At 34.0% G+C, this 72,089-nt stretch overlaps 2 protein-coding genes, 1 long non-coding RNA gene and 1 other non-coding gene across 5 annotated transcripts; 2 read left to right on the forward strand and 2 right to left on the reverse strand.

Annotated features, from left to right (window-relative positions):
• Positions 1–11,076: 11,076 nt before the first annotated feature.
• On the reverse strand, positions 11,077–11,183 carry LOC128280106 (small nucleolar RNA R71). The gene has a single exon (XR_008270288.1). It is a non-coding gene; the product is annotated as a small nucleolar RNA R71 (small nucleolar RNA).
• Positions 11,184–35,790: 24,607 nt separating this feature from the next.
• On the forward strand, positions 35,791–38,121 carry LOC108469728 (protein LPA3). Its single transcript, XM_017770737.2, has 9 exons — positions 35,791–36,012; positions 36,243–36,437; positions 36,586–36,633; positions 36,733–36,772; positions 36,853–36,953; positions 37,070–37,259; positions 37,340–37,438; positions 37,531–37,648; positions 37,743–38,121. Exons 1-9 carry the CDS (start codon positions 35,962–35,964, stop codon positions 37,861–37,863), a joined length of 963 nt encoding a protein of 320 aa, XP_017626226.1. The 5' UTR covers positions 35,791–35,961; the 3' UTR covers positions 37,864–38,121.
• Positions 38,004–48,859, reverse strand: LOC108469727 (protein ENHANCED DISEASE RESISTANCE 2-like). 2 transcript variants are annotated; one of them, XM_017770735.2, is made up of 22 exons: positions 47,879–48,859; positions 47,383–47,457; positions 46,836–46,889; positions 46,266–46,331; positions 45,961–46,064; positions 44,867–44,937; positions 44,666–44,782; positions 44,462–44,502; positions 44,263–44,363; positions 44,047–44,142; positions 43,165–43,229; positions 42,996–43,067; positions 42,765–42,920; positions 42,171–42,403; positions 42,049–42,088; positions 41,756–41,910; positions 41,551–41,694; positions 40,757–40,801; positions 40,538–40,678; positions 39,184–39,279; positions 38,922–39,023; positions 38,004–38,620 (listed from the first exon to the last, which is right to left on the reverse strand). In XM_017770735.2, exons 1-22 carry the CDS (start codon positions 48,014–48,016, stop codon positions 38,513–38,515), a joined length of 2,220 nt encoding a protein of 739 aa, XP_017626224.1. In that variant the 5' UTR covers positions 48,017–48,859; the 3' UTR covers positions 38,004–38,512. The 2 variants fall into 2 exon arrangements, with proteins under 2 accessions (XP_017626224.1, XP_017626225.1); XM_017770736.2 differs by having other exon boundaries at positions 41,551–41,652; positions 47,879–48,857.
• A 1,617-nt stretch (positions 48,860–50,476) lies between these two features.
• Positions 50,477–52,495, forward strand: LOC128279438 (uncharacterized). Its single transcript, XR_008269612.1, has 3 exons — positions 50,477–51,351; positions 51,557–51,909; positions 52,010–52,495. It is a non-coding gene; the product is annotated as an uncharacterized LOC128279438 (long non-coding RNA).
• The last annotated feature ends 19,594 nt before the right edge of the window (positions 52,496–72,089 follow it).

The raw sequence follows: 72,089 nt of genomic DNA on the forward strand, positions 1-72,089 counted from the left end.
CGGCTAAGTCACACGCTCGTGTGTGAGGCCGTGTGAAGCATACTAGCTTGTTTTCAAATTCAACACCAGAGGACACACGGCCGTGTAACATGACCGTGTGTCACATATGGCTAAGACACAAGCCTGTGTCTTTGCCCGTGTGGACAAAAATAGGCTATTAACCAAGCCATTTTGCCACCCATTTTGCATATACCTATACAAGCTCATATAGTTCCATTTCAGGATACAAATAAGAAGCCAAATATCATCAACCAATATTCAAATCATACCATTTCATTACCAACCATACAAGTCACAAGTATGTCATAATTTGTAATCTAATTACATACCTAATTCACATATACAATTCAATTTACTAAACCATTCCAAACATGCATAACCATTCAACAATTCACAAGCATATAACTTCTCAAATTATCAACCCTTTTAGAAATTAAATTACCTAATATCATTAAGCATTATAAATTCCACTTCAACCACACAATATAGGTTAATTACCAAACTCAAAATAGAACCATTTGCACATTTATGACATCATCAAATTCATCATCTCAAGCCAACTCAAATGGCCAAAATACATTTTCACCAAACATACCAAAATAACTCAATCCTATACATGCCATATACCATATATACAACTAAAAAGTATCAAAATAGATGTCCGATAGTGCAATGAAATCCCTGACGATCTCTAGATCTGAGCTAGCTTCGAAAAACTATTAAACATAGAAAAGTAAACAAAGTAAGCTATAGAGCTTAGTAAGTTCATATTTAATTATGAAATAATCTTATCATTCATTAGTATTTCAAAATAGATAACATAAATTTCATTTTAAACATCAATCAATGAGTTAACGTAAAGTTTAACCATATAATAACTCATAAGTTCTCAACTTCTTTTATCTCATTACTTGAACAGTTTTCTGTACATACCTGTACCGATACCTATCTTTTTCTCACCAATTCTTTTACCAAATCACTCCGGGCTTATAAATGCTCACAGTACGAGTACATCGATTTTTCGATGCTATAGTCCAACTATGGTCTTACACATACATTGCCACGACCCTGCCATGGTCTTAAATTCACATGCCATAACCCAGTTATGGTCTTATTATCCGATTTGCCATAGCTCAGCTATGGTCTTATTTAGCAATTCTTCTTACTTATATCTTACATTTAATTCAAAATCTTCCAAATTTAACCAATAAGACAAATACAATCACAATACCATCCATCAATTAAATAAATACACATTTAAGTTCAATTATACGAACTTGCCTTGTGTACGGAATGACAAAACAAACCGACTATTCAATCACTATGCTTTTTCCCCGATCTAATTCTGAATTCCTCTTTTCTTAAGCTATAAGTAATCAAAATCAACTTATTTATTCCTCTATTTATTCAATTCAATCCAAAATATGCATTTGAGATATTTTACACATTAGCCCCTAACTTTTCATTTTTTTACAATTTAGTCCTTATTACACAAATTCATGAAATTCAAGACTACCCCATGCTAGCCATATAATAACCCAATTTTCAGTGATGTCAGAAAAACTGGTTTGAGACCAATAAAATCTAACAAGTGAGCTTATAAATTATTTATTTAGTATTTATGAACCAATCGTGAATTTAGGAAGGCTTATGAATTAGAGATTTGTGCTTTAGAAATATTTATCAAATTAATTAGTTTCGAAAATGAGGTATCGAGACCTCGATTTCATAACCTGAGCCATAAATATTTTTATAAATATTTACGGAGTGCCATTGAGTTAGTATTAAAGTTTTGTTAGGAAATTTTAATGTTTCGACAGTTAATTAATTAAAAAGGATCAAATTAAAAAATACATTTTCGAGACTTAGTTCTCGTAAATCGGATCCGTAAATATTTATTAAGAATATTTACGAAGCTAGTTGTGTAGTTAATTAGGTTTCGATTAAGTGAATTTGCTTGAATTAAAAGTAATTAGGTATAAGGACTAAATTACTTATAGGATGAAAGTTGAATTATAGATTAAACAAAAATTAAAAGGGCTAAATAAGCAATTATGCCATTGCTCATAAACAAGGCGACATAAGAAAGATTTTTTTGAATTTAATATATATTATATTAAAATTTCTTTTACTTAACATATAAGTATTATATTATATTATATTATATTATATTATATTATATTATATTATATTATATATAATAAAAAATAAAGAAAAAATAAATAAAAATAGAAAAAGAAAACCAAAGTAGAAATAAAACAGAGAAGGAAAGAAAGAAAAGAAAAAGAGAAAGAAAGAAGAAAAAGCTAGGATTTTCAAGGGTTCCAAGCTCAATTAGTAAGTCAATTTAGTTCATTTTCTTGTAATTTTTATGTTTTTGGAATCCCGGTATTAAATACTACCCGACCCATGTCAAAATTTTAGAAATTATTGAGTTTTTAAATGTTGTTAATGTTGAATAATTAGAGTATTAGGGATTAAATTGATAGATTTTAAAGTTAGAAATGAAAAAGAATTGAATTGTAAAATAAATTGTAAATTTTGTGTAATAGGGACTAAATTGTAAAAAATTCAAAATTTAGGAATTTATGTGAAAATAAGGAGTTCAATTTAGTCTAAAGTGGAATTTGCATGAAAATTAAAAATTAAATATGAAGAATAAAAGTTAGCCTCGGTTTAGAGACTAAATTGAAATTTAGGCAAATATTGAGTAAAAATTGAAATTTTCAATATGAAATTAAATTGTGTTGAATTGATGAATTTTAATTGTTTTAATTCTATAGCTAATATCGTATCAGAATCCTTGAAAAAAAAAAGGAAATATAAAGTCGACATGGAATAGCTCGGAATTTCTAGTTTGTATTACTATAATTCGAATTTAGTTATTATTTATTTTTGAATTTTAATTAATGTGTGTTGTAAGTGGAATTAAGGTGAGTATTGATATTAAATTGAATGAAAATGTATTGAATTGTGAAAATGTGTGAATATATAGATTGAATATTGATTGAAAGGTGGAAAAATGATTGAATTGAAAATATGAGAATTTGTGATTGGTATGAATTTGATTGAAATTGAATTAAGAAAGTGAATTGGAACTCTTTTAACTAGTCGGGCTAAGTCGGATATAGTTGGCATGCCATAGGATTGGAAGTGTTCAGGGTTACTTCGACCACGAGTCAATGAGACACTAGGTGTCATATTATTACTTCAGATAAATTCAATGAGGTACTAGGTACCAACTTACTTTGGAATGGCCGATGAGACACTGGGTGTCACTCTATTACTTCGAATTATCCGATAAGGCACTAGGTGCCATACTAGGGTGTTTTGGTTGGATCCGTGTATCCGTCCGAGTTTAAGTCATGTTAATAGGGGTAAATAAATGAATTGGATTGAGACATGAAAATGAACCATGTGTTCATGGAATGGTTATTGAATGAGACAGTGCTATGATTGTGTCATATAATGAAAGCTATCTCAGATAGAAAATTGATTGAATAGAATGAGTACAAATGCTTTATGTCCGAAATTATTATTTGTAAAACTTTGTCTGCTGTATGATTAAATGTGTATGCTTTATAATATTATTTTCTCTAAAGTATTTGGATTATAGAAATAACACTGAGTTTTATACTCAGCGTACTATTTGTTTTCGTGCGCAGGTTAGGTTAAAGTCGAATTGAATTTGCATCCAAGGCCAATCCCGAACTCATTGTGGTGAAGTGCATATCTTTTTGGTAATGGCATGTACCTAGGATATTTGTGTTTGTCATTTTGAAAAGTGTTGCAAAATATGTTATTAAATGTTATTGGATACATATATATATAAGCTTATGTACTATATTAAGATTATAAATAGTATGTTTTGGTATGAAAATTAGATTTGATTTGAATGAAGTAATTGAATTGATTAGGATATTATTATATGAAGAATAATATGTTTGTTAGATAATTATGCAATGTTCATATTTTATTTGAAATGTCCGGAAATGCTACGTAACCCTATTTCGGCGACGAATATGGGTTAGGGAATGTTACAATTACTGGTATCAAAGCTATTCAGGTTTAGCCGATTCTCAGACTAAATCGAGCTCAAAATTGATTCTAGAGGTACATGCCATAATTGAGTCGTATCGAGTCGAGATTGGATGCTGATATATTTGTTTGTTTCTATTTTATAATTGAAAATATAGAATGATTATAATGATTATGTTGATGATAAATGTTATATTATACATTTGAATATAGGAGAATCAAATTTTAAGGCTTTATGAACTCCACCCCCTGACCTATATGTCTTATATAATAGAATTCACAAGATTTATATTGATTAAATTCACAAGTGGGAAATCGAAGAGTTCAGTGGCTAAGTAATTAATAGTGTGGTTAGAACTGAGAATGGGTTAGCAAGTAAAGACATTTCTAGAAGAGATATCAGATTATTCTGAAGATTATTCGGGATACGCAATATTGCTATTAAGGAAGAAGTTATTCACGAGTAATCGATTTATTCAGGTATGGTATTTAAAGAATGGGTTAATCAAAATTTCTTCTGAATTGATTTCTTTAACGATCGGGATAATATGAGATTATTGATGACTTTAGTAGTCAGTGGGATAGTGTTGAAATTGCAAAAATATCTAAATGCAGCTGTTATAGTCGGGTATCTTACAGCGATCTCTTCTGGGTATTCTATATGTTCTTTATCCTCTGTGGTATATGCAACTGTTCATTTTCAGATGTGATTCTTATCATGTAAAAAGTTTGGTTAATCATAACGTTAGATGGAAGTATTGTTAGTCTAGTTGATTCATGATCACCATTGCTCTATCTTTCTTTGGTTTTCTAATCTATTATGTTAGATAGAAGACTTGATAATCAGACTTATATTATGTTAGATAGAAGCTATTTTCTACTTCTATGGGTTGATGTTCTGAATTACATATATGCAATTTACATTGTCTTTATCACAATTGTTTCTAGTGCATATGAGTGATATTCTTGTTCTGGAATTTTCTTTAGGATAATATCTAACTCATCATCATTCAATGTGGTTTTTATTCTTAAAAATTCGTTATTGCTTCACATCTTGGATTTCATTATCACGGCTTTCTTATCATTCTTATTGGTTAATTTATCAAACATGGTTCATCTGTAAAAGGTACTCATTGGCCAAAGGTAATTATATTTATTACTGTTATAAATCCTGGTTTGATCATGGGAGCTCGGTGATATGGATATTAGATTATAGAAGTTGTATTAATGCACTAGTTATTATTGGGACTACTTTCAGTTTTCATCTTCTATATGGGAAACATTATTGAAGTTAAGGTATTGTTCTATATATATATATATATATATATATATATATATATATTGTTGAAGCATCAGATTTATTATAGCACCATGGTTTAAGATTTATCGATGATTGTGACTTCAAAATAATTCAAAACTTTAGTGTTGACAATGGAAATAGATTTATTATTTGATTCTTTTCAAGTTATTGTGAAAAGGTTTTATATGACAGTTGTATTAAGGACATGGCTATTATATAAATATTTGAGGTTTGAATGGACTAAAAAATGATAGCAAGGTTTTGATTAGTTGGAAGCTCTGTTGACCGAAGAATCAATTTTGGTTCAGCCTGAATCAGGTAAGAAATTCATTATTATAGTGATACATCATTAAATGGGATAGATTGTATTTTGATAGAAGAAGACAAAGTAATGGCCTATACTTTCAGATAGTTAAAACTATAGGAAAGAATTACTCGATAAATGACCTTGAATTGGCAATTATTGTGTTTGTACTGAGAATTTGGCAACAATATCTGCATGGTGAAAATACTATATATATATATATGTACTGATCATAAAACTTTAAAGTATCTAATGGTATAGAATGACTTGAATTTGATACAGCACAGATGGCTTGAACTATTAAAAGACTCTGATTTGGTAATTGAGTAACATTCAGGAAAAGTAAATATAGTTGATGATATTTTGAATAGAAAATCTCTGTTTATTTTATGAGCAATAAATATCCGATTGCTATTATCTGATGAAAGATTAATTTTACTTGAGAAAAGCTAAACCGATGTTTCTACAACAGATCAGTGAAGCCTAGAAAAGTGATAAAGAGTTTATAAGTTAAACGGGTACAGAGTAAAACAAATTCTAATTCAGGATATCAGATGGAATCTGATGACTGTCTATTATTTCAAAATAGAGTCTGTGTACTGAAGAATTCAGAGCCTATACAAAAAATTTTATACGGAACTCACAATGGTAATATGTCTGTCATCCAAAAAGTATACTAATTTGAAAAAGGTATAATGGTAAACCAGAATGAGATGTGATGTTTCTAAAATTATATTTAAATGTTGATGTAAGCAAGTTAAAGTCGAATATCAGGTACTGATACTTTCAAAATTGTTACAGCTAGTGATGATATTGGAACGGAAATAGGATAAAGTTATTATAAATTTTATATTGGGAATACCTTTATCTTCGAAAAAGAAAGATGTTATTTGGGTAATCACTAATTGTTTGACAAGTTCTATAAATTTTATCCCAACATGAGTGGATAGCTCACTTGATAGATTGAATGAGATATATATTTCCGAAATTGTCAGGTTTTATGGAGTGTCAATCTCCAATATGTTTGATAGGGTTCCATAGTTCACTTCCTGATTTTGAAATAAGTTATAAGAAGCTCCAGATAAGCAGTTACAAATTTTTGATCCCACATTTTGTTTTCAGACTGATGGTCAATCTGAATGTGTTATTCAGTTTTTTAAAGGAATGCTTTGGTGCTATATTTTAGAATTCAAAGGCAAATGGAAAAGAAGTAATTGTTGTTAGTTAAATTGTAAATCATACTAGTTTTCAGTCAAGTATTGAAACGACACTATACAAGACTCTGTGTAGTTGCAAATGTAAAACTCTATATTATTGGACTGAGCTTAGTAAGAAAAGATACGTGGAGTTGATATGATCCGTGAAATAGAAGAAAATATGGATGAGATCCGAAATAGGTTTAGAGCAGCTTCTGATTGTCAGAGATTTTATATGAGTTTTAAATGAAAAGAAATAGAGTTTCAAGCTCGCGACAAAGTGTTTCTGAAAATTTTTCCATGGAAGATAGTTTTTCGGTTTGACTGTAAAGGCAAATTAAGTTATTAATCTATTGAATTACATGAAATTTGTTGAAAGAGTTGGAAGTGTTACTTATCAGATGGTGTTCCCGCTAGAGTTTGATTGAATTTATAAAGTTTTCTTGTGATTATGATATGATGGTATTAATCAGATACATTATCAGTTATTCCTCCGATGGATATTGAAATTCAGCTTGACATGAGTTATAGTGAAGAATTGATTAGAATTCTCGCATGTGAAGTGAAAGAACTGAGAAATAAAAGGTAGCTTTAATAAAAGTTTTCTCACAATGATATGATCTAGAGAAAGCTACCTATTTACTGCTATAGTTTTCGAGGATGAAAATATTTAAGGGGGGACAGTTGTAATAGCCCAATTTTCAGTGATGTCAGAAAAAGTAGTTCAAGACCACTAAAATCTAACAAGTGAGCTTATAAATTATTATTTAGTATTTATGTGCCAATCGTGAATTTAGGAAGGCTTATGAATTAATGACTTGTGCTTTAGAAATATTTATCAAATTAATTAGTTTTGAAACTGAGGTATCGAGACCTCGATTTCATAAACCAAGCCTTAAATATTTTTTAAATATTTACGGAGTGTCATTGAGTTAGTATTAAAGTCTCGTTAGGAAATTTTAACGTTTTGATAGCTAATTAGTTAAAAAGGATCAAATTAAAAAATACATTTCCGAGACTCAATTCTCGTAAATCGAATTCGTAAATATTTATGAAAAATATTTACGAAGCTAGTTGTGTAGTTAATTAGGTTTCGGTTAAGTGAATTTGCTTGAATTAAAAGTAATTAGGTATAAGGACTAAATTGCATATAGGGTGAACATTGAATTATAGATTAAAGAAAAATTAAAGGGGCTAAATAAGCAATTATGCCATTGCTCATAAACGAGGCGACATAAGAAAGATTTTTTTAAAATTTAATATATATTATATTAAAATATCTTTTACTTAACATATCAATATCAATATATATTATATTATATTATATTATATCTAATAAAACAAATAAAGAAAAAATAAATAGAAATAGAAAAAGAAAGCGAAAGCAGAAACGAAACAGAGAAGGAAAGAAAGAAAAGAAAAAGAGAAAGAAAGGAGAAAAAGTTAGGATTTTCAAGGGTTCCAAGCTCAAATAGTAAGTTAATTTAGTCCATTTTCTTGTAAGTTTTATATTTTTGGAATCCCGGTATTAAATACTACCCGACCCATATCAAAATTTTAGAAATTATTGAGTTTTTAAATGTTGTTAATGTTAAATAATTAGAGTATTAGGGATTAAATTGATAGATTTTCAAGTTAGAAATGAAAAAGGATCGAATTGTAGAATAAATTGTAAATTTTGTGTAATAGGGACTAAATTGTCAAAAATTCAAAATTTAGGAATTTATGTGAAAATAGGGATTTCAATTTAGTCTAAAGTGGAATTTGCATGAAAATAAAGAATTATATGTGAAGAATAAAAGTTAGTCTCGGTTTAGAGACTAAATTGAAATTTAGGCAAATATTGAGTAAAAATTTAAATTTTCAATATGAAATTAAATTGTGTTGAATTGATTAATTTTAATTGTTTTAATTCCATAGCTAACGTCATATCAGAATCCTCGAAAAAAAAAGGGAAAGATAAAGTCGACGTGGAATAGCTCGGAATTTCTGATTTGTATTACTATAATTCGAATTAGGTATTATTTATTTTTGAATTTTAATTAATATGTGTGGTAAGTGGAATTAAGGTGAGTATTAATATTGAATTGAATGAAAATGTATTGAATTGTGAAAATGTGTGAATATATGGATTGAATATTGATTGAAAGGTGGAAAAATGATTGAATTGAAAATATGAGAATTTGTGATTGGTATGAATTTGATTGAAATTGAATTGAGAAAGTGAATTGGAAACCCTATTAACTATTCGGGCTAAGTCAGATATAGTTGGCAAGCAATAGGATTGGAAGTGTTCAAGGTTTGTTCGACCACGAGTCAATGAGACACTGGGTGTCATATTATTACTTCAGATAAATTTGATGAGGTACTGGGTACCAACTTACTTTGGAATGGCCGATGAGACACTGGCTGTCACTCTATAACTTCAAATTATCTGATGAGGCACTGGGTGCCATACTGGTGTGTTTTAGTTGGATCCATGTATCCGTCTGAGTCCGATTCATGTTAATAGGGGTAAATAAATGAATTGAATTGAGACATGAAAATGAAATATATGAACCAAGTGTTCATGGAATGGTTATTGAATGAGACAGTGCTATGATTGAAATCGAAGAATGAATTGAAATATGATTTGAGACACATGATTGTGTCATATAGTGAAAGCTATCTCGGATAGCAAATTGATTGAATAGAATAACTACAAATGCTTTATGTACGAAATTATTATTTGTAAAACTTTGTCTACCGTATGATTAAATGTGTATGTTTTATAATATTATTTTCTCTAAGGTATTCGGATTATAGAAATACCACTGAGTTTTATACTCAGCGTATGATTTGTTTCCATGCGCATGTTAGGTTAAAGCCGAATTGTTGAATTTGCATCCAAGGCCAATCCCGAACTCATTGTGGTGAAGTACATATCTTTCTGCTAATGGCATGTACCTAGGACATTTGTGTTTGTCATTTTGAAAAGTGTTGCAAAATCTATTATAAAATGTTATTGGATACATATATATATAAGCTTATGTACTATATTAATATTATAAATAGTATGTTTTGGTATGAAAATTAGATTTGATTTGAATGAAGTAATTGAATTGATTGGGATATTATATGAAAAATAATATGTTTGTTAGATAATTATGTAATGTTCATATTTGATCCAAAATGTCCGGTAATGCTTCGTAACTCTGTTCCGGTGATAGATATGGGTTAGGGGGTGTTACAAGCCAAATTACCATTATACCCTTAGCAGTCCATATTTTTCATTTATTTCACATTTCTACCACACAATTTACACATTTCTCTATTTAATCCCTATTTTGTATTTTTCTCAAAAATCCCTTTACAAAACTTGTATATCTATCAACAAGCATTCATAAACTATCATGAAACTTCAAAACACATGCCTATTTAAAATCTTTAACAGTTTTGCAAAATAGTCCCTAGGCTAGCTAGTACTAGCTGCAACGATCTAAAAAACGTAAAAATCATTAAAAACGGAACAAAAATCATACCTTAATTGAGTAAAAATTCCTTAGCCAAATTATAGCTCTAAAATGGTGTTTCTTCTCTTCCAAAAATCGGTGGAGAAGATGATACAACCAATTAATTTGGTTTTGTTTTATTTATTTTAAATGAAATTGCCAAATTACAATTATAACCTTAATAAAACCATTTAAAACACCTTAATATGTGTCCATATATGTCCGCTCACAAATAAAATGGTCTAATTACAATATAAGGGCCTTAACTTTAAGGTTCTATAACTATTTGACACCTTTAGCTAATAGAACACTACTTTTGCTCTTTACGCGATTTAGTCATTTTTCTCAAATTAACCAATTAAATAAAAAAATTTATTTACGAAATTTTCACACTGTCATTCAATCATGCTGTAAACATTAAAAAAATAATAAAATAAATATTTTGACCTCAAATTTGTGGTCCCGAAACCACTGTTCTAATTTAACTAAAAATTGGCTGTTACAAGCCAATTTAGTGGTATGCCCACGAAAGATCCACATCTCCACCTTCGATTGTTTATGGAGGTAAGTGATTCATTCAAGATAGTTGGTGTGACTGAAGATCCATTGAGGCTAAAATTGTTTTCTTACTCGTTGCTAGATCAAGCACGAGCATGGCTCAATTCATTGCCACCAAGTTTCATATCTATATTGCAAGAATTAGCAGAGAGATTTTTGGTTAAGTATTTCCCGCCTAGTAAAAATGCTAAGTTGAGGACCGATATCACAATTTTCCAAAAATTGGATGATGAGTCTTTGTATGAGGCTTGGGAGTGATTCAAGGAGTTACTTCATAAGTGTCCTCATCATGGGATTCCTCATTGTATCCAATTGGAGACATTCTATAATGGTCTCAATGCATATAAAAGATCGATGGTAGATGCTTCTGCGAATGGTGCAATTTTGTCTAAGTCTTATAATGAGGCTTATGAGATCATCGAGAGGATCGCGAATAATAACTATCAATGGCCAACAAATCGAACAGCTTCAAGAAGACATGTAGCCGGAGTTCATGAAGTTGACGCCTTCACTTCACTATCAGCTTAGGTATCATCTATTTCATTTATGTTAAAATAGTTTACCGCTAATAGTGCTAATAATTTTGCAGCTCAGCCACCAAGTCAGTTTGAAGTAGTTTCCTGTGTGTATTGTGGGGAAGGTCATTTTTTTAGAATTGTCCATCAAATCCCGAGTCAGTATACTATGTGGGGAACCAACATCAAAATAGGAGTGGACAAGGACCCCAGTCCAACTTCTACAATCCTTCATGGCGTAATCATCCTAACTTTTCTTGGAGCAACCAAGGAAATAGACCAAACAACAACTTATTGCAGCATAGACCTAGCCAATCTTAGGGGTTTAATTAGCACACTCCAAAACCACCTCAAGCTGAGGCATCAAACAGTTTGGAGAACTTGTTGGAAGCGTACATGGCAAAGAATGACGCTCTAATCCAAAGCCAAGCAGCAACATTGAAAAATTTGGAAAACCAAATGGGTCAGTTAGCTACAGAGCTTCATAATAGACCGTAAGGAACCTTGTCGAGTAATACTGAGAATCCAAGAAATTGGGGTAAAGAACATTTCAAGACTGTGGCATTGTAAAGTGGTAAAATTATAGAACCCCGATTGATTGATGTCGAAGATAAGCCCGCTGAGAAGAATTAACCAGCTGTTGAAATTGCTACACCAAAATAGTCAGAATCTGCAAAGACTGACAAGGTAAATCCTAACTTAGTGAATTTAGATACTTTAACATCTTCTTTGGACGCAGACTTACCTACTCAGAAGAGTTATCCGATTCAACCAAAGGTTCCATCACTTCCATATCCGTAAAGATTGCAGCAACACAAGTAGAAATAGGAGGTGTAATTCAAGAAGTTTTTGGATGTTCTAAAGCAGTTACACATCAATATTCCGTTGGTGGAGGCTTTAGAACAAATGCCAAATTATGTGAAGTTTATGAAGGATATACTGCCCAAAAAGAAACGACTGAGTGAGTATGAGACTATTTCCTTAATAAAGTGGTGCAGTGCGTTCTTGCAGAACAAACTGCCACCAAATTTGAAAGACCCGGTAAGCTTTACTATACCCTGTAACATTGGTGAATCTTACTATGGTAAAGCTTTGTGTGTAACGCCCTAAAATTTAGGGTCTGGAAATTTTTGCTTATGTTGCATGTTTGGTGGGTTGGTTATGTGATTTAGGTGTGTTTGGGAATATTTGAGAGGTCCTGGGTTTCGAGCTTCGGCTTTTGAAGATTTTTATTTTTCTCATAAAAGACCCTGAGCACTGGCACCTAGGCTTCATAGGTGATCGCGTGTGTTTTATGACACAAAAAGCCTTGTGGCTTGGTGGCATGTGGCGTAACTTGGCAATAGAGATAGCTTGGGTTCGAATCCCATTGCAAACAAGAAGCAATTATTTTGCTAGAAGGGGACGGCAAGAGTTGTGTGGGATTTGAACTCTGGTAATGGGAGTTTGAATGGGTCATAGAGGTTGTTGTGGAGAATATCTAAGAGGGATAAGGGGAGAAAATCTTGGAGATATTCAAGGAGTTGGAGAGGGGGGAGACTTGTAGCCGAATAGGTAAGTTGTTGGTGCAAAATTAGGCCAAGGGGTTTTGGGTTAGGCATTTCGGCAATTAGTGTTTAGGAGTAGGTGCCGAATTCTCCTCTTCTACTTTTGGGTTTTATTTGGTGATACCCTTTTGTGCCGAATTGTAAGTGTCATTTTACCGAAAGTCGTGTGTCGTTTCTTCTCAATTTCTTCTTCTCTTCTTCTTTTTGTCAAGATTGTCGAATTCTCTTTAGCCCATATTGGTAACCTTTTTTCCCTTTTGTTGTCTCAAACATCTCTTTTCTTGGTTCTAGAGTTGAATAAACCGAACCCAACTCCTCATTTTTTCCTTTCATTGTTTCTTTCTCTCCTGAAGTTAGCCGATTACTTCTCTCCTTGTGTGACTGAAATTGTGGGGGCTTAACCGATTCTTAATCTCATTTACTAGAGGGTAAGTGTTTTCTCTAGCCGAATGGTGGAAGGCTCCTTTTTCTATGTTCAATTTGGGTATTTCTTGAGCGAATCCTCTTTACTGCCGTGGGGATAAGTTCACCTAATGTTTTCCTTTTCGTTCAAATGGTGCCAGGGGGTCGTGACCTTTAACCAAGGGGGTGGGCCGAACGCTATTGTCTTTCATTTTCAGTTCACGTCTCGGTAAGTAGTGCATTTGGTTTTAATGAAGTATTATTAAGGTTACTGAACAAATGGGATGTTAATGCAGATTGTTGTCTATAAGAGGGTGCTCGTTGGATAAGGGTGGTTTGAGCCTTACTTGTCTTAGCAAGGTAAGCGATGCATATTGTTGGGAACTTATGAGTACATAGTTGGGTGGTAACCCAAATGTTTGAGAACTGACAAGGGGTCATTATTTTGGATTTAGGTTGAGTGCACAGGGTTCGACGTTTTTCTCTCCAAAAAGGTGTGCAACCATACACCATTCTGTTACTGACCAAAAGTCGAGAGGTGTGTTCTCACACCATTACATAACTGTGTATCGGTAAAAGCCGGAAAGCCGAAAAGTCGTAACTTTGACTTTTGAGGCCTTGCGAGCTTGCGATTGCTTATGGGGTAAATCGAGCCCACATATTATAGGCGGTAGGCTATAAGACCATTGCATGCGTTTCATGAACTAGGGCCTTGTTGGGCCGAGATGGGCCGTGCGGGCCTAATGGACCTGTGAGCCCCACACGGATAGGATATGTGGTAAGTGACAAAGTATGGAATGGGATATGGAAACCGTGTTGACACGACTGAACTTGAGCTAATTGGGCCACATGGGCGTGTGGGCCCACTTGGGCCGAGTAATGGGCCTTGGGCCCATTTACACTATTTTGGCCATATGGGTTATCTGAGTCGTTCGGGTCGACTGTAGACCTTTCGAAGGGTCATTATCTACACCGAGGCCCTAAAATCAGTTAAATGATCGAAATACCCCTGAGGGGTAAAAATTATTATTTTACCCCTAGCTGACGAAATGACCTTTATAATGCTAGTGGTAGGTTAATTGATGTGTGTATGACATTTATATGACTGGTGACTATGTCACGTTTACTATGAGTGGCGGCTTGCCACACTTACTGCTACTGGCAGCTACGTTGCGTTATTGTTACTGGCAGCTTTGCTGCGATATTGGTGTGCTGGTTGAGTGGGTTGATTGATATCCCCACATGGTGTGTTGGCTGGTACAGGTGGTGTGCTGGATGGTTTTGGGATGGGTTGTATTTTGCACTATACTGAAATCAGATGGGCTTAGACCCACACCGACATCGAATAGGGCTCGTGCCTAGATCTATTCTCGCATGCAATCGCTTTCTATAGTTTGATAAGGGATTTCACACTGAGTTTTCGTAAACTCACCCTTTCTTTTAATTGTACAGGTAATCCTCAGCCTTAGACAGTTTGGAGCTGTGAGGGACTCGGGGTGGCCACACGATCACGAAGGGATTTATTATTTACGGATTTTATATTTGGGTTTTGTTTTTGTAATAAGGCCATTTGGGGATTTAACTTTTAATTGGGCTATGATTTGGTATTTATCAACTGCTAGAGTAGGAACATCGGGTTTTCAAAATAATAACATTTTCGGTAAGTAAACCTGCAACTTCAATTTTGATAAACCTGCAACTTCAATTTTGATAAAAACAAACGTATTGACAACTATACACGTTTTAAATAGCAGGAAACACTAGGCATATATGGGCTTTAAAACTATAAAGGCTTTTACGACATCGGGTTCAAACATCATAAGCTTGTCGAATTTTTGGGTAATTGATGTGGCACGTCAGATTCGGTCATAACGTCTAGGCCGGGTTTGGGGTGTTACATTGTGTGAATTAGGAGCGAGTATCAATTTAATGCCTAAGTTTATTTTCAAAATGCTAGGGATAGGTGAAGTAAGACCAACAACTCCGACACTTTAGCTAGAGGATCGATCTTTAGCATATCCCGAAGGAAAGATCGAGGATGTTTTGGTAAGAGTCGATAAATTTATTTTTCCTGCTGATTTCATTGTCTTATTTTGAAGCAGATAAGGAAGTGCCGATCATCCTTGGGAGACCTTTCTTAGCCACAGGAAGAACGTTAATTGATGTGCAGAAAGGTAAACTCACCATGCGAGTTCAAGACGATCAGGTAACCTTTAACATTCTTAAAACGATGAAATTTCCTGATCCAGCAGAAGAGTGTTCAATTATGGAAGCAATAGAAACCTTGGTTACTATAGAAAGAAATTTTAAAGAAGATCCACTGGAGAAAGCCTTAGATCTTGATCCTTTGAAGGATAAAGAATGTGAAGGAAACATGGCTTTGATGGAAGCCAATCTAAGAAATTTTATTCAATCTACACGGTTTGAACCGTTAGAGTTAGAAGTAAGAGAATTTGTGCAACACAAGTTGTCAATTGAAGAACCACCTAAACTCGAACTAAAGGTACTCACTTCCCATTTGAAATACATTTATTTAGGTGATTGTTCCACTTTGCTAGCGATTATTTCAGCAGAACTGACGAAAGATCAAGATGAGCAACTAATTATTGTTCTAAAGAAGCTGATATTCGAGGTATAAGCCCTTCTTTTTACATACATAAAATTATTTTAGAAAAAAGTTAAAGAGCTCAAATTGATAGGCAAAGGAGGCTCAATCCTATTATGAAAGAAGTTGTGAGAAAGGAAGTGATCAAATGGTTAGATGCAGGAATCATCTATCCTATTTTAGATAGTTCGTGGGTAAGTCCGGTGCAGTGTGTGCCGAAGAAAGGTGGAATCACGATTGTTGAAAATGAGCATAACGAGTTGATTCCAACGAGAACCATTACTGGTTGGAAAATCTGTATTGATTATATGAAGTTGAATAAAGCCACTGGGAAGGACCATTTTCTGTTGCCTTTTATGGATCAGATGTTAGATCGACTGGCAGGTAATTAATCCTATTATTTTTTAGATGGCTATTTGGGATATAACCAAATAGTTGTAGCTCCGGAGGACCAACATAAAACAACCTTTACTTGTCCATACGGTACGTTCTTTTAGGTGAATGCCTTTTGGTTTATGCAATGCACCTACAACATTTCAATAATGTATTATGGCAATATTCATTGATATGGTTGAAAATTTTGTTGAGGTTTTCATGGATGATTTTTCTGTTTTTGGTAACACTTATGATATTTGTTTGAATAATTTGGCTAAAGTACTGAAAAGATGTGAAGATACGAATCTTACTCTTAACTGGGAAAAATGAAATTTTATAATTAAGGAAGGGATTGTTTTAGGGCACAAAATCTCAAAGAGAGGAATTGAAGTTGATAAAGTAAAGGTGGACGTAATTGAAAGATTACTGGCCCCAATTAATGTGAAAGGAGTCAGAAGTTTCTTAAGCCATGCCCGTTTTTATCGAAGGTTTATCAAAGATTTCTCGAAAATTTCTAAACCGTTGTGTTTGTTGTTAGAGAAAGATACAGTGTTTGATTTCAACAAAGCATGTTTGGAAGCTTTTGAAGATTTAAAAAAAGGGTTAATCTTAGCCCTAATAATCATTACACCTGATTGGAGCTCACCTTTTGAGTTGATCTACGATACAATTGATTATGCCATTGGAGCTGTGATAGGTCAAAGAAAAAACAAAGTGTTTCACCGTATTTACTATGCAAGTTGAACTTTGACGTGAGCCCAACTCAATTATATGGTGACTAAAAAGGAACTCTTTGCTATAGTTTTTGCTTTTGACAAATTCCGTTCATATCTAATAGGTACCAAAGTTACAGTATTTACTGACCATACGGCCATTAAATACTTGCTTACGAAGAAAGATGTGAAACCGAGGCTAATTCGTTGGGTACTTTTACCCCAAGAATTTGATCTTGAGATCCAAGACAGAAAAGGTGTCGAAAATCAAATAGCTGATCATCTATCGAGGTTGGAACAAGATGAGGTAACTTGATCATGTGTGCCTATCAACGAGAATTTCCCAGATGAACACTTATTTGAGGTAAGTTGAATTCATGAAACACCTTGGTTTGCTGATTTTGTCAATTATCTTGCATGTGGAATAATTCCTCAAGAAATGACATACCAACAAAGGAAAAAATTCCTTCATGATAGTTGGTACTATTTTTGGGAGGATCTGTTTTTGTTTAAACAGTGTGCAGATAATATAATTCGAAAGTGTGTAGCTGAAAGTAAGATTGCTGAACTTTTGTATAATTGCCATTCATATCCAAGTGGGGGACACTTTGGTGGTTCATGTACTGCAGCAAAGATTTTGCAAGCAGGTTTCTTCTGGCCTACACTATTTAAAGATGCTTATGCTTATGTGAAGAACTGTGATAAATGTCAAAGGATAGGAAATATATCAAGGAGGGATGAGATGACCTTGACAAATATTTTGGAGATTGAATTGTTCGACGTATAGGGCATTGACTTCTTAGGCCTGTTTCCTTCTTCGTATGGGAAAAAATACATCTTAGTTGCAGAGGACTATGTATCCAAGTGGGTTGAAGCTGAAGCATACCCTACAAATGATACTAAGGTAGTCATGCGACTCCTACATAAGTATGTGTTTACACGATTTAGGACACCAATAGTTATTATTAGTGATAAAGGTTCTCACTTTGTGAACAAGTGGCTTAAGTGTTTGCTTGAAAAATATGATGTGAAGCACAAGATTGCTACTGCCTATCACCCCCAGTCTAATAGGCAAGTTGAAAGAGTGAATCGTGAAATCAAAGGTATCCTTGAAAGGGTAGTACGCCCTAGCAGAAAAGATTGGTCTCGAAAGCTCGATGATGCATTATAGGCCTATTGAACAGCATTTAAGACACTGTTAGGAATGACTCCTTATCGGTTAGTCTTTGGAAAAGCATGTCATTTGCCATTAGAGTTGGAGAATAGAGCTCACTGGGCTTTGAAGCAGTTGAACTTTGATCTTAAGCAAGTCAATGAGAGAAGGATGTTACAACTTGATGAGTTGGAAGAGTTGAGGCTGTTTTCCTATGAGAATGCCAAAATGTGTAAAGAAAGATAAAAGAGATGGCATGATAGTCATATACAACCTCGCAAGTTTAAAAAAGGTCAGAAGGTTTTGTTGTTTAATTCAAGGTTGAAGTTATTTCCTGATAAGCTTAAATCCTGATGGAAAGGACCCTATACCATTTACCGAGTTTATCCTTATGGAGCTATTGAATTATACGAAAATTACGGAAGTACGTTTAAAGTTAATGGTCAACTCTCTGTAACACCCCTTACCCATGTTCAACACCAGAACAAGGTCTGAGCCGTTACCGGACTTACCACACAAACAACCATACAATTTCGAGCCATAAATTTGCGTCCAATTTAAAACCATTTGAAGTTAATCATAAAGTCCCTAATACGAGCCTACGAAACCCAAAACATGCATTGGAAGTGGTCCGGGACTAACCGAGAACTTTAGAAATTTTTACAAAACTTAGAAAATTTTTCCACTATACAGGGGTCACACGCCCGTGTGGATATGGGACACGCCCGTGTCGTAACCCCATGTAACTCTCTGACTTGTAACTCATGAACAAATTGAGATCACACGACCAATTCACACGTTCATGTGCTAGGCCGAGTGGAAAATTAATTTTCATAAAATAGATACAGGCTTCACACGGCCAGGGCACATACTCGTGCTCGAGGCCGTGCCATTCACATGGCTGAGACACACACCCGTGTCTCTACCTGTGTGCTCAATTCTGAGATTCTGTTTCTCCAAATTAAGGTGTAGGGGACACACGGTCAGAACACATGCCCATAGGGCAGACCGTGTCACACATGGCCTAAACACACTCCCATGTGTCTACCTATATGGACAAATTAAAGGTTACTTACCAAGCCATTTGTCACCCTTATTCACACATACACTTACACAATTCAATGGCACAAAACATAATATACTTAGGCAACCAAAACATCCACAATTATGACCAACACATGCCAATACAACATCAACATCTATCATACTCACAACATTTGTTAAGCCACAATAGACTACTTTCAAGACACCTAATTATGCACAAATTTATCATCTCATCAATAGATTACATTACCAAACATTTCACATTCATGCCATAAATCACATTTCCATCATTCACCAAGCATACTTTGACTATATTACGAAAGACATTGACACATATATGAATATACTTAGGCTTACAACCATGTTAGCCAAAATAAGTCAATTTACATGGCCAAATATCAAATCAAGCCTTTGACAATTACAAGCCAATACATTGGCTAAAATCATAATGACACATATAACAAAATGACCAAGTCCCTGTACATACCATACTTTCAAAATACTAAGATCATCCATACCCAAAACTAAGAGTTTGGTAGTGTGATTCGAATTCCGACGATCTCCGATCCGAGCTAGCTTGGCTTCACTATAAAAACATGGAAAATAAACAGAGTAAGCTATATATCTTAGTAAGCTCGTATGCAAGAAATAATCAACCTTACCATGCATATAACATTCAACTATTATAACATAATTAAATGTAAATTTACCATAGTCTCATGATCATAACTCATTCCACCACAACACTTACCTCATATACATCGTTTCAAGCATTTAATAAACATGGGCTTTATGTACATAACTAAACCATCTCGAAATGAATTTACACATATTCCCATATTTGACATACCAGTGAACCACTCGGAATAACAATATCGGATACAAGGGAAATTTTGCACGCTAAGTGCCACATATGTAGCCAAAGCTACCCAAGTCTCATACCACATAATCGCTCACTCTCGAGCTATCGACGGGCCTGCTCATACAAGCTGTCAGTCAAGACGTAGCTACACGATGTTGCTCACACAAGCTGTCAAGTATCCGCAACATATGCCGGTATACTCAGCCACTAGTAGGATGTAAGAGACCAGCACCCAGATCACATAATCACATAACACATAATGACCCTAGTGACATGTCACTTGTATCCTAACTTATTCCTAAGGTTCAACGGGATTTCTCACTTGCCGAATCGTTGTCAAACTCGTTCGTAGAATTATAGTCATTCACATAATCAAACATACAATTCATGCAATATTAAATCATTTAAGTACAATTATTCTAAAGCTTATTTTTAACATTCGAACTTACCTCGGTACAAAATGACTAATAATTCGATTTAGTCCACAACCTTGTTCTTTCCCCGGTATAGGTTAGAACCTCGTCTTTCTTGATCTATAATATCAAATTTAACTCATTCAATCATCACATTATACAATTTGATCCCAAAAACACCTTATGGCAAAAATTACATTTTTCCCCTAACTTTTCAACTTTTTACATTTTAGTCCCTAAGCTCGTAAAATGATTTTCATTCAATTTCATCGCACCAAAGCCTAACCAAACCTATTCATTGCTCATAACATCCCACAATTTTCATTTATTCACATTTTTACACGTATTTTATAACTTTTACAAATAGGTCCCTATTTGACATTTTCATCAAAAATCACTTGGTAAATGTTGTTTTTCCAACACCAAACATGCATTTTCTGCCATTAAACATCAAAATACACAAATATTCAACATGGGTAAAATTTTAGCCATTGATTTTCTTTCAAACTAGTCCTTAGAATAGCTAAATCAAGTTACAATATTCACAAAAATGTAAAAATCATTAAAAATGGGATAAGGACGGACTTACAATCGAGCTTGGAAGCTTGCCTAAAACCCTAGCTATGGTGACCCTTGAAATTTCAACACAAGGAGGATGAAATTGAGAAGATGACATCTTTTATTTATTTTATTTTGTCTTTATTAGCCAAATGACCAAAATGCCTTTAATGCCAAACTTTGAAATTTCTCCTAACCATGTTCATTTTTATCCAACTCAGAGTATAATGGTATAATTACCATTTAAAGACCTCCAATTTAAAATTTCATAGCAATTAGACACCTCTAGCGTCTAGAACACATACTTTGTACCTATTGCAATTTAGTCCTATTAGTAAAAGTAGACACTTTATCGATAAAATTTCTTAACAAAATTTTCACGCAATCATTCAATCATACTGTAGACCTTAAAGTAATAATAAAATTAACATTTCTACTTCATATTTGTGGTCCCGAAACCACTGTTCTGATTTGACCCAAAAATGAGTTGTTATAGTCTCAAACACTACTGGGATGGTGAAGTTGAGCGAGTTGAATCCTGTTCAAATTAACAGAACCTTGATTTTTCATGAACTCATTTTGTAAATAAATAAATAATTAGAACTTATTTTCTTAACTTATTATATTTAATTAATTCTGTCTAAGGAAACTGGAACTTAAGCGGGACCGCTGCGACCCCTCCAACCTTTCTTGGGAATTAATTTAATGTAATTTGTTAAGAAGAAATTTTCTAATTAAGATTTAAAATTTTTAAGTTTCATTTGTTTTGTTTAGATTTTAAATTCTTATGTTAATAAAGGGGTCAAATTTGGCCTAAGTACTAATCAATTTTTTTTTTCTTAAGTAAGTTTGTAAATACAGACTGAGTTTAAGGCCCAAGATAGCAAAAATGAGGGAAAAATCCATACTTTGCCACCATTCCCATTACTTGTAGCCCAAGTAACCCTAATGTAGCTAAATTTTTGCTACATGTTGCCCTAATTCTTCCCTATATAAACTCCTCTTCATTCGACTATTTTTCATATCCTTCAAAGCAATTTGCTTCATCCTAAAAATCCATAAATGTCCTTCTTATGCCGCTAGCCTCAAATCCCAAAAGAAACCCTAATTTTTTATCGCTACAAAAAGATTGCCGAAGCACCAACATTGCTGCCGTACACCACTGTTGCTATCGTACGCTGTCATTACCGCCACACCATCCTTGCCATCGCAAGATTTTTGTCGTAGAAAGTCCTTACCCACCTTGCCAATTTCTCTTTTTCCTCTTGTGCAGAACTTTGCCAAGTTCTCAAGAAAAAGGTACCATGTCTCGCAAAAGAGCTAGATCTTCAGAGACTACTCCTGAAAACTCGATATTAATCGATGAAGAAGTGAAAGAGAGATTTGATTCAATCTTCAAACATCAACCTATGATGTCGGAAAAAGGTTTTTTAACTTGAAGATTCATGATTTGATGGTTGTTCCTATACCGATTAGAAATAAAATCAACGCTTTCAAATGGGAACTATTTTTTTATGCTCGTTCATTTCCCGATGATGAACTAGTTCGAGAATTCTATGCTAGTTTGACAATGCAAGATGCTACTGAGGTCATCATTCGAAAGAAAAAGGTACCTCTTACTTCTAAGTCCATCAATGATTTGCTTAACTTACCTGATGTTGAAGAAGATGAGTACTACCCTATGATGAACAATATCAATTGGGATTTTCTTCAACAAGTGCTTGATGTTGTGACAAATCCAGGATCCCATCTTCAACAAGTGCTTGATGTTGTGACAAATCCAGGATCCCAATGGATTATAAGAAAGTTTGTGTAACGACCCAAATTTTAAAGTCATTGGAAAAGTGAGTTTTTGGGTTTTCGATTTTGAAAATTAGATTCGTAAATATTTATTAGAAATATTTACGAAGTTAAGTGAAAGGTTAATTAGATTTTAATTAAGTAAATTTAGCTTAATTAGGGCTAATTAAGTATATGGATTAAATTGAATTAAGTGTGAAAGTTTAATTATAAACTATAGAAAAGTCAAAAGACTAAATTAGCAAATAAGCCTTATGTGACAAGTGTGTGGTAAGTATAAATACATTTGTATTATTATAATTGGTACAAATGTATGTAAATAAATGTATTTACTTATTATTTAAGAAATTAATAATATAATAGTTAATAATATAATAAAAGAATAAATAAATGAAATAATAAAAAAAAAAAAAAAGGCACGATTAGCAGGGAAAGAAAGAAGGAAAAAGAAAAAGAAAAAGAAAAGGGAAAATTAGGGTTTTAAGATTTCAAGCTTGATTGGTAAGTCAATTTAATCCCTTTTCTTGTAATTTTGGTGTCTATGGAATCCTAGGAAGAAATACTATTTGAGTTATGTTGAAATTTAGGAAGATAGTGAATTTTATATATTGATTAAGTTGTATAAATTGAAGAATTATGAGATAAAATGATAGAAATTCAAGTTAGAAGTGAGAGATGGATTAAATAATAAAAGAGATATAAGTTTTGTTATAGTAGGTACTAAATTGTCTAAATTGTAGAATTGACGTTTTATATTGAATATTAAGAGTTGAAACTTATTTAAAGTAGGTATAAAATGAAATTTATAAGGTTATTTGAAGAAAAGAATGGTTATGGTGGTAGGACCTAATTGGAAATATAGTAAAAGTTACATGGAAATTAAAGAGTGTGTTATTAAATAACATATATTGATAATTTTAAATGTTAAATTTTATGTAGCCAACGTAGCACCGGAAACGTCATCGAAAAAGGGAAAGGAGAAAGTGAACGAGGATATCGAGTAAACTCGAGAATTTCGGTTTGTATTTCTATAAACTATGCTTAATGATTTAATACAATGTAATTGTTATTTTTAATAGTTAAAATGTATAATGAATAATATGATGGAAACTATTACTACTTCTATATTGAAATGAAATGATTTGAATACCTTATTAACAGTGTCGGGATAGTCGGATACAATTGGCATACCATAGGATTGGAAGTGTTCAGGTATATTCCGACTGTGTGTTGATGAGACACTATATGTGTCAACTACTGTGATTGTTCCGGATTCGTCCCGAAGAGGTACTTCGACTGACTATGATCATATCTTATATCATTACCTATGATGTATTCCGGTTTCGGCCGATGAAACACTGTATATTATCCCCGGTGTGTGAGTTGGATCCGCGTATCCGTTTAGGTTCGAGTTATGTTAATAGGAGCAAATGAAAGTACTGAAGACTGTCTAATATCGATTCAGTAACTGTGATTGATTTAGGAATGTTTAAGTTATCGAAAGACATGAAATATAAATATATATGAATTGCTTAACTACAGGGAATAAATGTAAAATGAATGTAAGGGGTGAAGCAATTAAGATTATGAAAGTAAAAAGTTTAAGTTACAATGTATATACATAGCTTATTATTGTTAAGTATTAGTTTATAGAAATACCACTGAGTGTATACTCAGTGTACGGTTTGTTCTCCGTGCACAAGAATAGGTACGAAAGAAAGTTAAGGACTCAGCATCCAAGCCAATCCCCAACTCAAAGTGGTGAAGTACCTTTCTTTTGGTAAAATAGCATGTACCTAGGTTGTTAAGATTTTATTTTGTAAATGATAAGAATGAGCATGAAAGATGTTGAAACATGGTATGAAATATGCATATTTTGGAGGTTAAACTTACATGAGTTTGACTAGCATGATATTGTAGTATAATTTTGATATGAATTGTGGTACATAATCTTTAAGAGGTATTGAAGTGAATGAATGAATATTTGCTAAGTTTAAATGGCATAAAGAATGATATTTGATTTAAGAACTATTAGTAAATGTTTGGGTTTGAATTAGATGTGTTTAGCATGTGAAAATAGCTTAAAAATGGTCAAAAATCATGTTTTCACACGGTTAAGTCACACGGGTGTATGCTCAGGCCGTGTGGCTCTCTGTTTATGTCACAGAGGCTGTCCCCACGGTTGTGTGTGCAAGTCAAATCTCCCCACAGCCTGGCCCCACGGCCATGGGAACCCCACGGTCTGGCCACACTGCTATGTCCCAGGCCACACAGGCGTGTGCCCTTATCTTCAAGGTAAAATTTCCAAAGTTACTGGTTTAATTCCGAATTACTTCTAAAGCATGTATTGGGCCCCGTAGACCCATATTAGAGACTTTATAGTGTAATTTAAGAATTTTCAATTTGGAAATACAAATTTATGACTCGATTTTTATAAATGCTAGTGTATAAGTCTGGTAATGCCTTGTAACCCTATTCCGGTGATGGTTTGGGGTTAGGGGGTGTTACAGTTTGGGAAGCATTCTTTCCAAAGGGAATACCTAAAACCAGTAGCAAAGGTATGGTTTTATTCGCTACAGTTTTATGCCTATCTCACATAGTTTCACCATCTCGATGGAACGGTTGCTCTTGTTATATGTAATTTTGACAGAAAAGTCCATTAATGTTGGGAAAATTATTCTCAAGAAGATTCATGATTGTGCCAAAAAAAAAAGATAAGAAATGCTTATTTCCCATCATTAATCACTTCACTTTGCTTAAAGGCCCATGTAACACCCCAAACCCGACCTAGACTCTATGGCCAAATCTGGTGTGTCACATTGAAGTGTTTTAGCGAAAATTGTGTTTTCATTGAAAACCCTTCTTAAAATAAAAGAAACCTTAATTAACTTTTAAAAAAACCTTTCAGTTACGAAAGCCTTGTTTAAAACATTTGATTTAAGAAAACTTAATATTTAAGAATTTAATTGCGGAAACGTAGAAACACACTATAATTTAGAAAACCCATGTTCAACTTCTTGTAATTACAGTGAAAATTAATAACAATAATTAAGTAATAATAACATAATGAAAACCTTATTACAATCTGGCTGAAACATACTTAAAAAGAAATAAATACTTAAATGCTAAAAAAAACCCAAGTCCAAAACATCTTACTAGCTGGCCACCTAGAGTCCCTCCAAACATCGAACCTTCTACTGAGCATCACCTGAAAATAAAATAAAAGAGGGGGTGAGTTTTCATAAACTCAGTGTGTACAACCCTCGGTAAAAACAAGCATTCAAAATTTAAAAAAAAAATCATTCATCAATCATGCTATGCAATCCCATCCAAATTATCCATCCGCTACACACCAGCTCCGTCCCCTGTCACACCATGTAGGGATATAAATATCGACCCACCCAACCCACACACCATGGTAGCTCGGTTGCGGAACTACCTTCATTTACATATTGGGCTTTAAAAGCCATCGGTGGATCCACGATTGTCAAGAAACCATGCGATCCTCATATACTTCCTCCGTTCCATAATTCCCACCCATATGCAACCTAAGCAGAATATCATATGTATGCATGTCACATCCATAAAACTTACATTCAGCACCTAGGGGTAATTCGGTTATTTTTGCCCTTAGGGGCGTTTCGATAATTTTTCCTTAATTATGGTTTTCACTTACCTTGTCCCGTTAACAAGTCCCGCGAGCTAAGATGAACGAATACTATGCACCAGGTAGGATTTCAGAAGAGAGGAGGTGGGTCATTAAGACCGCTTAAGTACCAAGCTCTCTCTAGATCCAATCTTGCCACACCTTAACCCCTTTGACCTGTCCACAGTCGCAATATATTAATTAAGTCTTATGTAGTTATCATATACTAGGCCCAAAACCCCTTACAAAGCCCAAACAAATTCATATACCTGTATCTGGCCCATTAAGCCCAATCGTATTCATATGGCCCACTAGGCCCAAATCACCTGTATATTTCCCATTAGGCCCAAATCACATCTATATGGCCCGTTCGGCCCAGTCACAATCATATTCATGCTCACATACAAATTCCTATCACATAGCATCAATATTCAAATTTTTCCTAATATGGGCCCAATAGCCTATTGGGCCCATTTAGCCCATTTCGACCCATATGGCCAAATCACAACCCAAGTCCACGGAATCACCCGTGGGTCTCAAGCAACCTATCGATCTCTCCCTTACGAGTGTTCACGCACTCGCAAGACTATCGTAGCCAAACTTTTGGCTTTTCGGCATTTTGACATTTTGGCATTTCGGCTTTTGCCGGTTCATAGTGTGTATGCAGTATATGTACACACCTGGAAAGCAAGCGTGATGCAATCTCCTTAGCCCAAACCTACAATTGATATCACTCAAATATTAACCACATGTACTTATCAATTACTTTACCAAAAGCCGGAATCTCACCTTAACCTTACCTGAACGCCAAGCCTTTACTAGCTTTTACTTTGATCACTAAACACGCGTATTTCTCAGATCTAAAGAGCAAATCGGTAGGAATCCAAAACCAAGATCTGACACTAATTCCCTACCAAAGTCGATTAGAAAGAAGTGAGGGACCGAATACTCGATACTTATCAAAAACCAATTAGGAGAACGAACACTTACACTAGAATCGACTGGGTTGAAAGAGTAGTGGTAGCACCAAGGGTATTCAGATTTTAGAGATTTCAATGGCAACAATTGATTACTCAGCACCAAAGAAGAGAGGAAGAAGAATCGGCTAAAGCAAAGAATATATTGAGTACAGGAGGAATAAGAATTCAGCACAAAGAAAGAAAAGAAAAAGGGTTTTCAGCTTTTTAGAGAAAAGGGTTTCTGGCACAAAGTGAAGGGAAATTCGGCATTAGCTTTTCCATCCTCCCATTCGACACCTATTTATAGCCCTATAGCCGAATTATTCAAGCCCAAGTTCCCACTTCATCTCTACTTACTCTTCACTTCTCATCTCCTTGTTTTTCTCCTTGATAACCCCTTGATCCTTTCCTTAATTTTCTCTTCTGAACACTCCCCTTGATAACTTCTAGAAAGCCAAAATTAAACTCTAAAAATGCTAAGCTAGGATTCGAACCTTGGACCTCCTTGCTAGCTGCTAACTACACCTTATGTGGCGTCACTTAGCCACTCCACCACAGGCTCTTTTTTTTTATACTATTTCCCCTTACTTTATTTAAAAGCCCAACTACTTGCCAGTCCTGATTCGTTTAATATCTAAACTATAATTTCATTTATTCCTAGGTTCAAACTCAAACCTTAACTAAGACCTACTAAAATTATCGCTTGGATAAGAATATTAAACACAATTTTTAACAAAATCGAAAACTAAGAAAATTCAAGATTTCAGAATTTTTGGGTTTCGAGATTTTTGGGGCATATAGCCCATGTTAAAACACAAGAAAATTTGAAGGGGCAATATGCTCAAGGGTGCATTACAAATCATGATCTTGAAAGGTTAGTAGAGAAGGTGCATGAGCTGAATCAAGGTGAGCAAGAAGAGCCAACTAAGCCAGATACTGAGGAGTCAACAAAGGAAACTAAAACTGAAGCTAATTCAGTTACAGACACTGAAGAAGAAGAATCTAGCAAGGAACTGAACAGTTCTAAACCAGTTGAAGGATCTGCAACCCCTGAACCAGAGGTTGAGCCAGAAAAAAAATAGTCAAGCTAAGTGTTGAACCTAAATCTACAACTCCAATGCCGACTTCTGCAAGTGCTTCAAAGAAATTGGAGTTGTTAATTATGATGGATATGTGCAAGTTCATGCACAATCAATAACAAACTTACTGGAAATATGCAAAAATTAGAGATGACTCAATTCGAAATACTTTTAAGAATCTCCAATACTTTTGTTCCTGAGTTCCCAGATGCTATCTTTGAGACATAGACGGAAGATACTGACTATGAAAGCGGAGATGGAGCTGAAGAAGATAAGGGGAATGAGTCAGAAAAATAAAATGGGGGTTTCTTGTCTTGTTATTTATTTAATCATTTTTAGGTCTTAAGGAATTTATTTCTTTTGTAATTAGGATTTAATTTCTGTAGAATAAAACATAACAAGCATAAACTTAGCACTTCTTTAGAAAGAAAAAGACTAAGTAATGTGGTAATGGGAATGAACATGTCTAGGATTAGGTTATTAGGAAAGACTTGGTATTTAAGCAGTCTTAATGACTTACCTCTCTTTCTTATCAACCCTACCTAGTGTTCAGTTTTCATTCATTACTTTGTCCTTGCAATGAGGACATTGCTTCCTTTTAAAAGGGGGTAAGGCAAATAAATTGCTCAAATTTTTAAATTTTTCAAGTATGTTTCAATCATTTCTTTCATAAGTATGTTTTAATAAATAAATGTTTAGAGACATTTTTTTGTTAATGAGATAGTTTGTATGCAAGTATGAATAAATGATTTTATCTGAGTGAAAGTATGTTATCATGAAGAATGGAATGCTTGTATGATCTTAGCCTTAGTAATGTTTTCCATGAAAATTTAGTTTCTTTTGAGATTAGACATGCATGAAGGTTTATATCTTTATAATTGACTTAGTAATTTTCCTGAGGCGAAATCCTGGGGGACATAAAAATCTAAAATGATATAGACACTATTTCTTTGGATCGTTTGAGCCTTTTCAAGCCAACCCTATGATATTAGACCCTTGAAACTGTAATTTTGAGCTTAAAGGCCTATTTATTTCAATGAACTTATATTATAAGCCACATTACCATGTTTTTAAGTTATCATAATTTTGTGCACCCATATTAACTAAAATTGTCTTGGTAATCAACATTTGAGGAAATTTTCAAAAAGATGTATGTGCTCATGCTTAAAAAAATAGCGAACAAAAGTTTGCTCGGTCTCTAAAAAGAAAAAAATGTATGAGCTTGTGTTCAAAATAAGTTTGGGGGTGATCCAAAGGTTCACTTAAAGAAAAAGGCTATATTTCGAGAAATCCAAGACAGTTAAAGGTTAAGATTTTGAAACCAAAATGTCTCATCTCTTAAAATTCCTACCTTTAACCAAGCCCCATTACAACCTTATAAAAGACCTATTGATTTGATGATTATGTCACCTACATTAGTGGAGAGGAAGTACTAAGTTCAACATATGAAGATTATAAATAATCCTTATGATTGTTTGCTTGATTGATAAGAAATTATGTTGAATGAAGAATGTTATCTGTGGCTGTGACATACGTACAAACTATGATTCATGTTGGTATATTTTGAAACTAAGTATAAAACTTTAAAAATATTTGCATATGAATTACTTATTAATAAAGAAGATCATTGAACATGAAGCTATTAATGCATAATTATGGGACAAAGATTGATGTTGCTTACATAGTTAGAAATTTTGCCTTAGTAAGACCTTTTGCTGTGCATAAACATTACTCGGGACGAGCAATGATTTAAGTTTGGGGTTGTGTAAACTAAAAGTATATATTGGATTTTTCCTATGTAATTGATCACCTTTTTACTTAAATTCGTTGTTAAAACGAAGTAATTGTTTAATAAATTAATGAAATATGTAAAAATATGAAATTAGGACATGGAAATTATTAAAATGTGATTTTATGCATTATTATATAGTTTTCATGCATAAAATGGCTTATTTTAGATTTATTTGAACATATTAAATTTTTAAGATATAAAATGGGCCATGCATGATTAAATTAAATAATAAAATGTAAAATTATATTTAATAATTCATTTTAAAGTATTTCATTAATAATTTGGATTTTAATTAATTATTAAAATTGGATAAATTTTATTCTTTGGTCCTTTAATTTATTGATTTATTTTGGACAGGTCTGATAGCTTTGTTGAATTACAAAAACCGTCCAATTTGAAGACCAAGTCAACCCAAATTTGGCTACACATGGTTGTCCACATAAACCACTTTTTGGTTTAATTACACAGGGTCCTTGCAATGTTGAAGAAATTAGAGATTTACCCGAAGATTTACATTTGACCGAGTCTCATTCTGGAGTTGTTATGGCATTTTGCTTAAAAATCAAGCAAAATTCAACTCAAAATCCACTAAGCATGACCAGCCACTCATTGGAAAAGCTTGAGGAGACTAAACCTCTCTATTTTTTGCAAACTACCCTCCTCTTTTCACCTATAAATAAGACCTCATTTGATCCTTCATCATTCATCCCTCATCCCTCATCATTCTCTCTTTTCTCTCAATTCTCTTTAGCATTTTCCATTCCCCACACTTAGCATCATCTCTTCATAGAGATTTTAGCAATTAAGCCTCTTAAAGAGCCTTTGGTCAGCCACCTTGGAGAGCCATCAGCAAAGGAGCAAAGCGAATGAGTGAAGGAGCCTCGTCGGTCAGAGTCTTGGGTGACAGCCACTCTAATTTGGGTTTAATCTTTCTTTTCTTTAATTTAATCTAAAAATGTTTGCTATGTGTTCTTTGTTCTTATTTACAACAATGTTAGCTTAATTTTATTTAAGCTAAGATGATTTCTTTGATTAAATAATAATTATTTGATTCATGCTTTTAATGTTTGTGCCTCAATCGATCATGTTTTCAATTAAAACCAAGTCTATATTTCGTTCATACGTGATTGAAATGCACCTAAATTAGCTGAGCGATCCTAACTAGATGACTGCTAGTGGATACATAATTGAAATGTGCATGCTCAATTTAGATCCTAACCCGATTAAATTACAGGTTGCATAACAACTCTAACCAAGCTCTATTATCTGCATAGTTTTTAGATTTGTGTGATTAAACTGTTTCAAACCTAACAAGTCCCTGTTACCTCACACGAATGCTAAGAAACCCTTAGTAAATAAGGATTAGTAAAATGCATATTTACTAAGTAAAGGATTCCGAAAAGACCTAATGTGGTTTCCGAACTCATGAAAGATCGAGTTGTCATGGAATGTGTTCCGAATGTTATTAAGCATGTTGATAATAAATTGAGTTTAATTAAAGTAATTGTCCTAGTTTATTTATGTTATAATTGTTGCAAATTGTGTTTAATTTTACTAGAATCTATTTCATTCATATAGTTTGCATACTTAGGATAATTTGCATTAGGGGTCATTGCATTTAGTTTAATATATTTTAATCATCAGTTCTCAACCATATTGTGTTTTTATTTACCAAGTTGTTAAGGATAATTTTACAATTAAGTGATTGAATACAAATACAATCCCTATAGAGACGATAACTCGATACTTACTTATTACTTGATAACGACTGTGTACACTTGCACAAACCTACGCGTTACAGTCACTGAATAACCACAAAGCAAGACTTGTTGTGAAGGGGTAAACCAACAATATGGTGTTTACTTTTCAAAAACCTTTGCACCAGTTGCAACGTTAGACACTATAAGGCTTTTATTTGCCTTGGCTACTCAAAAGCAATGGAAAGTACAGCAATTAGATGTTAATCTACTTTTTTGAATGGTTTTCTCAAGGAGGAAGTTTTCATTGAACACCCAAAAGGGTTCAAAGTGATTGGTGAAGAGCAAAAAGTTTACAAGCTCATAAAGGCCTTGTATAGCCTAAAACAGGCTCTAAGGGCCCGGTATGACAGAATCGATGCCTATTTGACAAGGCTTGGGTTTGAAAAGAGCAAAAGTGAGCCTACTCTTTATGTAAAGAAATCTGAGAATGATTGTGTCATTGTATGTGGATGATTTGCTAGTAACTGGTAGCAGAAAGGAGTTAATAGATGAGTTTAAGAAGTAGATGCAAGATATGTTTGAGATGACTAACTTAGGGGAGATGACTTACTTTTTTGGCATGGAGATAAATCAAACTCAACATGCCACCTTTATAGGTCAGCAAGCATTTGCTTTGAAAATTTTGAACAAAATGTGCATAACAAATTGCAAACCTGCTAACACTCTAGTGGCACAAGGTGAGAAACTCTCCAACAAAAATGATCATGAAAAGGTGGATGAGAAAGGGTGTGGAAGTCTTGTAGGTTGCCTACTCTACTTGACAACTATAAGGCCTGACATTATGTTTGTGGTCAACCTTTTATCTAAGTTCATGCACTGTTGTAATGTTTCTCATTTCAAAGCAGCTAAGAGGGTCCTAAGATATGTCAAAGAAACTTGTAACTTTTGGGTAAATTTTGTGAGAACTGAAGAACTCAAGCTATTGAGATACTTAGATAGTGACTGGGCAGGCTCTATTGAAGATATGAATAGCACATCGGGTTATTTTATCACTTTAGGCTCAGGATTCTTTTGTTAGAGTTCAAAGAAGCAACAAATTGTGGCTCAAACAACAGCAAAAGCAGAGTATATTGTAGCTACTACAGCTATTAATCAGGCCATTTGGCTAAGAAAGCTTTTATGTGATTTGAATGAGAGCCAAGATGAACCAACTAAAATCAAAGTGGATAATCAGCCAGTTGTTGCCATAGCAAAAAATCATGTGTTTCATGGAAAAACGAAACACATTAAAATCATATATCACTTTGTTAGGGAAGCTGAGCAATCAAAGGAAGTCAACTTGATCCATTGCAAATCAGAAGATCAGTTTGCTGACATTTTAACCAAGCCTTTTAGGACTGCAAGGTTCGAGAATTTGAGAAGAAATATTGGTGTTTGCTACATAGAAGCCAAGGAGGAGTGTTGGACAATGGCTAGCAATGCAGCAGCAAAGATGTTTTAAAGCTTTGCCATATCAACTATTTTGTTTCTTGTTTACAACTAGTCTAATTCACTTTGTAATCAGTTTTGTTGATGCACAAAGACTACTTAGTTTATTAGTTTGATAATGTACTAATGTTTAGGTGTTGATTTTATCTGATAAGTTAGTTCAATGATGTTAGTGAGAGTAGTTATTTATTTGATAACTATTTGTAACTTAAGGACATTGCTTTAATAAAAATCAGTAATAGAGATCATTTGATCATCTTCTTTAGTTTCTTTTCTTTCATTTTTCCTTTCTTTTGTTGTTGATAACCTCAATAGAACTCAACAATCTTAGATGGAGGGTGTTACTAATTCTTCCAAATTAATTGGTTCTTATAGAACCATAAACTCCACAAGACCACCAGAATATGGTTCCACTACAGACAATCAGCAAATGAAAAAACAGAGGCAATGAAATCCTTCACGGACATCTTATACAATTGTTTTTAGTGATACACCCTTTCTCTTTCAATCGGCCTTTGCAAGATATAAAATTGCGAACACACATTCACAAGAAATCCTTCACCTTTGGTGGTACCTTAGCATTCCAAATCGTTTGCCAAGGAAAATCCACAACATGTCAAACCGCAATAGCATAACAAGACTTAACATCAAACACCCCATTCTTACTATAGTGCCAAATTTGTTGATCATGTTGGCCATAAAGACTGATCCTAGGCACATCATAAGGCTATAAAAGACCTTCAACAAGGGTAACATTCCAAGCTTTAACATTCTTCATGAGCAAATCACTAACTCGTAAACATTCCATATCCGATAAAGGCTCTGAATCATTAAAAAAATTTATTGTCATGGGAATCTATGAAATGTCGCCCATCACCCAATCTCCATCATACTCTTTTAAAAAGCAGATGCTTTGTAATAAAAAAAATACTCCTCCATATAAATAAGGGATTATTCAAGGAAATCACAATGTCGAAAATATCTACCTTTCAAAATTCTACGAAAATATCATCATATTATTTTTATTATAATTATATTTAAAATAAATTATATATTATATAATTTTGACTCACTAATAATAATTATGGAACGTTGCCTTTTTTATTATTAGTTTTTTTATTTTTATTTAATTATTTTTATATTATGATCATATCACATATTCATATTACGGCTAACATTATCGACTCTAATTCACCACATCTAGATAATCGATAAATTATTAGTGAATTATATTAAAATTCCTCAATGATAAATTAATTAATTAATTTAAATATTATTAAATCTAAATGCAACTATTATCTTCTAAAATGTTATTTTGAATATTTTCGCAATGAAATGGAGGCATTAATTATTCAATTATTCAATTATTAGCGTATTTCTATTTTGGTCATTGAACTACAAAAATCTTCAATTTTGTCATTAACAATATATTTTGTTTCTCTTTTAATCACATTCCATTAAATTGTTAATGGAAATGGTGAGGTGACCCTTTTTACTTAATATAATAACATATTTAGTCTTCAACATTTGCTTATTCTATGAAATTAACTTTAATTTTAAATAATTCAATAAATTTAACTAACAATTTAATTCTCAACCATTTATAAATTTAACCCTTAACCTTTAAAAAAGGGATAATGTACACCCAAAGTCACTAAACTGTTAGTAAATTTATATTTTTATCACTCAACTTTAAAAAGTTACAAAATAATTACTAAACTATTGGAAAGTCTTCATTTAAGTTGTTGGGCTGTTAAAATTACTAATGTATGGTCTTTTCTGTTTGCGTCGCCTGCACCAATCGAAAACTCCCATTTCCCTTTTCTTCTACAATTTGTTTTTTTTTTCATGAAATAGTTTTGAACGTCACGAATCTGCGAACCAAAACCCAAATAGTTTTCTTTTTCAATCTCTAACATTGACCATCAGATCAATTTGAATCTAAGATATGTTCTTTTACTCATCGATGGATATTGATCCATTGTACCAATCGTCGAACCTTTGCTTGGAGCTCACTAACTAGATTTAAAAAGAAAAAGAAAAAAAAGAAACTTGACAGCTTAATGACTTAATAACTTAAATAAAAACTTTCAAATAGTTCAATGACTTAAATGAAAACTTTCCAATAATCATTTTGTAATTTTTTAAAATTGAGTGACTAAAACGTTAATTAGCTAATAGTTTAATTACCTTGGGTGTAGTTTGACCTTAAAAAAAACAAATTAAATAAACTTTAAACGTATTTCATTCTAAGGATAAGTGCTTGCATTAAAAGAGGATAATGCAGGAAGTAGAAAAACAATACTGAGTGGTGCACAACACGGCACATCATACAGAATGCAGTGTGGCGATGAGAAAATAAACTAGAATGTTGTTCATCTAACAACGAACATAACGGTCTTTGTAGTTCGAAACCAAAAGAGATGCTGCTATCCAATCCTGGTTTTGCAGTGTCTTCAACCCCACATCGGATGGTAAACGACTCGCTTCTTCATCTCTTTTTTTATGTTTCTTCGAATATTAATGTTCAATGCCCCCACACCACTCGAATTAACTCACTACCTATGAAAAGCTGTAACACTCTCTTTGATTGGTTATTGATTTAGAGAAATATCCCATTTCTTGATGCATATAGATGAATACCTCTGAAATCATGTGGACTTTTTTGCGTAATGTTTAATTAGTTTGTACCACCAAATTGTAGGTTTTTCAGTCCAGAAGCCATTGGACTGAAGCAGAAGCCAACACAAATGCGGTTATAAAAGGGAAAATTGGTTTGCACCAAATAGTAGGTTCTTCAAGGAATCTCAAGTTTATAAGTCGTTCAGTTTCTGAGGGGGAAGCCTTGACTGAATATGATACTCCATTCCCCAATGATTACATTGACCTTCTTAAACAAGTAAGCCTTGGGTATCTTATTTTAATGCTGCATCTTACGTATATATATATATATACTAATCTGTCATGCAATTTCTAAGATAATTTCTTGCAACTATCGCTGCTGTAAAATCTTATTATTCCTTTGAACAATGTCTGTCAAATAACAGGCAAAAAGGGCAACAGAATTGGCTTTGAAGGATGGCAAACAGTTGATGGTGAGATAGATAGCACTGTGTAATAATTGAAGAGTTTAAAGGCAAATTACATGGTTCAGTCTCAATATATAGTTCGTGACATACAAATATCTATTGCAGGAGATTGAATTCCCGACAGCTGGACTTGGATCTGTACCAGGTTCTTCTCTCCCCTTCTCATGTGTCTTTTCTCTTTTATTTTTGAACTTATATATATCATATGTTAACTACACATACAAGGTGACGGTGAAGGAGGAAATGAAATGACTGGAAGTATGCAGTTGATTCGTGAATTTTGTGACATTTTGGTAGCTCCAGAGAAAGTTACACGAACCAGAATAGTAAGTGCCAATAGCAAAGTGTATTTAATGTGAAGAGGGAGGCACCAACAACTGTAAGGCCTAAGCTTATTGGTTATATAATTCATAATAATTTATGTCTGCTGTTAAGTTTTCAGTTTTTCCCAGAGGCAAACGAAGTTAAATTTGCAAGACAAGTGTTTGAAGGAGTTTCGTTCAAATTAGACTATCTAACAAAACCATCCTTCTTCGAGGATTTCGGTTTTGGTGAGAAAGTGAAAATGGCAGACAGGGTAAAGCCAGAGGATGAACTGTTCCTTGTTGGTTATCCTTATTTTAACGTCAATGGTAGCTTATCGAACACCCTGAATTCTTTTCGATGTGTACTCCATGAAGCTTTTATGTATGGTATGCAATCCATTACGCAGAAATGATTGTGGTGGAAGAGCTTTACAAGGAAGCTGTAATGAACACCAACAGGAAAATGATTATATTCAATGGAGAACTCGACCGTATAAGATCTGGATGTATCCTTTCCTTGGCAACTCATCCATAGTTTTTCAATCATTTAGATTTCAAATGATAGCTTAAATAGTTGCCCTTGAATGAATGAGCTAAGATTACCCATCTTTTTTCTATCCTAAGCTGGCAGCACTAACCAAATCCCTCCTGCCCATGATGGAGACTGTATATTACATACATAACTTCAAGGGACGAAATGGAGGGACACTATTCAGGTTTGCTTCATAACCTTTTCTTTTTTCTTGCTGACTGAATTGTCTTGAGCTTTTTCACAGCTAAATGGAACAACTTGTGCTTCTCTTCAATTAGGTGCTATCCAGGTCCTTGGAGAGTGCTTAGAAGGATGGGGAATAAGTACTTTTGTGTGCACCAGCAGGAGAAAATGCCATCGCTCAAGGAAGTTGCTTTGGATATTCTCCCTGCTGCTTGAGGTTTGGGAATTTCATGCTTACCATGTGGCATGAATTACACCCTCCACCAGCTATTACCACCAGATTCCATCACTACACGTATCCCTCCAGCAAGCATAGCATGATGTAAATATGACAATGAAAATGTTCAATAAATTAATTTCTTTTCTGGATGAGGAAAACAGTTAAAAACTTCATTTTGGGAAATAACAGCAGCCTCATCTAGCCTCCCTACTGGCTACTGGTTATTAATAAACATCATTCGTTCAGGTAATAAATTACCCTATTCTCTCTTTCTTCTTCTGCACATATGATACTACTTCATTCCCATATGGCCATAATCTTTAAAAGAAAAGAGTTGGAAGAAGGGTAAAACTGATATTTGCTTGATATATATATTACATTAAATGATGACTAACAATCTCATCATCCTATCTTATCCTCTTCATCATCTTCCATTTTGTTCCGAAGAAATTTTTGGATTTATTTTTTCCTTAACAAATAGCCCACCAGAGAATAAACGAGCTTCCTGACGTCAGAATTCCATTTTCCTTTCACTTACTTTGGAAAAAAGTATGACATCTTTCTGTAACTGTTAATGACAGAATGCCAAAGAGATTAATATATCAGAACAAATGATTCGTATAAAATCAGCTGTGGTCAAAATAATCATGATGGATCCACATCAAGCTTTGGAACTATGGCCGACGATAGCTCTATATGTGAAGCACGAACTGCACCAATTAACCGTTCTGGCAGCTCATCCGTTGTGTTTGCCTAAGGGGGGAAAGAAGAGAACATGCAACTACTTTTAAACCAACATATATATAATAAATCACAAATGTGAGTTAATGCCTCATGCCTAATTTCTAGCTACAATAAGCAATGGCCCTAGACAGCCCTTTGGCATGCCATTAATAATGAATACAATGTGTACTGCAACAGTGATTGCTTCAGCTTGTGCTGGTTCCTATTAAATCTCTTTGCTTGCCAGCCAGCATATATTCCGGCAATCAATAATAAAGCAACAAATTTTCTGATAAAGATTTTTGAGACAACTGATGTTTTAGAACCATACCTGTACAAGGAAAGCCATGTCAACCACCAATGTCCTAATTACACCAGTGACAAGCCCCAAAACTCCATTAGCAACGGTAGAAGAGCCTATGTCAATATCAACCTACAGTGAGAAAGAAACGAGAAAACCCATATCAGTAACAAGCACTAACAAGTCCACTAATTATCATATTGTCGCCTATTTTTTATTTTAAAAAAAAGGGAAAAAAAGATATTTATTTAATGCTACATTGAAGTACTAAAAAATTCTTAAGGATGCTTACTTCTAAGTACTTGGGACCACGGATATAATTGCAATCAACTGCTTTACCCAACAAACAAGGGGTGCTACCAACACTCTGCCGCACAATCCATGATCCCTGCAAGATTCGATGTGAACGATTTGATAACAACTTTCAAAGGAGAAAAGAGAGAAATAGAATTAAGGCAATGCCTAACGCTCACATTTTTTCTTCAGAAAAACTTAACCTCACTGGAGAGAATCCCACCATTTAATCCATAAACAATTCCCACGTTCACATTTATGATAGGGCAAAGGCATTAAAGCAAATAGGAATGACGCAACTTTGGACAATTTTAAAAACCAAAGGTAGGTTTGGTCAACTAAAGAGAACTTTGCCCCGGCCAAAACTAAAGAACAAACAAAAACCAAAAAACTCAATTTGGCTTAAAATTGAAATTGGAAAAGTAAAATCAGAATGGATTTCAGGTAATGATACAGCACTTAACCCAGATATATCCTCAAATAAACAAACAAAATAATTTACAAAATGTTACTTCAAATGGAAGTATTAACAGGACCACTTTTTAAAGATACGGAACCTGTATAAGCAACGGTCTACTTCAAAAGACAATAATATGCCAAACTGTAATTTAAGGCAGCTATGCTGGAAACACACTGACCGATTTCTAATACATGCTTTCAAGTATGGTACACAGGAAAATCCGTTGTGGTTGGGTTGAAACTTTTATAAAGCAAAAGCACATATAATATGACCAATGCACCTTGTTATGACTTTTAATGCGTACATATTCATGCTTGCAAACATAAAAGGAAATAAAAATTCTTGAGAACAAATTGAGAACATGAATAGGAACCGATGCATATTTATGGATTCATGGCATTCATTAATGCCAGGTCAGGGAACATGAAATTGAAAGAGTGGATTTGGATTCCACTTGCTAAATAAATTGTGAGAATAAAATGCACACACTATGTATGAATTAGTTATAATTATATATTTCAAAGATAGAAGATGTTCTTCGAATTCACACATTCAATACTAAATAGACATTCAATAACTCCTTAAATTTGAAAAATAATCATGAAGGTTATATTTGCATGCAATTTGTACACAATTTACACTATTCTTACGATCCAATTTTATTATTTAAAATTCAAGTTCTCAAATAGATTCTTATTGTTCATGAAGTACAGCAGCTTTTTTCAATAAAGTACTAATTGTTTCTAAGATGACAAAGTCCGGTGTGGCACCCTAATAGACAACCGTCAATGAAAGACAAGAATTATAGAGGCACAATTAGAATGAAGATTGCTTCCAACTGTCTCAATTACCATGATTTTAACATTTATCTGAACACAATGAAGAAAAATACCTTTGGCACTGATGGAATAAGCTTCAGCCTGCTATTGCGGAATTCATCATCACCATCAACAAATCGCTGCAAAAGAGACCCAGGTACTAATTCCCTCGTCACAAAATAGAATACCATACTATAGTGTGTCGAACCAGGAACCTGAAACAAGATCAACATTACCCACTCAACATTACCATTAGTCTAAGATACAATACCACCAGCATTTTGAAGGCTTACTTGAAAATTAAAGACCAAAGAGAAAAACCCCTTTTCTGAAGCAACCTACAAAGACAGAAACAACAAGGAATCAAAGACCCATAAAATACACTCCATATTGGATTTCCTACATCAATAATGTTTACAGCGACAAAACAAGAACTGAAGAAGTGAGGCTTAGGCTCTCACAAGCAACATAGGTGGACCGTCAGTTTAGATTTAACACAACCAAATAAAGAAACTTGGTCAGGGACAAACATGGTTTTGTAAGTTCAATGTGATTCCCCACTCATTCCCTATTTCCTCTATAAAAAGGTATGATGTTCATAGTAGATAACTGGTTCAAGTTTATCCTTATCGTTTCCATCAAAAAAGGCATCCTGTTTAGCTTGTACAGAATCTGTCATGTATAATTTATCTAATCAAGAATGCGGATGTGTTTATACGTTGTGGATTTTATTCCCAATATGCTAGTAGATTGGGTGGGCAAAGGAACGATTTTGCAACCTAACCAATTGACCTAACAAGTAATTTTTGATATGCCACTGGCATACCCGAATACAATTTGAATAACTACTATGCAAGTTGTGGAGTTACTACAGCAAGGTATGCAACTCAAAAAATAAAAAGGAAACCAATCAGTTCCAGTGCAACCAGATTCCATGTGTAATAATATGTTCACCATGATTCCTAGTAAAGGCTTGAACGACATTGCAGAACTGACAAATCATGCATATCAAATGGAGCAGCAATAACTTAATATACCGACCAGATACAAACACAGGCAGACAACATTAAAAGGGTAACAGACTCACTTGTGCAGCACAACCTTGACGCTTGGCAACATGATCCATTCTTTTTGAGTCTTTGAACCAATCAACAGCAACAAGATCCATTAAATGCTTTCCTGCAGGAATCTTCATTGCATTTGGGGGGGGAGGGAGATAACATACAAAGACCTTAACATATCAATTAGGATGTAAAATAGTAATCAGAAGAAACAAACACAAGAATGCAAACCTTTGTTTTGTTGTAACAAAAATGCTTGCTACGAACTCTGAAATTGTTACCATCTGATATTCTCCAACAGTCACGAGAGTTATCACGGTCATCACGTCGTAGATTACCAGAAAAGCATGACAAATCAATTTTCTCAATTGGTTCTTCTTCCAGGGCTTTCATTCATAAAAAATTTAATTAATTAATTATTAAATAAATAAGTTGTATACTTGAGATGAGAAGTCAGTCTATAAGTTTAAAAATTTTTATCCAATCACATCAAAATGAAACAATTTAACATTATTAGGACCCACCTGTTCTTTTGACATAATAGTCAATTTTAGTAGGATATGGCTGAAAATTTGAGGGAAATAAGAACCCGTAGTTAGGAACAAGTCAAAAAGAAATTATATAAATGATTGTGGTTATACAAAACCTCTTGTTCTGCCTCAAGCATTTGTTCTTCGTCCTCATCAGAGTATTCATCCATCAACAAAGAGTTTCGGCTTGCAGCATTCATTTGATCAAGAGAGGGGGCAGGGGGAACAGATAACTCATCTATCTTTCGAGTTTTCTTTAAGGAAACTGAAGATGAAGCCATATTGACCATAACTGGGATTCTAGGAGGGGCACCTCTTTCATCTGTTTGGGCAAACCATTCACGCAATCCTGTCATAAGAGGTAAACAACAATCTTAAAAGGGGTAGATGGACGGAGACTGAAACAAACATGATAGGAGTGAAATTTTCTTAACATCTCCTCACACCCCTCACACGATTTCTTTTTTCTTCTTCATGCTGTTTATTTGGACGGGAGTGGGAGATCAAGATGCAAAACAGACTGGTATCACAATAAAAAATAAGATCTTTTCCTTTTTCTTGACATTAGAATTAACAAGAATAAAATGAAGTAAACCATGGAAACCAAAAAGCATCCTGTATTTCAATGGATGTCAAATTGCCAGAATGCTATGAATTTTTAACAGGCAATTTTTATAATATTAATAATAATAATAATAATAGGAACTTACCAGCAACACTATTTAACATCTGAAGAAGACAGTGTTGCTGAAATGCCAAAATACAACCCACACCCCATCCTTTTAAATCAATCTGCATAAGATGCTGCACCCGTGTTCTGGGCTTCCCGTTCCGAGATTTCAGAGGTGAAATGTTGAACCCTCCACCTGAGAAAATTAGAAACAAATCAAATACTCATCTCTCTAGTCTCAGCACAACCAGTTTACTCGCAAAGAGCTTACTCTCAACATGAGCCCGCACATATCCTGGTTGTGGACCGCAATTCTCATGCTCCCTAGAACGAAATAATACAACTGCACAATAACAAAAACAAGAAAAGAAAAGGGAGATTTCAGAAGCTAGATAAATAAGCATGCAGTTCAATCTGTAAGTAAATCTAAATAGACTTACCATAACTCCCATCATCATTTCGGCGCCAATAACGCACATAGCAAAGGTCACGGGGCCAGACAAACCTGCAAAAAATGGAGCCATAAACTAAAAAAGTTGCCATACTTCGTGAAGGAAGAAGAAATAAAAATTCCTTTTGGAAACTGAAGCATAATATTTGGAAACATTTTACAAGGTTGCATAAGTAATCCTCAATGAAGTGAACAAAGTTATAATAGACCTTGGACAAGACCAATAGAAGGTTCACTCTAATAACAGTAAATTTTCAAAACTTCCTTCTCTGTCATCTAGAAACAACCAATTTATGTACATACATATATGCAAGTATCATGCATGGTTTATATGAAGAATAAATTTTAGATGGAAAGATCATTAAGTCTTCACCAATCTGATTGACTGCTCATACTAGATTACTAAGCCAATACTTCTGCAAAGTACCAAAGCTAGAGGGCCAACACCCATAATGCAAAAATCTTCAGTTCTTGTAAACACAACAGCACATCCTCATCTCTCTCCACTCAATCCTTTTTCTTACTTCAGTTCTTGCTTGCTCAGTTGTTCTTCTTTCTTTTCATTGTATTTCATTGATGCGGTGAAGTTTCATCTTTTCCGATTTCTTTTGATGCTTATACGCATCCAACAATACTAGACTTAACCAGTCCATTTTGGCGATTTTCTGAATACATTGAATAGATAAAATATATTGGCAACAATCAAGGTTAGTATCACAACAAAGAAATATGCCAAAAGGGAGTCCTTTTGTGTACTCCTAACAAGTTTGGTTCCAAAACAGAACAATATGCTGCCACTGCTTCAAAAGACAAATTATCAATAAAATGAAAGCATAAAAATAAACAATTTAAATTGGAGAGAAAATATTACATCCTGAACCAGTCCAACTGAAGCCTGTGATAAAGTATAGCTGTATGCCCATCTACTTCCTCAACTAAACTACCGTACTGAAAACTACAATCCCACCTGCGGAAATTAGATACTACAAATATGAAAAATGGAAAGCTCACAAAATATCTAAAAATAAGAAGTCCCATGAATTCTTTTGATAAACAAAGCTTTGCATTTTTGTCTCAAGAAACCTACTCAAATCGAGTTCCATCCATGCTCATTACAAGACCAAATATTTCCTCACACGTAGCTTCCACAACACCTACAGCCCTCATAGCCTTACTACAGCTCCTTGGCTACATAAAGAAAATGTAAGTGATCCTTAACACCTAAAACATCTTTATACACGGAAAAAAAAGAAAATACATATAAATACAAGGCATGAGGCTCGTACAAGGTAATCGACTTCAAGAAGCTCTTCAAAAATGCGAAGTCCTGTCATATCAAAGAAAAGGATCGGATTCAGCAGGATCCATCAACACCTCTGCAGTATTGAGATAATTAAAATACCCTTCCACCACAAATTTCTTTTTGAGATATCTGTACCTGGATTTAACTTTAAAGCCAAGAAAATGGAATAATCAATAAAAAAACTAACCATTCTGGCATTGAAGGAGGCGCCAGTGTTTTCTAGAAAATGCTTGGGTATTGGCATTTTGATTTGATAATTCTGAGTCAAATTCCTGTGTCCAGTCCAATATTGAATCTGGAGGACCTGGCATTTTCATAGAAATGTTGAGTTTCTGATAATTGACCAAAATAGTGAAAAGTAGAAGAGAAAAGGAAATCAATTGAGAACCATTTCCAATTGTTGTTCTCCTAAGCAAAGTTTTTGGAGGAGCTTCATCTTCATCCTCATGGGCACTGAACCTTAAGGGAAAAAAATTAAGAAATCAAAAGTTTGGCCAAGGACCAGTAATCTCTTCTCTTATTGTTAACCAAAAACTGAAACTTGGAGAGTAAAACCATCTTCAGTATTTTCGCCTTAGATGGATCTGATCTCTGTGGGTGAGACTCCATTTATTTATGAAAAGTTGGATAAAAAATTATCTATGGAAGAAGTGAAAGGAGATGAGTGGCTGTTTTATTCAACAAGGCCGTTCAGACACCACATTATTAGGAAGAGAGAAAAATTCATGGCTAAAATTGATGGAATTTAAGTATAATATGGGGTTGATGATCAAATGGGTGTTTGGTTAGATGAACTTAAAATTTTATTAAGTAAAAGGTTTTTGAGCTTATGAAAAGATTATTGGAACAAATTTGTTCTAAATATCCAATACATTATATAACTATAAAATATTCATATTTTAAATGAATTTTATCCATTTGAAAGAAATTTAGCACATATTAGTTTTCATTCAAAAAATAACAAAATTACTTAATATATGTATATTTATATATTTATTATTTTTTAAGTCTCACATCCATGTTGTGTTGTTTTCTTACTTTGGAAATTGATGTGTCAACATGTCTGTGCCATGGTGTACCCATGTACAAGATCCGTATATGATACAGGATATGTTTAACCACTTTATAATCATCTATGTCCAGCAGATTACTTAAAAGGCCTGAGATGATATTTAAAATATGAAAACGTATTTACCTGTTCCAACAACCATGAAATATTTTATAATTTATCTATGCTTCTACGAGTTGCAAATAAAACTTGGGACAACTTAAGATGTGTGAAATCCAATAAAACATAATACCTGTTTTTATCACAACTATGACAGTTACTCACTACCCCGAGGATTTGATCCATAGACTTCAAGGCACTGAGGTAGCTGGCCTATAGCCAGCCTGTCTCACCACTAAAATAATAAACATTCACTTCTATCGACATGCCTAGCCAATGGCAAATAGAAAAATAATGATAAAATTGCTACTTACTGACTTTCATAATCTGATGAAGAAGCATTCCTCCCATTATCCATTCCAGATTTATATTCAAAAGAAATGTATTTGTTGCCATTGGCCATTTGTGAATCTTGATGCTGAATAAGAAAACAAAATGTGACTAGCCAATTTTAATAGTCTGGGTAACAGATTAATACGTAGACACAATGTATTTAGTTCACCACAAAAATTGTGACCCTATACCATTCAACAGAAGTTGGTGAGAGAGAATCAACTTCAAACACCAATCTAGAACATGGAAAGAAAGCAGAAATTAAGTTAAAGAGTCAGAGATGCACCTGATCAATCGCAGACTCTATTTTTTCCTTCCAGATTAGGGCTTCCTGGATGTTGAATGCTGCCATCTAAAAAGAAGAATGCAGGCATGGATTTATTTTAGGTCCCCAAAATTCAAAGGCATAAGATTTTGCAACTGGATGTACGGGACACAACGATTGTGAAAAGAAACACATGGCTCAAAGAGGCCAGTGTAAGATATGCTAGCACGATGGGAGAGTAACACTGGATAGCAGTATCACTTCAAAAGCAGATATCACTCTAGTTCCATCATGAAAAGTTTTCAGTGCTATGCAACAATTATATCCTCGAAATTGAGAGGCTAACTTAATTAGGAAAAACCAAACCATCAAGAACAATCAAAGTGGACTCCAAGTATAGTCTACATTGTAAAACCAAGTGCAAAACCAATCTATGCTAATCTGACTTAAGTCCTTCAGCATATAACAGTAGGAGCACTGTACATTTGTCAAAGTTCCAAATTTAATAACTCACCAGGCAAGCTCAGATTATTATGCATTAAGAATACACATTCATTTACTATTCCATAAAGTAAAACAAAAAGTACAAACCGTGATTCTGTTGTACTTCTCTTTCTTGTTGTAAACTGACAAAACATAAACCATCTGCAAAACATAGACCATAAATTAAAATGAAACATAAATGACAGTTCTATCTAAAGGAATAAATTTCACTGCGTACCAGAGGATAAGTGCTACTTGAATATTACAGTGTGTAATCAGGATTACATGGACAGTCAATCATAAACTGATACAATAAGCGAGGGCATGCATAGTCTCTTGACGAAAGAAAGAAAAGGAAACTGGAAGGGAGCAGTAAATGTATGAAATAAAATATAAACATTAAATTGGTGAATAAGGACACTCCCAAGTCACTGGATCACAAGAATATTACACACAATAGTAATCATTGACAAGAGAATGACTGTTTAGTTGTGACTTGACGATATGCTTATATATACACATGCAAATACATATATATTTTATATCTATTTATATATGGTGGTCAACAGTCTCAGCTCCCAGCTACCAACAGCAACATTTTGTACTGTCATTACCATTACATACATACAAATATACACAAGGAGACACAACTCACATGTCCATGTTGGGTCTTCAAACCTCGATCTTCCACTCTACAGTTTCCATCTATCAACAAGGTCTTGATAGGAACCTAAATTTAGAAAACGTGGAAAATTTTAATCATTAACAGCAGTGGATTCATTTAGTAATGGAATGCACACACTGCAGAAAAGCAAACAGTCAAAAGAAACAGAAAGAATCCTTAAAGAAAAAGAAATAATACTTCTCTGCTTTCCTTTCCCTAAACAGTAAGAATCTACATATATCGAATACTTTTATCAACAAGATGCTCCTGATTTTATATAAATAATTGCAGCATCGGCTGTTCCATTACTAAAATTAAATTTAAATCCACGGAACTGCATTTAATTTACCGTTCTAAAAGCTACTTTTCTCCCTTCTCCAGTCCAAAAAGAAAGCGAATTAAATCTAAGCGAACCATAAAATACTTCAAAAACATGTTTGATTTCCTAAGAAAAATTAACAACTTTCAAACAAAATTAATTAAAAACCTGACTATCTTGTGGCTTTCTCTTGTAGTAAGCTAGAAGCCGATTTTCGAGCACGAAATATCGCATGTGTATGAAGGATCGTCCGATCTTCCTTCGACCATACCTCACCATCCATCCTTCGTACACCACTTTCGACATTCCTGCCCTCTCAAAATCCACCACCAACAATAGAATTTCCAACTCCTAAGTCCTCTAATATCTCGTCGTCCCTCACTTTATCATCAAAATCGCGAAATCGGTAATTCCTAATTCTCAAATTTGGAATTGGAAGAGTCTCAGGATTCAATTTCGACAGTGCAGTGAACCCGAGAACCGCAAAAGAGAAATTTAATTTTGTATACTACGATGAAGCGATAACAAAAAAAAAGGGCAATAAAAAACAGTTAAATGGAAAGAAGGAACAGCAGTAAGTAGGATCAAGTAAAGTTTTCAGAGGTGACTTGAACTCTATGAAGAAGAAGAAGACGACGAGGAAGAAGAAGAAGACAGTAGAGAGCGAATTTTGAAATCAGAAACAATGAAATGATAATATTTTATTTTAATTTTTAAATATAAATTATTTATATACATACAAAATATGCGAAAATAAAATTAATTAAAAAAAAAAAAGAGGGAAGAGCCTAAGGAGATATCTAACGCGATGGTGCCGGCATCGACGATGGTTGGGAAATAATGAATACGACGATGTAATTTAAAGTGAGGCGACGGTGCAATTGAGGAGACGGACCACGTAAGTGTGGAAGGAAAGGGCGCACGGAACTAGAAAACGCCACGTGGATGATTATGATTGGGTAAATGGGGCAAGTATCTTTAAAACCGTGCAGCTTTGCCAAATAAAGTAAATACGGGGGGCTTGACTTCCATGTTTACTTTCAGTTTCTGGGCAGTATCTGACAATATAAATTATCAGTTCAAGAAAATAGAAATATGCTTTGGTCCCTGGTGAAGCGGTTAATTACAAAGAAGTCCTATTCCGAAGCATGATGATGTTATTTAGGTCAAATTCTGCTATTAATCTGTATGCTATTTGTAAATCTCTGGTTTAGTCCCTGTCAGAGGCGAAGCAAGAAATTTTTCCGCCAGTATATTTTTATGTAAGTTAAAATATAATTTTATAATTCTAATTTTGATATCTTAATTACTTTTAAAGGATTGAATCATAATTTATCATTTTAAGTTAAAATATAATTTTACTATTTATTAAATTAAAATCTTGTAAAACTTAAAGGGTCAAAGTTAAATTTTACTTTTTAGTGGAGCCAAAGGCCTACCGTCCCCTGTCACCGCCTTGGTCCCTGTAATCTAATTTAATCAATTTTAATTTTATACTTTTTTATTTTTGCAAATTCAATCCTGACAGCAATAATAGGGAAACTCGTTAGATCAAATTTTGTTATTAACCTTGCACTATATATTAGTTTTAAATTTAGTCCATATTTTTTAATTTGATTATTTTTAGTTTATATATTTTTAAATTTTGAAATTTTAATTTTATCTAAAACAATAATTGTTAAATCTATTAACTAAAATGATGTAAATTTTCTGTGAATATTATGTGAAAATAATAAGGTGGCATGATATTATACATGTGACAATATATTTATAGTATAAGATTTTTATAAGAAGGTAATTTTGAACTCCAAATTAGAGTGTAAAGACAAAAGTCTATAACTTACACATAGTACATAGTATAGTAACCAATAACTCAAATTTAACTTATAAATAAACACCTTGAAACTAGATTTCCAAATTTTTAGATTTAATCTAAAAGGGACTTTCGCCTCTTAGCATGTCAACACATAAATGAGATAAAATAATATTTAGTCTTTAAATTTTGCAATTTTATCACATTAGTCTTTGAATGTTTTTAATTCATATTAATCATAAAATTTGGTAATCTTTTTCAAATTTATTTCTAAACTTGGGTTAATTAAAGTGTGATGACCAGACATTTTAGAATTGAGTCAGGTTACCACTTAAAATTTTTAATTTTTAAGATTATGATTTTACAATAAATTTTATATGTATATTATTTCTATATTATATGTTTTTTTACAAATTGCATGGCAATATCACATTATCAAATTTAAAAAAAATCTCAAACCCAAAATTAGAGGATCGAAATTGAAAAAAAAAAATTTAATTTAAAGATTAGATATTAGTTTAGCCCTAGGAATTTGAATAGACAAAATGATGATGCAGCCGCTACCCAAGAACATGTGCTAAACTTGTCATTTTAGATAAAGACTCTTTTATTTATTTTCCAGATGAATTTTATATATGGTAGAATTAGGTAGATTTGTCAAAAAATTCCTAATAATACTAAAAAATAAAGAAAAGTTAAATGGTCCAACATGGCTGAAACACGAGGGAGGGGTGGGTTGCTCTAGTTGTAGTTGAATGAATGAAAATTTAATAAAAACAGTTAATTCAAATCAACGTGTTTGCGAATGAGAAAGGACAGTTTAAGAAAGGAATAGGATGACCAAATAGTTGATGAAAAAAAAATTAAAGGAAATTATTGGGCTTTGATTAAAAACGAAACTAGTACAGAAAACAGTCCAAAAACAAATCCAAAAATAAATAAATAAAACCGTAAAAACCCAAGCAAAAGTCCAGATTAAACGGCCCCAAAACAAAAGGCAATAACAACAATGCCAAATCCTAATTTTGATTTGTCATCTAAACCTTCCAGAAAGAAACCAAAAAGCTGAAGGGACGCCACTGATGTCGACGGATAAGAAAATCTTCTCCGGCAACCGTTAAGAGATCGTCGAACCACTAGCTACCACATTCAAGAGGTTGATTAACGAACGAGAACCTGCACTCTAACAGAGACGACCAAACTCTTCCCCAACCCCGCGGATCCCACAAACCTTTGGGCTCCTCCTACCTCCAATCCCTACCCTCAAATTAGATCCCTGTAAAAAGACACTTCATCTCCCACACTCATCCGGTCGGAAGGCGCAACTATCATTATCCAATACCGTCGAATCAAAGAGAGGCGCCCCTCCCTCCTGGTAAGCATGACCCCCTCCCCGGAGACCCGCAGCTGCCAACAGATGGGCCACCTGATTCGTAGCTCGGGGAACATGCACCAATCAACACCAGCGAAACTACAAAGCCATTGCATTGATATCTCTGATGTAACGCCCAAGGGCCGACGTATCATGATAAGGAGATAGGATCTTGCAGATCACCGTGAGAGAATTACCTTCAAAAATAGCCTCATGCAACCCCAGCCCCAGAACAAGTCAAATCGCATGATAGCAAGCCAGGGCCTCTGCAGCAAAAGACGAAGGTACGTGCGTACTGACCAATGATTGTGAACCCATCACCATGCCCAAGTGATCCCTAGTGACAATACCCGCACAGGAAAGTCTTTGTAGGTGCATGGAAAACAGTATCAAAGTTCACTTTTACACATGTTAGATTTGGAGGCCGCCACCGCTCAACACCGATCAGGCAACCAGGTAACTTCTCATTCACCGCGTCATATTCCATTAAATGCATTTGGATAATATCATTGTCATGAATCTGTCAATTCCGCGCATGCCATATAAACCACAAAGTACACACCATTTCCCGAATAACAGCACCAGCAGACACAGTGAAAACATACAGTAGCCAATCCTGCAATGAGACATCCGATAATTCATTTGGCCACGTAATGTGTAGGGACTCCCAAATATCCAAAATCGAAGGGCAATTGTGAAAAATATGTTCCAGAGTCTCGGCAGAGACAAGGCATCGAGAGCACATAGTGGATATAGTAGCTAAGAATAAAATTGTTGAAAACTCACCATACTTTAGTTTTGATTTTTGCCGGAAGTTACAATTCCATAATTTGTTGTAAAATAGATTATAAGAGTCCGTTATCTCAAAATAGTCCGAAGAATAAGGAGTCTAAAATCACCACGGACAGAGAATTCTCTTGAAGGCTCATCCCCCCAAACCAAGAAGTCTTCATGGGCATCCTGAGCAATGGGAATACATAACACCTTATTTGCAATGGCTTGGCCACAACACTGGTAAGTCTTTGCTCGTCCCACTGCCTTGAATAATGACTAATGAACTCTGAAACAAGTAAATTTGGGGAACTAACCCCAGTTTGTTGCAAACATCTATCAGGCAACCTCGGAATCCAAACATCATCGCAAATCCATATATTGGATACTGTACCCAATCACCAACAAAGGCCCATATGCAACAACCCCTTCGTAGACCAGATACTCTTCCAAAGGTAAGAAAGGTAAGCTCCCAAACTAGCATGCATAAAATCACAACGTAGGTAATATTTTGCTTTTAGGGCACGAGCTAACAAAGAAAATGGGTTTTTAATCAAACGCCAACCTTGCTTTGCCAACAGAGCAATTTTAACTTTGCCAAATCTTAAAATCCCAAGCCACTATTGGGCTTCAAAGCACATAGTTTAGTCCAAGCACACCAATGCATACCCCCTTGACCCCCATTTCGTTTTTACCAAAATTGACTAATTATATTTTTCCAAATCAATGCAAAAAGATGCAAGTAATATAAAAACATGATATAGTAAATGTAGGGATAGCTTGTAAGACGCTTTTGATAAAAACTTTCTTCCCACCTTTAGACAATGGCCTGACACACCATTTGTCGATTCCGGAGCACATACAGTGTTTCAACCCTTTAAAAACTTGTTGTTTAGCACACCCTACCATATTAGGTGATCCCAAAAACCTTTCAAGCTCGGTATAGATTCGGACCCCTAAACAAGTAGAAATAGAAGCTGCAAGAAACTCCTAAACATTGGAGTTGAGATAAATAATGGACTTGTCAAAATTGACATACTGCCCCAAGGATCACTCATACATGGAAAGAGTTTGCTTTAATTCCAATGCACCCCCAATCGTGGCCTCTTCAAAAAGTATACAATTATTTGCGAATAGCAAGTGTGAAATCGGTGGGCCTTCGCGGCTAATTTGAGCCCCACGGACCATATTATCATGTAGCACTTGTTGCATAATAGGGGACAACCCTTCACAGCAGATAAGAAAAAGGTACAAACTAAGTGGGTTACCCTATCGAAGTCCTCGTCTCGGGGAAAACTGACTGCCTGCCTCCTTATTCACGTTCACTGAGTAAGTAATAGAACGAACATAATGAAGAAGAAGATTAGCAATTGGGAAACCCCATTGTCAACATCATTTGCTTCAGAAAATCCCACTCCACCCTATCGTAAGCCTTATTCATATCCAACTTCAAGGCAAAGTGACATTTTGCCCCTTACTTTTTCGTTAAAACACGTTAAGGATTTCATAAGCCAAAATAATGTTATTTGTAATCAGCCTCTTGGGAATGAATGCACTTTGAGCCTCATTAACACATAAATACAGAACTAATTGAAATCTATTGACTAGGATTTTTAACATGATTTTATACGAGACAACACATAAACTAATAGGTTGAAACTGTTGCATGTAGATCGGATTCAAAACTTTCAGAATCAGAACAATGTGAGTAATATTGATTGGCGCAAAAGATATGCCCTCGTTTAAGATACCGAGACAATATTCACCAACATCAAGACCAACAATGTGCCAAAATAAAGTAGGAAGCCCATCTAATCTCGAGGCCTTCGTTGGAACCATAGATTTCAAAGCAAATAGAATATTCGCACTCGTAAACTAAACTATAAACGCAACATTCATATTAACAGTAATACAATGAGCAACCCTTACCAAGATACGACTCGAATCACCTTACCCCTGAGAAGTGAATAAGTCTTCAAAATACGTAGTTGCCACTACAAGTATATCCTCCTTATCTGAAACCAACCAACCATCCTCCTGAATTAAACAATAAACTCTATTAGCCATCTTTTTCTGGGTACTGGATTTACAGAAAAACCCTGTATTTCAATTCCCTAACTTCAACCAATTAACACAGGCCCTTTGTTCCCAATACAGCTCTTCCTTGTTAACCTCCAAATTCAACTCAATTTTTGTGCTCAAAGCCTCTAGTAAAGTCTCATCATCTCTGTCTACCATGTTAACATTTGTTAAAAAATAGTGCATGCGACGTAAATCGCCATTCCGACTAGTGCGCAAACCTACGATCCATTGTCTCAATCTCTATCAAAACAATGATAATCGGTGAGGAATTGCACCCACATTACACTCCCATAGAATACGAATTTCTAGTTCATAGCATTCCTCCAAAATTCACCAAGCCTCAAACCGAAATACTTTACACTAGAGTATAATGAGTGCACAATATTAATCAACAAAAGGCAATGATTCGAAATGGAATGAGGCAAATGCTTGGGTGAAAAAGTCAAAAAAAGATTCTACCACGCTAAATTGGCAACCCCCTATCCAACCTCTCCTAGATGTTGTTATGAGCAAAGTTCCCTCGTTCTCATGTAAACTAAGGACCAACAAACCCTAAGCCGTCCAATTAGTAATTAGAAATAACAACACGAAACTTTGACATGCGTCATTTATCGTAAAGTACATCTATTTTTTTCTCAGAGGAATAAAGGAGTTCATTAAAATCACCACACACCAGCCAAGGTAAACTTTGATCATGGCCTGACATACGAAAAGTGTTTTAAGACTCAGAGCGACTCCTCAAATCCGGAGAATAATAAAAGCCTATAAATCTCCATTTGTTTACCGATCAACCTCCCTAAGATCCACATCAATATGAAACTGTGAAAAGTTAAGTCCGCAATCACATATGGACGTTATCCCAAACTAACACCTTCTTTAGAACCATCAGTCGCAACCTTGAGCCCATAAATATACCCACACTTACGTCTCACTTTTTCCATACGGTCACAATCTAACTTCATCTCCATGAATAAGACAATATGGGGATTGTACAATTTCAACATATGTCGAAGCTTGCAAACAGTCCGCAGACTCCCTAACCCACGAACATTCCAACATAAGTTTCATGGTTTTCGGCCAACCTGCCCTTTAACGGCCACCGATAAATTCAATTGACAAGCCATCAAATGTTTATCGCTAACCTCTACTAAATTTGAACCCTCAGAAACATGTCCAAGAGAACATATAACTCTTTGCCTTTTCTTTCATCAAAACCGGACAAGTCATCCTCCGAATCATGAAGCATTGGAGTCGTGCCTCGCACACCCACACCATTCTCAGTCGTCTTCGAAACAGCCCTTTCCAAATAGTTGATGAAATTTTAAGCAATTAATATATGTTTAATAAGTCCATACAGTATTATCCACATCACATGCATATTGTTTTTCCTATTTAAGTTATTTTACTAACACGTATATTTATATAATCTCAATTTTTATTTCATAATGTTTTGATGTTGGACAAAATGAGGAAAAATGAAAAAATTGGGAGTAAACATGTTAGTTTATATATGTTTACAAGAAATAACTTAAGAGAAAAGTAAGTAATTGATTACATATTTTTAGTAAAATCATTTATCCACTTAACTAATTATAGAGATTTATGTTGACCATTAACCATTAATATACATAAGAGAAAAAATAATTAGTCGTTTGATTCAAAGTTACAAACATCAAGTAAAGCTTTAAAATACTACAACTTTTATTTTGACAAAGCCTTCGCCAATAGTACAATCAAATTACAAATGAAATGATAAAATATGTGGAATGTGTTTGAAGAAATTTAATTTAGAAATTTACAGCAAAAAAATAAAAAAAATATCGATTGTGTTATTTATAGCAATAAATCGTGATTAAATTAGTACTTGTGTTAGGCAATTTAAAATGTTTCTCGGTTTTCTACCAAAATGATCTTTTTGGCTATTCTCTAACTCTAATATGCTTAGAGCGTGGCTTTAGTTTCACGAACTGATTGCACAGAATGAAAGCTTTATTAATATTCCCACTGAATATTAATAAATCTCAAAGGCTAGAAACCGAAAAATGAATTCTCTCAAAATATAAAATTTATTTGGAAAAATAAATCACACTAGATCTTGGCAGAGTATGTGACACCCCACACCTTACTCGATCATCGGATCTGAATGTTTGACATCACATTATGTCACCAAAGCGATTTAAACTAACTTAACATAAATTCATATTCATAGCTTAGAACAATAAACCCTTTCATAATGATCAAACGCATGCATTTGTAATACATATGAATCAATTTCATCTACTTACGATGTTATAAAGAGTTAATATCAAAGTTATGACTCAAATCCAAACTTGTAACACTCTATACCCGACCTGGTCACCAAGCCCAAATATTCGGATGCTACACCACCGTTTCATGTCATATACAACAAGTAAAAGCTCATTCTAAACAAAACGTGTTTCATATTATCATTCGTATAGATTCTTAATCGAACATATTCTTATTTATCGATTATACATGTTGAACATCAAAAGGTTTTAAAATAATAATCAAACATGCATAAGGTCCATTTAACAAAATCTCAATTATCACGTAGGTATCGATATTTTCGTTAAGTGGTATCTATACCACCTGCAAAAATGATACCAAACTTGTGTTTTGTTTCTCGATTAAAAACCCAAAGTCTTAGAAATTATCGTTACCTACCATGAAATATTGATACTTTAACCCCAAGTATCGATACTCAAGCAAAGGCATCGATACCAAATATCTATCCTGACTTTCTGCACATCTTAAAACATAGAGGTATCGATTTTTAAATCTGATTATCGATACCTCCGCTTCAGACCTCAAAAATTGTGTATGAGTGAGTAACGTTAATCCCTCGTCATGTTTATGAACTCAAGCATAACAATAACATGTAATCCTTATAAACCGAACCAAAAACCAGCAAAATGTCTAAAAGTTAACATGGCTATATACAAGTCTACCACATTGCCTCATTCCCCAAAACGTAAATAAATGTAGAACATGTATGAAATAACCAATAAACTTGCTTGGATCATTTTTAGAACTACACTGCTCAGATCGATACATTACTGATCTGCAATGGTTTAAAAGGAGTGAATGAGCTTAACAAGTTCAATGAATGCCTACAATAACCATTATGCAATTAATTCATCAAGCATCAACAAAACAACCATATAGCACAACGTTAACGGTTCCAAATTTAGTGTCATAATATACTTACTCGTGCATTATATTCTAGTTTTTTTACATGGTAAATATATTCACTTTTAAGCATATACTCTATTTCATGTATAGTCATCTAACATACAAGCATATATCACCACGCTCATATAGTCCTATGACGTTGAAACATATGTCATAATATTAGTAAAATCACATGACATTCAAGCATATACCACAATACTCTAAAACATCCTTACAGATAAATTGCATAATGATCACATGTCATATAAACACATATCACAATACACACATTCATAAGTTAAGAAAATTTGGAACTTGAGCTATGAAACATAAAAGTGAGTTCTATTATCATTCATCAGATACACAGATCTCCAAAACATCAAACATAGACTCATAGAGTCAAACATGTCCCAAAAGTGAATCATAAAACTAACACTCTCTTTATTCCCCCTTTCATGTCCGTCCAACATGTCACAGGGTTTCAACACCCAAAATCATTGTACATATAGGTAAGTACTCACAATCCTATTGCATGTTAATTATATTCAACGGTTTCAAGATCACAAGGCCAAAATATCTTAAATCAAACATATATCACTTACCGATTATTCATGCACTATCACTATATATTTGCTTCTTTAGCAAAACATTGTCTATAACGCCCTGAATAATTTAATTTTGTTTCTGTGAAACTTGACATAAATGTGTATATGCTTCAGTGGCTAAGTGTTCTTGATTATGTATAAGGTCTTGGGTTCAAGTATTACATTTGCAAACTCTTTTATCTTTTTATCCTAGCTTAATCTTTGCTAAGTGGGCTTTTGTAATATTATTTGTAAACTCATATCAGAATGAGCCTACTGGTTTGAGTGATAAGGAGTTAGCTTGGTGGAGGTCTTGTGTTCGAATCCCCACGTGAGCGTCGGTGATAATTTTTGCTTCGGTTGTCTGATAAAGGTTTGGTGGAACCGAAATTCTGAGGTAGTTGAGAGTTAGTGAGTTAGTAGGGAGTGAGAGGAAAATTAGAGATATGTTGTCACATTTTTTCTTTTATTTAATTTTTATTTTTATCTTCTTTTTCTCTCTCTCTCCAAAAATCACCTTTATCTTTCCTGTTAATTGGCAAAATTTCTTTTTCCCTTGCCTTCTGAATTCTGTCGCAATCTTGTCATTCAATCTCGGTATTCTAGTTTTTCGGTTTGTTGTGCGGCTTGGTAAGTGTAAGGGGTAAATTTTCTTGTAGGTTAGGGAACTTTTTTAGCTATTTTTAATCGATTCTATCTTTTTCTTTTCGTTAATGTGGTTTTGGGCTAACAGAATTCTCCTCCTGTATAATTGAAGTCGGGTTTGTTCGAGAAGTTGGGTAAGTATCGAACACTTGAATTTTACTGTTGTCAATTTCGTTGGTTCAGTTTAGTTATCGATTAAAATTGATTTTGGGGAGCATGTGATGTCGATTTTTAAGTTCTAGTGGGTTTGAGTTTGAAGTAGCATCAAAATCGTCCCAGTGCACCCTAAACACAGAAATAAAGGTTTTGGAGAAAGCCCAAAAAGAGGACTGTCGACTCCACACGAGCGTATGGGTTTTGGGCAAGGCCGTGTGGGCCACACAGGTAAGGCTAATTTGGGCGTGTGGGCCCAAAATTTTAAAAAAATTTCTCTAGGGTCGCACAGGTCGTTCCGATCGACTAGGGGCCTACCATAAGATCGGTAAAACCTAACCAAACCCTAATTCGTATGATCTGATATTATGATAGTCTAATTTGAGTAGAAAACGGATATGTATGTCTGACTATTCTGTTTAAGAATATATGTTATCTGTATATGAGCATGCTAAGCATGATAATTCTGTTAATCCTGTATTTTATATCTGTGTTTGAGGTGGGATTTGCGTATGTGGAGGAAGTGATCTATATGGCGACCTTTCACCTATTATTTAGCAACTTGGCTACGTATTATTCTATTATGTATCACATAGACACTATATGGTGTGTAGGGATGGGTGAGTGTTTTTAACATCAAACAGTGTGATGGGATTGGCAGAGATGGTGTGTAGAGGATGGGGTAAGATTCTGTATATCTATTCTGTACATCTAATTCTATCTGTATTTGTTAAGGACTTAGGTCCGATTCTATTTCTGTTTGCATATGAGATTCTGAGAAAGTTGCATTGTTGGGTTACACAATAAGTTTACGAAACTTCACATCTGTTTGTTTTTTTTGTTCAGGTAATCCTCAAACTTAGGCGGGTCAATGCGACAGAGGCTCAACGGTGACCACTCGACAGAAAACTATTTTTATTTAGTAATAACGATTTTATTTTAAATTTTGATTTTTCTTGAGAGTTTGTAACTTTTGGGACTCTCTAGACTGTATGGTTTTAACTTTTAGATTTAGATTTGGTTTTGTTTTTATTTTTCGCAACATTGACAAAAACACTTTATGCAAACAAATGGTTTTATCAAATAGTTTTTGGAAACACGAGCTTGGTTTCGAATAAAATGATTTTAAACTTCTGCTGCAAATTCTTGATAACTTAAAATCATTTCAAATAATATTATAAACACAATTTTTTTCGGATATTAAGACTCCGATTGGTAAACTAATTAAACGATACGTTTTAACTTAAAAGATTTAATTTAAAACCTTTCTTCGTAACATTCTCAGATTTGGCCATAACGTTTAAGCCGTGTTAGGGGTGTTATACTGTTACTAACATTTAACATATACATATCATGTACACATTTGCACTTTCACAGCAGTTAACATAATCACATATCACATGTTATAGCATTTAATCTCAATTCACGTATTCACAAACATATAAGCACATTGTTCATAAGATAGTAGAGGTATGAGAAAGCTTACACTCAGAATTTAGAGTAGGGGTTTAAGCTACTACCAAATTCCCAAATAACACATTGAATCATGTCCACAAGTAATTATTTCAAACACACCAATTATACTTTGGCCGAAAAGTTGAAAGTTCAAACTAGTTTTTCCTTGCTTTTATCTCTACTCGTAAAAGGTTCTATCGAATCTGGAACTTCAACACAACAATTCATACAACAATGCATCCAAAAATCAGTCAAAGACTCATTACAAGCATACAAAATATAAGCCTAAACTAAGTTCCCATGTAACCGAAACCTTTAACCTAACCAACTTAAAATTCAAATATCTCAATTTATACTCAATCTTTTTGCCTAAAGCCAATTTCGTTCATCTTATAATTCACTTACAACTAATTCTCAACCTTTAAACTACACAAAACTACTTAATTCACTATATCAACCTTTTCGATATGTTTGATGGCTATTTTTTGAAAATTCATTAAAACTTAAGAAATCTTTAACAAAATTTTAAAGTAAGTTTAGAAACCTTCTAATCATGTTAAAACTAATTGAAAACACTTTGAAACCACGTTTTTAAGCATAATCCTGAAATCTATCATTAATGATTCAATTTTCGGCCTTTATTCAAAACATGCGATTTAATGCCTAAAAACTTGGTTTTAAAGACTAAATAACATTTAAAACTAATAGGAAAATGAATCGTTACCTTAGTTGACAAAAAACTGATCATTTGATTGAAAACCCAAAAAATCTAAAAGCTTGACAATGGAGAAAACTATGATGTTTTTGAGTGTTCTCTTAAAATTCTATGAAGGTTTGATGTTACAAGAATAAAAGAAATCAATAGAATAAAGGTTGGGAATCAAAATTGAGTTACTGGGATGTGGAGGAACAAGGGACGACAAAACATAAAAGGGTGGAAAGAGCTATCATGGGTTTTATAAAGATGGGGAAAATAGATTTATTTTTGAAGTTTAGTTTAATTACCTCTTAAAAACTATAAGTTTTGTCTTTTTTGCAAATCAGTCTTTTTTGCAAAGTATTTAGAACTCATTTTCAGAAATTAATTTAATTTTCTAAAAACAATAATTGAAAACATTACTAATATGCCTTGTTACAAAATTTTGAACACTTAAAAGGCTAAAATTCTTAAAATACCCCTAAAACTCATAGGCCCTATTTTGGGGTGTGACAAAATTCAAATGTTAACTATCAAGTTTATGTCTTGAGACAAGTCATAATTTATTTTGAAATTTTTAACTTCGAAGTTATTATTATTGGGAAATGTGTCCATATTGTAGTAAACATAAAATTGTTTTTTATTTATTTGAACGATGAATAAATAAATAAAGTTTATTTCATATTTCACTGTTATGTCTTTTGTATTTCTATCTTTTATATTTTGCATGCATAGCGAAACTGTGACAGCCAAATATTACCTCATTGATTGTATAAGTTCAAATTGATGATAAGTGGCATCATAAGAACGTTTACATTGCAAGAAAGACAACTTACTTCAATAGATAATCTAAACGAGTCCATAATTTTGTAAAATAATCAAAGCGAACATTTGATTCAAATACTGAGAAGGATTATTATGTCGTCTACAATTCCAATAGAGGAGATGACTAGTCTTGGCTATCGAAGCATTTGACTCCACAAGTAGAGACATAGACATATTCATTGAAAGAATGATACATTATACTGAACCCAATATGAATTAATTTGAATCCTTTTGTGAATTAATTCACTTGTGACGTTCATGTTGTGATTTACCTAAACCCTGAGTTAGTCACTGACCATATGTATGTAACTCATGTGCTTTGATATAAGTGGAGGCTTATGCTCTAAATATGATTGAGCTGATAGCCGGTATGTTGGGTACATAAATTACGTATGGCACGGCTTTACTAGTAACAGTGGAATTCATAGCTCAACTAAAGAGTTAACGATATCCTCTTATTAACATTATATGTATTGATAGATATGAAACGTGGCCACGGGTTGCTTATTTTCGAACGAGTAATTTATCACAGTTATTTGTTGACAGTGATGTAACACCCCAAACCCGAGACCATCGCCGGTGTCGGACCCGAGGGGTTAACAAGCCAAGTTCACATGTTTTGCCCACCAATTTGACATTTCCAGTCAGGCTGGAAAACTGCGTCACTGTCGCCTTAAAAATCATATCTCGAGTTTCAAAACTCGAAAACTGGTTTCATAAATTTTCCCTGAATTTAGACTCATATATCCATCCATGGATTTATTTCTAGGATTTTTGGTCGGGCCAATTGGTACAGTTTATTAGTTAAAGTTACCCATGTTACAGGGATCGACTGCTCTGACCTTCGCACGGTATAACTTGAATATCTCTCTGTACAGGGCTTTAATGCTGGTGTCGTTTGTTTCTAATGAAACTAGACTCAAAATGGAATCTGTACATATAAGGTATATCTCCTAATTCTTTTTGGATAATTTATAGTGAATTTTTAAAGTTGCGACAGGGAACCCAGAAACCGTTCTGGCCCTGTCTTACAATAGCTTTAATATCTCTTAACATGTAACTCCTATGACCATTTCGTTTCTTCCATATGAAAATAGACTCATCAATGTTCATTTACATAGCTGATTCACTATTTAATACCATTCCTACAAATTTTGGTGATTTTTCACATTCACGTTACTGCAGCTGGCAGCATCTGTTTTAAGGTAGGTCTTACCTATTTTGTAGTCTCCATGAACCAACTAGTCTTGCCTTACATAGGTCCACATATGATCATTTTAACCATGCCAATGGCTGATCATGTGACCAACATTCCCATTTCCAATTCATAGTCACATCATGACACCATATATATATATACAAACCGCAAATAGTTTAAGTTGATACTTCACTATTACGAGCCATTTTCGCATGGCCGTATACATATACATCATAACATATTTAAACCAACAAGGGTAGTCCTATACATGCCATTTCAAGTTCAACCAAGAATTTATACCAAAATGGGGGCTTGATAGTGTGGATGACTTCGACTTCAACGATCCCGAATCCGATTGCTATCGAGCGAAATCTAGAAAACCGAGAGCCAAAGCGGCGAGTAAGCATTTTTATGCTTAGTAAGTCTCAAGGAATATAATCAACTCTAATTACAGCAATACATTCACATAGTTAAATGCATCATTTCATTAATGCACATTCACATAATCATACTTACTTCACCATCCCAACTCTTATGTTCATACACAAATAACGGCTTCATTAAGGCCGATAACTCGCTCCATCATAGGAGTGGATATTCACACGCTCTTACTCCTAGCGTGCAAAGCACACACCGCACTTACCTTGTCATTGGGAAATTTCACAAGTGCATTAGCTGAAATTTTCCAGCAAGCTTATAATTTTCAAATCACATACCTTCGAGTTTAACCGGATGTCGCTACTCGATCAATCGCCTTCGGGACATACCCGGTTATGGTAACCCGCACCAAGGCCTACGGACTTAACCCGGATATCACGATTTGCACAAATGCCTTCGGTCTTAGCCGGATAGAATGACTCGCACGAATGCCTTGGTCTTAGCCCGGATGTAGCCACTAGCACAATTGCCTTCGGTCTTAACCCGGTTATAATTTCCAGCATAATTGTCTTCGGCTTAGCCCGGATATCATTCAATTTCTCATGCACACATACATCAATAATCATTGGACATACATATTTATTTTCGTTACTAAGGCTCAAACACAATTATAATCACTAACATAATCGCCGGGACTTAGCCCGGTATCATTCAATACTCATACACACATAAATCAATAATCAATACATCCATATTTCATTCCACATAATTCAAGTAAGGTCACTTCTTGAGGACTTACCTCGGATGTTGTCGAACGGCTTTTACGGCTATTCGATTACTTTTTCCTTCCCCTTGTCCAATTGTGGCCCTCTTAGCTCTTGAGCTAATTCAAACAAATTCAATTTATCAAAACCTCATTGTGCTAGCTTATGGCGAATATGACAAGGAATTTAAATGGTCATATGGCCACCCTTTAGCTTGAATACACAATGGTCATGCACATTTTATACTACATCAAGCAATTCAATACAATTTATTCGAGCATCAAGGAAAAGCTAAGGCCTTCAATAGGCTACCCAAGGCCGAATATACTTGTCCATGTTGAGGCCAATTATGCACTTAATACCACACAAAAACAGCATGCATTTTACTAGTTAATGCTTTGCATATTGTAGCTCAAAACTTACAATATAGCATCAAGCACTCATATGTGTGCTAGGCCGAATGTGCTTACAATTTCACAATTATTCTTCAACGTCTTCTTCCTTAAACAAACTTATTCATCACTTCCTTCATAACCAAAACATCATGTGCAAACATATATATACATATATGAGCATGGCCGAATTTTCAAGGTGTCCATAGCCATCCAAAACACAAATTTTAACTAACATGCAAGAAGCATGAATCATGCTCAAGAATGCATCATGGCCGAATATGACAATCATGCTCCTATTCAACTTCAATCATGATAAAACAAAGAGAAAACTCAAAATCTTACTCATGAGTAGAAAATCCATCAATGCATGCATCATCATCAAGCTTCACACTTAGCATGCAATGGCTTTATCACCATAACAACTTTGGCCAAATACCATTTCCATGGCATAACAAAGATTTGAGCCATGGCTAACATGCACATCAAGTTAGCAACCAAGTCATGCATGAAACTCCTAACACAACCTCATACATACCTTAATCTTGATGCAAACTTAGCCAAATCTCCTTCTAGATCTCTTCCAAACCAAGCATGAAGCAAAAATCCTCCCCTTTTCCTTAGTATTTTCGGCCAAGAAGTGAAAATGGATGAGCAAAATTTTTCTTTTCTTTCCTTAGGACATTCGCCAAGAGCTATGGTGAAAGATGAACATTTTTTTTTCCTTTTTTTCCATACTCTTATTTTATTATTTCTAACATGCACCACTAGCAAAACATGTTTAAGACATGTTTTCTTTTGCCCATATTCATCACCATGGCGGCCACTATAGTCAAATTTGGGAATTTGACATGCAAGGACAACATTTCCTAGTGTGCATCAATAGGCCACTTCCACATTTGCCTATCTCAATTCTAAATTTTCTCACACAAGTCCTTTCTAGTGAAATTCACCTTTATAACACTAAATCAATCATCAAAAAATGTCATACATGAGCACACACATATTATAGGCATCAAAATAAATTTTTAATTATTTTTATGCCTCGGTTTTGTGGTCCCAAGACCACCTTCCGACTAGGGTCTATTTTGGGCTGTCACAAGTGATCATATTAATCATTAAGAAGACACAATGGTGATAATGAGATAAAATATGATTGTATTGAGTGAACGAATTTAACTCAAAAGAATCAAGGATATCATATGAGGATCACACACACATGACGAGGTCATTGGACAAAGTAGTTGGATGAATTACTTTCGTAAAGAATATACAATAAGGATTTTTCAATCATGGTACTTCTTGTGGACTAACTTCATAATTAAGTAATCACAAATTATCGGAAAGATGCTTCTGGACATAATTGCAATTACTGGAGCCTAATTGTATATATTCGATTGGCCCCTCTGCTAGCTCAACAAAAGCTCGATCGAACTGTATTTGAATATGAAGGCAATTCTACGACTTTGGGAATTTGATTAAAGAATTTTCTTGAAAAGTTAATTTGGAAAATCTAAGTGATTTTTGAAAAATTAGTTTTAATCAAGTAAAATTAAATTCATCAAATTAATTAAAATTAATATGATATTTTTGGAAATTAATTTTTAAGTCAGATAATTGACCCAATGGGTAATTGAACTTGAAAATTGGACATGAAATTGTAAATTAGGATTGAGAGACCAAAACCGAGATCAAGACCTAAAAAGTTAGTCGAATTGGGCCTGGTATTTGAAACCGGCCGATGGTCCAACTGACCGAATTGGTTCGGTCGTCATTGGCTCAAATCTAATCGGCAGAAACTGAACTAGCTTGGGGTGCCAGCAGCTGTAGCAGTGGCATGCCAGTGGCTGGCAAATGGTCAGCAGCGATGGGTCTTCGGTGGTTAAGCAATGGAAGAATTACACTCCTATTGGGACTTTTAGCAGAGAATTTGATTTCAGATTAACTATTCCAAAAATAATATTATTTTAATATATTTAATATTATATTTAATTTAATACTTATCTTAATAGTATTTTATTAATTTAATATTAATGTGATTAAGTTTAATCATAATTAAGTTATCTGAACTCTTCTTATATAAAGGGAGCCTTAAGTCATTATTTACACACATTTGACTTCAAGACAAAGTAGTAGAGAAAAATTTCTCTAAAGAAATTATTTTAGAAATTTTCTAGAGATATTTTTCTTATTTACAACTTGGCTTAAAAGTTTAGAGAAATTGTGAAATTACCCTACTGGTAATTTTTTGTGAAAAATATTCTTATTCGAAGCGAGCTCACACTCAACAAACTTGAGCTTGAGGATAATGGGGAAGACTACTCGATTGAAGTGTTCACCTTAGACGAATCGAAAAGGAACAATTTTGATTAAGTATTTATTACTTTAGATATCATAACCAAGTTCTTGTTTTGGTATTTTTTTTAAAAACTCTGATTTTTCCCTAAATTTATCCAGTGCATTTTTCAAACTCGATATTCCAACAAACATGTCTCAAGACACTACATGTTGTGGCTCGAGGCAAAGTCCTTTACGTCTTGAGACTAGGTCTTGATACCAATCTCCTAATTTTTTTATTTTTGCTTCGATGTTTGAATGTCTCGATAAAAGGGGTTCTTGTCTCTAGACCTAGTAACAATTGTCGTGAGACTATATAGATACGTCTCGAGACCTTAGGCTTCTAAATGGAAAAATTAAGTAAAATTTGTTCTAACAATCTCAAGACATGTTCTTTTTGTCTCGAGACTTAATGACCAAATGACAAAAGTTTTGCACTTTTAAGTAATCGAAGATTAAGCCAAATGAACCTAATTATGCTTAAAACTTACCGCAAAATAGATTCATCCAATTAACCTATGTAAACATGTTCAAACATTATCAAATCATGACCTTCAATACATCATTACCAAACCAACCAATTTGCACAATGAAACCAACATAAACAAGCATAAGTAACTAAAAGTCAAAAGATAAAATCCAAACTTTAAAACATTATGGGTCACTTACCAAAAGTGCCAAAATTAACGTAGACAATAAAACATACCAACTTAGGTACATGCCATATGACTTTAAAACACATATATACATACAAAATAGGATCGTAATGGCTTCCAAGCTAAGCTGAAGAGCTAAATGCTAGATCGTGAAACTTCTATGGCTTTTATCTGAAACCTACGCACGAAAATAAATAAATTCATACAATGAATAATGTTTACTTAGTGGTGTTAACATAATTTGAATTCAATTAAAAACATAACAAAATCAAATAGAAATAAGTAAAAGATAATTCAAGTTAACCAACCATTTAAACATTAACAACAAGGATAAGTATATACCAATAATTTGTTTATCATTATAACTTATTCACATAATGTTTTGCTTAACTACTCGATATAGTTTTTGATGCACACTCAGGATATTTGCATCTAGTTTAACATATCAAATAATATAACATTTCAACATTTTTATCTCATATCAGTTACGCATATATACAATAAGCAGTATTTCATTTTTTAATCACTATTAACCAAATTTGATACAAGAACAATACTCGGATCAATCCACCATCACACCAAATAAGCACCAAAGTGCTAATCGAGCATAAATGCATTGATCCACCAACCACACCAGAATACGCTCATATCCTCAGGGTATTTGAGCTAGTGATATGTTCTCGACCCCTAGGGTATTAGAGAACTATCACGATATGTATGCGCATAGCGTCGAATCGCTCACCTACCAAAACAAACCTTATGGCATGCTAACTATACCCGTGACTCTATCCAACAATGTTAATAGAGTAAATTCATTAATTAATCATCATATAATATTAAGTAAACATAAACATATACAAATCACATACCAATGATCATAATCACATAATCAGGTATATACATACCTTTCAAATATACCTATTTTACTATTTTCGATCATTTGACAATTCAAACATATACAACTACTTATTTAACGAACTTAAATTATGAGAGCACAAACCAAAGTATTTATCCATTGAAGGCTTTGGATTTCCTTTTGTCCTGGGATGATCCTGAATCATCTTTAGCTATGAAATTAAATCTGAATACAGAAAATTTATTAATCACACACTTCAAACACAAATCAACACATTATATATATATGAATGCATTATATTCGATTTAGTCCTTAAACACCCTAATATTCAAAACATTCGTATCTCACAACTTATTCGATCAAATCTAATTCCGACTGTATAATTATAGTACAGGGACCTCATATCACTATTATTCACTATCAAACCTCAAAGTTTTCATCCTTTTCAATTAAGTCCCTAACAACACATAATTAATCAAATAATTCAAACTTGATTCAAGCTTAATTCAACACTTCTTACTACATTTCTCACATTTTCATACCATAATTCTAATTAATAACTACATGCATGAATCTTTGCTTTTCACATTCAAGTTTTCTTAAGCTTTCAACAATAATGACTTAATAACCTTATCAATTCTCATATCTAATACTTAGGCTTTATTTATCTATCATTATTATCAATATTTCAACTAAAATTAAGAAGAAATATTACCAAATTCCTTGTTTAAGTTGCGATAATAAAGGCAGATTGACTCTTAACTCAATTGTCATGGGCATTGTTGCCAATGTAGGAAGACATAGGTTTGAGTGCGCTGAAGCGCATTATCCTCCTATTTATTGGTTGGGGGCTATGGGTTGTTTTAGGCATTGTGTCAAAAAGGAGCAGATATGATCAGAACCTATAATGAACATATATCATTAATAATGATACTTGCAATTTAGTCTTTATACTATTATTAAATCACTTATCTAATTTAATTCTACTTAATAGTTCGACTCGACAAACCTTTATCCGACACATAATTATTTAATTCTAATTTATGATAAAATCAATTTAATTAAAACCGACCTTGAATCGAATTTTCCAACATTAACAAAAATCAGATTGTTACAGAGTATCAACACTTAAGTGGAGTGCCTTTGATCTAAACAATAGCCTCTATATATAAAGAAAAATGTAGTAGTCTCAGTTGAGCAAATGGTAAATAAATAATATTATTTTAATAGAAAACACGCATATTCCCTCATGGGAATACATGGGGCAACTGCACCCCTTTTTAGAATCAGGGTTGTTGTCCCTTGTTACTGAGATGAGCCTTTAAGCCTGTCTTTCATATTAGGTATTAATTATATATGTTATCTAGTTTTTAATTCAACTCATATAATTTATCAATCTAATAATAACTTTTTTCTCAAAAATATTATTTATTTATTTAATTATTTAAATTTAATTAAGTTTCTAATTAAATTATTTTTCAATTCAATTCTAATTCCATTAAAGTCATGACAACTTTGTCGTACTATAGTCTATGAGTAAATGAATTTAATTAGCTTGTTCAATGAAACGCAGTGACTAATTAATTTAATTTTCACTTCAAACTTTAATTATTTAATTTCAATCAATTAAATAATGATTCGAAGAAATTAATTTATTCTCTAAGTCATCTTTTACATATGGTGAGAAAACATATTTACTGCGGATAGCGGTACATGTGATTTATTTCTCTAACTCCTTGTTTTCATTCATTCATCACATAGATTCAATTGCAAATTGTTCAGAGTTGGACTGAGTTACTGGAGGAGACCGATTGAATATATATAATTAAGGCTCAAATAATTAGAATTAAGTTCCGGCTCTTTGTTTATTAATTACAACATTATTTAGTCATGGAGTCATTCTACTAAAGTACCATGACTGCGTTCTCCCTTATTATATACTGTTAGAATTAAGTGACCCAAATTCTTATTTAAATAAAATACGATGGAAAATAAAATAAAAGTAAAATCCATATAGAACTAGACTTCTTTTATTTTATTTTAGAATAAGGTTTTTAAACCTTATTAAACTCCATCTATTTTATATTGATTAGGATAAGGTGTTTCAATCCTACTAGAATATGGCTTTGCAAGCCTATAAATAGACATAGTCTATTCCTCTTGTATTTGAGTAAAAATTTTTCGACATAGTGAATTTTCTTCTCCTCTGCCTGTGGTTTTTTCCGAAAGGGTTTCCACGTAAAATTTATGTGTTCTTTATTTTTATTTATTTTATTCTATTTTATTTTTCACAAATTGGTATCAGAGCTTCCGGGTTATTCATCTCGATCACGGTAATGGCGTCTTTGAAGTATGAAATTCATTGTTGGATCGCAACACCGATTTGCGTTGTGGCAAATTAAGATGCAAGCGCTTCTTGCAGATGGATCTAGAGGATGCCCCGCTAGGATAGATAAGATGCCTTCGACATTAACGGATGAAGAGAAGAAGCGTAAGGATCGAAAGGCATTAACACAATTACATCCGCATTTGTCCAACGAAATTTTGCGGGATGTGATGAAAGAGAAAACTGCCACGCATTATGGAAGAGGCTAGAACAAATATGTATGTCGAAAACTCTAACAAGCAAGTTGCATATGAAGCGGCGTCTTTATGCTCATCGTTTGGAGGAAGGTGCGTCAGTACCGAACACTTAACAGTTGTTTAAAGAAATTCTCTCAAACTTGGAGGCCATGGAGGTTCAAGATGATAAGGAAGATCTAGGGTTGATTCTACTTTGTTCGTTGCCCCGCCTTATTCAACCTTTAGAGACACGATTTTATATAGCCGAGTCTCTCACGCTTGATGAGGTTTATGATTCTTTAACCTCGTATGATAAGATGAAGCATCTTGTGGTTAAACCTAACTCTCGGGAGAGGGTCTCATTGTTCGTGGGAGACAAGACCTAATGTTGATGATGATCGTGGTAGAACACAGGAACGGAATCCTCGTGGTAAATCTAAGGGTAGATCGAAATCTTCAAACAGAGGTAAAACTTGCAACTTCTGCAAGAAGAAAGGGCACATTAAATCTGAGTGCTATAAGCTACAAAATAAGATTAAAAGGGAGGCTGCGAATCAAAAGGAAAACAAATGGAAAATTCGGTGAAGTCGATGTTGTAGAAGACTACAACGATGGTGAACTTCTAGTTGCTTCAGTCAATGATTCTAAAGTAAGCGAGGAGTGGATACTTGATTCAGGCTGCACCTTCCACATGAGTCCCAATCGGGATTGGTTTACAACTTATGAAACAAAGATGTCAAAGGTGTTGTTTTGATGGGAAATAATGCTTCATGTAAAATCGCAGGTGTTGGAACAATTAAAGTTAAGATGTTTGATGGAGTTGTCAGAACACTTAGTGACGTGCGGCATGTTCCAGAATTGAAAAGAAATTTAATTTCGTTGAGTACTCTTGATTCAAAAGGGTACAGATACACAGCTGAAAGTGGGGTTTTAAAGATTTCCAAAGGGTCCCTTGTTGTGATGAAAGGGCAAAGAAAGATTGCCAAGTTATATGTTTTACAGGGTTCTACTGTTACTGGTGATGCAGCTTGTCGCTTCCTCTTCCTTGTCGATGATGATATTACTAAACTTTGGCATATGCGCCTAGGGCATATGAGTGAGAATGGCATGGCAGAATTAAGCAAAAGAGGACTTCTTAATGGGCAAGGAATTTGCAAACTGAATTTCTGTGAGCACCTGTGTTTTGGGAAGCAAAAGAGAGTTCGATTCACTAGAGGAATCCATAACACGAAGGAAACGTTGGAGTATATCCATTACGATCTGTGGGGCCGTCCGAGTGCCTTCGAGAGGTGGAGCTAATTATATGCTAACCTTTATTGATGATTTTCCGTAAAAGTTTGGGCGTTCTTCACGAAGCGTAAAGCGATGTGTTTTCCACATTTAAGTCTTGGAAAATTATGATTGAAAAACAGACGGAAAAGCAGATAAAATACCTCCGCATGCATAATGGCTTAGAGTTCTGCTACGATGAGTTTAATAGATTGTGCAAGTCGAAGGATCATGAGACACTTGACGATTCGTCATACTCCACAAAGAAAACGGCGCTTGCGAGCGAATGAACGAACGATCATGGAGAAGGTTCGATGTATATTGTCAAATGCCAACTTACAAGTCATTTTGGCGTATGACCTCTCGCATGTTTTTGAT

Source organism: Gossypium arboreum, chromosome 8 (genome assembly GCF_025698485.1).
Source record: "Gossypium arboreum isolate Shixiya-1 chromosome 8, ASM2569848v2, whole genome shotgun sequence".
Lineage (NCBI taxonomy): Eukaryota > Viridiplantae > Streptophyta > Magnoliopsida > Malvales > Malvaceae > Gossypium > Gossypium arboreum.

Excerpts from the sequence above, each read along its gene's own strand:
- LOC108469728 (XM_017770737.2), top strand. The coding sequence starts at position 35,962 with ATGCTGCTATCCAATCCTGGTTTTGCAGTGTCTTCAACCCCACATCGG. Across the intron at positions 36,438-36,585 it reads ACATTGACCTTCTTAAACAA|GCAAAAAGGGCAACAGAATT; the intron begins GTAAGCCTTGGG and ends GTCAAATAACAG. Across the intron at positions 36,634-36,732 it reads AGGATGGCAAACAGTTGATG|GAGATTGAATTCCCGACAGC; the intron begins GTGAGATAGATA and ends TATCTATTGCAG.
- LOC108469727 (XM_017770735.2), bottom strand. The coding sequence starts at position 48,016 with ATGTCGAAAGTGGTGTACGAAGGATGGATGGTGAGGTATGGTCGAAGG. Across the intron at positions 46,332-46,835 it reads AGAAGTACAACAGAATCACG|ATGGCAGCATTCAACATCCA; the intron begins GTTTGTACTTTT and ends TCTTCTTTTTAG. Across the intron at positions 44,938-45,960 it reads TCATCAGATTATGAAAGTCA|GTTCAGTGCCCATGAGGATG; the intron begins GTAAGTAGCAAT and ends TTTTCCCTTAAG.